Source organism: Aegilops tauschii, chromosome 1, assembly GCF_002575655.3.
Source record: "Aegilops tauschii subsp. strangulata cultivar AL8/78 chromosome 1, Aet v6.0, whole genome shotgun sequence".
NCBI classification, from domain to species: Eukaryota; Viridiplantae; Streptophyta; class Magnoliopsida; order Poales; family Poaceae; genus Aegilops; species Aegilops tauschii.
Window position 1 is genome coordinate 262582709 of NC_053035.3, and position 72089 is coordinate 262654797.

Here is a 72089-nt window from a genome sequence, read left to right on the forward strand (position 1 = left end):
AGCCTTCTGCTACCTGACCATGACGTTCGGCTTGAGGAATGCCGGCACCACGTTCCAGCGTTGCATGCAGAAGTGTCTCCTCAAGCAGCTCGGCAGAAACGCCCACGTCTATGTGGACGATGTTGTGGTGAAGACGGAGAAGCGTGGAACGCTGCTAAAAGACCTCAAGGAGACCTTTGAGAACATGCGCCGATTTCAGATCAAGCTCAACCCGGAGAAATGCGTCTTTGGAGTACCAGCCGGCCAGCTTCTTGGCTTTCTGGTCTCAGAGCGCGGCATAGAGTGCAACCATGTGAAGATCAAGGCCATCGAGAGGATGGAAGTGCCCACCCGACTGCTGGACGTGCAAAAATTCACTGGCTGCTTGGCATCCATTAGCCGTTTCATTAGTCGGCTGGGCGAGAAGGCTCTTCCCCTGTACCAGCTCATGAAGAAGACCACTTTTTTCGAGTGGAACGACAAGGCGGATGAAGCTTTTCTCCAGCTCAAGAAGATGTTGACCACTCCGCCTGTCCTAGCGGCTCCGACTCCTAAGGAACCCATGCTCCTCTACATTGCCGCCACCAGCCGGGTGGTCAGCACGGTCATAGTTGTGGATCTAAAGAAGAAGGCAAAGCACTACCAGTCCAGAGACCGGTGTATTACCTGAGTGAAGTGATGTCCGCCTCCAAGCAAAACTACCCCCACTACCAGAAGATGTGCTACGGTGTGCACTTTGCCGCCAAGAAACTGAAGCCATACTTCCAAGAGCACCCAATCACTATGGTCTGCACAGCTCCACTCGCCGAGATCATTGGAAGCCGAGATGCCTCAGGCCGAGTGGCCAAATGGGCCATAGATCTGGCCCCCTACACCATCTACTACCAGCCTCGCACCGCCATCAAGTCACAAGCATTGGCCGACTTCCTCGTCGACTGGGCCGAGACCCAGTACCTGCCGCCAGCACCAGACTCCACCCATTGGCGGATGCACTTTGATGGTTCCAAGATGCGCACCGGTTTGGGAGCCGGCGTCGTCCTCACCTCTCCCAAAGGCGACAAGCTCAGATATGTGCTGCAAATCCACTTTGCCGACTCCAACAATTTTGCCGAGTATGAAGCACTCGTTCACGGGCTTCGGCTTGCCAAGGAACTCGGCATTCGCCGGATCCTGTGCTATGGTGATTTCGACTTGGTGGTCCAGCAGTCGTCAGGCGACTGGGACGCTAAGGATGCAAACATGGCGAGCTACCGTTTCCTCGTGAAGCAACTAAGTGGATACTTTGAAGGATGCGAGTTCCTCCATGTGCCAAGAAATGACAACGAGCAAGCAGATGCCTTGGCACGAATCGGCTCCACCCGGGAAGCAATACCAGCCGGCGTCACCCTGCAACGCCTCCTCAAGCCGTCTGTCAAGCCATCGCCAGAGTCGGATTCCATCTTTGTGTCGGCTCCTCCTGAAGCAGTCGGATCTGACTTGAGGACCCCAGCAGCCGGCACGGGGAAGTCGGCAGGCGACCCGGGGACTGCAATAGTCGGCCCGGGGACTTCATCGACTCAGCCAGTGGCAGCCGACTCCAACCCGCCGCCTCCTGGCCCAACCGCCCTCGTGCAAGTAGCTGTTCTAGCAGTCGAAGAAATTGCAGCACCTTCATGGGCCCAGCCCATCCTAAACTTCCTGGTGAACAAAGAGCTGCCGACTGATGAGATCTCAGCCCGACAAGTGCAACGCCGGGCAGCAGCGTACACCATTGTCAACAGAGAACTTGTAAGGCGCAGTGTCACTGGTGTTTACCAGCGCTGCGTAGAGCCGGAGCAAGGCCAAGCAATCCTCAAAGATATTCATCAAGGTGAGTGCGGTCACCACGCAGCTTCAAGAGCACTCCTGGCCAAAGCTTTCCGGCACGATTTTTTCTGATCGACAGCTCTAGAAGACGCCAAAGACTTGGTCCAAAAATGCAAAGGGTGCCAGAAGTTCCGCTCATAGCCACATCAGCCGGCTTCTGCACTCAAGACTATCCCCATTGCCTCGCCCTTTGCCGTCTGGGGCCTGGACATGGTGGGACCATTCAAGACAGCACGCCGTGGCATGACTCATCTGCTTGTCGCGGTGGACAAGTTCACTAAGTGGATAGAAGCAAAGCCAATTAAGAAATTGAATGGTCCGACTGTTGTGACTTTCATCTCCGACATCACCATCCGGTATGGCATACCACACAGCATCATCACCGACAACGGCACAAACTTTGCCAAAGGCGCCTTGGCCCGTTTCTGCGCGACGCAGGGCATCCGACTGGACCTAGCACCCGTTGCCCATCCGCAGTCAAACGGCCAGGTGGAGCGAGCAAACGGCCTCATTTTATCCGGCATCAAGCCCCGACTGGTCGAGTGTCTGGAGCGTTCGGCCGGCTCCTGGCTCGACGAGCTGCCGGCCATCCTCTAGAGCCTGCGCACAACTCCGAACAAGTCAACCGGCTTCACACCTTTCTTCCTCGTCTACGGTGTCGAAGCCGTCATCCCGACGGACATAGAATTCGACTCCCCTCGAGTCACCATGTACACCGAAGAGGAGGCCAAAGAAGCGCGAGAAGACGACGTCGATCTACTGGAGGAGGGCCGGCTGTTGGCACTCAGCCAGTCCACCATCTACCAGCAGAGCCTGCGCCGATACTACAATCGGAAGGTCAAGCCAAGATCCTTCCAAGAAGGAGACCTTGTGCTCCGGTTGATCTAGCGAACAGCCGGCCAGCACAAGCTCTCGGCACCTTGGGAAGGGCCCTTCATCATCTGCAAGGTGTTGGGCAATGACTCCTACTACCTGATCGATGCTCAGAAGCCCAGAGCACGCAAAAGAGACGACTCCGGCAAAGAGACGGAGCGGCCATGGAATGCAAATCTCCTTCGAAGGTTTTACAGTTGATGCAGTATGTACCACGCCAACTTTTGTATTAAGTGTAAAGACTCCAGGTCCCCCGAGAAGAGCTCGGGGACTACCCTCTTTTATCTATATGACAAGTACTACGCCTATCATTATGTTATTTCCTTAGTCCGTCTGGCACCGGGTTCGACTAGTCGACCCGGGGACTTGCCGCCTTGTACTATGTAATGCTTCCTGCAGCCGGACAAGTAATGTAGTAGCACTTAAGCTTTCTCCCGCCAGAAGCCGCAGCTCGCAGAGCGACTGTTAAGGCAGAAAGGGTGTCTGCATGAAAAATGGCTAAGGACCCAAAGCATGCACAGAGTCCAAGCTGGCTTCCCGCCTCGTCGACCGGCTGTTGAGCAGCCGGCCGACCGACTTCTACTTAACTTGCTAAAAAACTATAAATCGGCTAAGTACTTGCCTCCCGAAGTAGCTAAGTACTTGACCCAGCCACAGTCCGCAGAGCGGCTGTTCGGCTGGCAAGAAGGCAACCAAGGGAAGACGGCAAAGGAAAAAGCCAAGAAGCAGAAAGCAAGGAAAGATAGAATTCGGCGAGCATATTTACATATCAAAAGGCCCTTGGCCAACATTCAACAGAAGTTCGAAATACACCCCGTAGGTGGAATTGTGCAAAGGTAACAAAGTTTGTTGAGACTGATAGACAGGTAAAAACAAAGATAAACTGGCAGCCTAGGGAGCAGCAGGCAGGTTCGGTGAAACGGTGGAGTCGGTGGTGCCGGTTGGTGGAGCGGCCGGCTGGTCAGTCACTGCTTGGTCGCCTTCAGTAGCAGCCGGCTCGCTCGGGCATGGCTCATTGCCTGAGGCGCGGTCGAGCTAAGGCTGGCCGTCCATTCCGACCTCTGGAGCCTCCTCTTCACCTTCTTGATCCTCCTCGTCTTCTTCCTCGCCGCTGGAGTCGATCACCTCGGCCGAGTCCTTGCCGTCCTCCGGGTTCAGGCCGAACCACTCTGGTGGCGCCTCGGCGCCGTTCTCGGCCCGCTCCGGGATGAAGACGCTGGTGTTGGTGTACTCGGCGATTGCCGCTGCCCGCTTGACAAGATCATCCTCCACTGCCACCAACTCCTCCTGGGCCTCCTGTCGAAACGTGGTCAACTGGGCTAGATTTAGCCTGGGGTACCATGCCTTGACGAACTCCAAGGCCCGGCGCGCTCCAGCCCGGGCCGAGGAGCCCTTCCAGGCCTCAAGACGGCCGGCCGCCACCTCCAGCCAGTCAGCGGTCCGGCTGGGCATGCGTGGAGCCGGCATGACTGGCCACAAGGCGGCGATCGCCTGAGCGCCGACACGCTAAAGTCTGCGCAGCATCCGATGAGCCGGCCGAAGACGGGCCTGGATGCTGAGAAACTGCTCGCTAAGGGTCCGGGGGGCGTCAGCAGCGATCTCCGCGCCCGCTGCCCTCCGCCCTTCGCGATCATCCTCAATGGCCTGATTGGCAGCGCCGGAGTGACCAGGGAAGAAGTCTGCTCAAGCACAAAAGCAAAAAAGCCAAAATTAGGAACAAGAAGCCGGTCAGATCAGAAGCCGGCGGCTCAAAGAAAGAGTAAAGAAGGAACCTCACCGTCAACCATGCCCTCAATCTCGCCAAAGCCGGCAGTCAGCGTTGCCTCCTTGTCGGTCCAGGCGGAGCGTTCGGTCTCGAACTCAGCAAGGAGACCGGCCTCCTTGTCCTCCGCCTCCTTCTGGGCCTTCTTGAGAAGCTCTGCCTGCTCTGCCAGTTGCGCGACCAACTGGTCGAGCTCTTCGGCCAGCTTGCTGCATTCCGCCTTCTTGGCACGCAGTGCGGTGTTGGATTCGCCCAGCTGCTGCAGGGCGGCGTTGGCCTCTACAAAGGTAAAAGAAGAAAAAGGCGTCAGTAGCCAACAGAGAAGAAGTACAGTCGCCGGGGAGATCCGGCCCGACTGCTCAGCAGTCGGCCCGAATCTCAGGGACTACAGCCCGCGGGTGCGCCAGCGCGCCCTCGAAGAGAAAGAAGTCATCAATATCAACAAAGAAGAAGAATAGTCGCCGGGGAGATCCGGCCCGACTGCTCAGCAGTCGGCCCGAATCTCGGGGACTACAGCCCGCAGGTGCGCCAGCGCGCCCCCGCAGAGAAAGAAAACAAGACTTACTCTGGCTTTCTGACAAGTCGACGGCCCGTTGGGTTAGCTCCTGGACTTTGGAGTTGAAGACGGTCGCACGAAGGTTGTGATAATCCTGCAGTGAAGATATTAGATAATGTTAGTACTCAGAGCTTGCCAATTAAAAGTTCCGAGCCGCTTGCTCAGCAGCCGGCCCGAAACTCGGGGACTACACCCAGTGGGTGCGCTGGCACGCCCCCGCGGAGTAATATAAAAGTCAAAAAAGCAAGAAGTATACCCGGACGGCTGCTCGCGACTCCAAGAACGCGTTGTTGCAACGCTTAAGAGCATCGGCCTCGGCCTGAAGCTTGGCTTGGACGTCTAGGATTGCCCGGTTCAAAGGGCCCGTCCCGCCTCCCCGCACCCAGCCAGTGGGCGCGGCGCTGGTCGCCTCGGCGTCCCGGATCGATGAGCTCGCGGCGCCGGCTTCCAACGGACGTGGCGCCGAGGCTGCCTTCACAATCCGGCGGCGTGACGGAGTGCGGACCTTAGGAGTTGGGACCGTCACCATCTCGCTTCCGACTGGTGGCGCCGGCGAATCAGCCGGCTGCTTGTCCCACGCCTCCTCATATGGTGGTGGTGGAGGCACGGCCGCGTCCGGCATGACGACGTCCCCGCCGTCCCTCTCCATGACCGGGTTCTCGTTGCCGGCTCCCCCGGTCTGCGCCACAAAATCTGGCGGTGGCGGCGCGGAGTTCAGGGGGACGACGAACAACGCCGACTATCGGCGCGCGGCCTCCTCAGCCTGCTTCTTCGCTGCGGCAGCATGCTCGGCCTCCGCCAGTTTCTTCAAAGCGGCGGCCTCCGCCATGTCCGCCTTCGCCTTCTCCAGGCGGGCGGCTTCCTGCTCCTTGCGCGCCTCCCGCGCGTTTTGCTTCGTCGCCTCACGGAGGTCGGCGGCCGGATCGATCCGCCGGGTGGTGGTTGAGGTCTCCACCGACCCAACGATGGAGGCAGCGGCCGACTTCTCAATAGAGAGTGGGGCCCTAAGTCAAGAAAATAAAGTAAAGGAAACTCAGAAAGAATCAACAAGGAAAGAAGAAAAGCACAAGGAAAGATACTTACGCCGACACCATGGGAGGCACCTTCGGGAGCTTCTGAAATTTGGCCGCCTTCGCGGCGGCCTCCTTCCGTCGGGTTGCGGCAGTCGGGTTCTTGGCCTTCTTCGGCGCGCTGCCGAACAAGGCAGCGCCTTGCTTGCGCTTCCGCGTGCCGCCTCGAGCAGTCGGCTCGGCGGAGGGGCCCGCGTCCGCCTTGCCTGCGCCTCGTGATGGGTGCGGCTCGTCTTCCTCATCGTTGTCGTCAGGCCAGGTCTCGATGCCGCCTTCCTCGGAGCCACCGGCTCCATAGACGCCGCCTGTTGCGGTGTCCTCCCAGGCGGCCGCCCCCAAGTCGGGATCGTCCACGTCGCTCACGGCCCGGTCCAGCGCATAGTCACCACCCGGCCCCACGATGGCGGCTGTCGCCGCGGACATGAAGATCTGTTTCAAAGGACAAGAATCCGACTGCTCAAGACCACCAGACGGAATCAAGATGAAGTATTAAAGAAAGGAGAGACTGAAAGACTTACGGCTGGTGGCGGGTCCGCGCGGGAATACGGTGGCTTGCCAAACTGCCAGGACCCCTCCAGCTTGAGGCCGGAGATCTCGTTCACCAAGTTAGCCACCTCGGCAGCCGGCATCTCCTTGGTGCTTAGCCGGCACGGGTCACGATGCCCGCTCATCCGGCTGATCAGGTGAGGCCGGCCCTGGAGCGGGAGAACCCGGCGCACGACGAAGGCAACCAACAAATCAGACGCCTTGAGGCCTTCGGTGTTGGTCAGCTCCCGGAGTCGTTGCATGGCGGCGGCGCCGTCTACTAACACCGGCTTCGGCTTGTAGCCCCAGCTGGCCCGAGGCTCGGCCGGCATGTTGAGGAAGTCGACTGCCGAGTTGACGTTCTCCACATAAAAGTAAGATTGCTGCCACATCTTGACCGACTATGGCAGCTTGATGGTGGGAAAGGCGTTCTTCGAGGACGGCCGGTGCACCGCGATGAAGGCACCACACTGGGCAGCCACCTCCCGGACGGAGGTGCCCAGCTTGGTGTAGAAGAATGCTCCCCACAGCTTGATGGTGGGGAGGATGCCGAGATAGCCTTCGCACATTGTGACGAAGGCGGCCAGGAGCATCACCGTGTTGGGCATAAGGTGATGAGGCTGGAGGTGATAAAACTTGAGGAACGAGCGGAGGAAGCCGCTCACCGGCAAGCCAAAGCCGTGGATGAAGTGCGAGCGGAAGACGACCCGCTTGTTCTCCCCCGGCGCCGGCGAGATCTCCCCCACTGGAGGCAAGCGCTCCTTCACGTAGTTTGCACCAGGGAGGCGCCGCGTGTCACGAAGGAAAGCGATGTGGTCTTCATGGACATTCGACCCATCCCAGTCTCCTCCATGCTCGCGCACCATGGAGAGCTCGACGAAGAGAGCGGCGTAGCGGGAGACCTGAGATTGGGGCGGGGCCAAGAGGGTTCGGAGACAAAATGCGGCGGCGCTCCGGCGGAGCTCAGGGGCGCTGCGGCGAGAAGAAGAAGGAGGCAAGAGCGGGGTGGAGGAGCGCGCGTGCTATGCCGCACCCTCTCCTCCCCCTACTTATAGCCTACGGGCTATGAAGCCGAGGGGGCGGGCGTGGGATCGTGGGATTAACTATGTCCATGACCCCATGTCCCCGCCTTTACCGCGCGAGTTACTGTGCGCAGTAACTCTGCGGGGAAACCCCAACCGCCCGCCTCGGCCGCAGCGGATCCGCTCGCGTGCTGAGGCCCAGTGGTGGTGGGCCCAGCCTGCAGTCGCGTCCCATCACGCGCGTGGGCTGGCAGGCTGGCCCGGCTGACTGGCGCCATCTGGCATGCCCACGACGGGCGACGGGCCTAGAAGCTTAACTAACACGCCACCTAGCTCCCGCCGTTGCGCTCGAAATTCCAGACGGACCCGACTGGACGTGGCCGACTCCTACCAGCCGGCTTGCTGGGAGTCGGATGAAGCTTCCTTCCAGAGCATCTGGAGGAGGTAACTGATGAGGCTCCTCGGCTCCTCAGCCGTGGCACCTCACCAGCTTCGGGGACTACTGTCGGAGAGATGGGCCACGGGTAGCCTAACCCGAGTCCCAGAACCTTTCAAGGCATCGGGGCCAGCTGCGCCCCTCAAGACGTCAAGATGAAGCACCGCCTTCTGGTGGCCGGCTGGCGGAACGACCGGCTGCCTGAAGACGGCTGAGCTAAGGAAGGCGGCTCCAAGACGGGCTGACTCCTAGCAGGCGGCCTCCAGAGAGGCCGGCTCCTAGCAGTCGGCCCGTGCCGCCCTCGAAGTCTGCGCCTCCATTAAGAAGACAAGACGGGGCAAGGCTACAGTGTAGCCCATCACCCCATATCCAGGGACAGGCGTGGCCACAGTGCTCCGTACAGGCGGGGATCTCCGCCCGGCGCGGTACTGTTGCCACTCCGCCCCTATCGTCACACCTGTCAGGCAGAGCCCCACACCCACGACCGTCTGTCCGTACGGCCTGAACACGGCGGGTCCCACCTGGCAGCGAGAGCCCGGAAGACGGCGAATGCCTGACCAGTCGGCCTTGAGGGAGGCCAGCTTCTGGCAGCCGACCCGCTCCTTCTTCAGGGCCCACGCACCATTAACCAGATGAGACACAGAGTGGCTACATTGATCTCCCATAGCTACCTCTTGAGCACTGCGTTGGTTTTCCCTTGAAGAGGAGAGGGTGATGCAGCAAAGTAGCGTAAGTATTTCCCTCAGTTTTTGAGAACCAAGGTATCAATCCAGTAGGAGGCCACGCACGAGTCCCTCGCACCTACACAAAGAAATAAATCCTCGCAACCAATGCGATAAGGGGTTGTCAATCCCTTCACGGTCACTTACGAGAGTGAGATCCGATAGATATGACAGGATAATATTTTTGGTATTTTTATGATAAAGATGCAAAGTAAAGAAAGTAAAATAAAAGGCAAAGGAAATAGCTAAGTGTTGGAAGATTAATATGATGGAAAATAGACCCGGGGGCCATAGGTTTCACTAGTGGCTTCTCTCAAGAGCAAGTATTTACGGTGGGTGAACAAATTACTGTTGAGCAATTGACAGAATTGAGCATAGTTATGAGAATATCTAGGTATGATCATGTATATAGGCATCACGTCCGAGACAAGTAGACCGACTCCTGCCTGCATCTACTACTATTACTCCACACATCGACCGCTATCCAGCATGCATCTAGAGTATTAAGTTCATAAGAACAGAGTAACGCCTTAAGTAAGATGACATGATGTAGAGGGGTAAATTCATGCAATATGATGTAAACCCCATCTTGTTATCCTCGATGGCAACAATACAATACGTGCCTTGCTGCCCCTACTGTCACTGGGAAAGGACACCTCAAGATTGAACCCAAAGCTAAGCACTTCTCCCATTGCAAGAAAGATCAATCTGGTAGGCCAAACCAAACTGATAATTTGAAGAGACTTGCAAAGATAACCAATCATACATAAAAGAATTCAGAAGATTCAAATATTGTTCATAGATAAACTTGATCATAAACCCACAATTCATCAGTCTCAACAAACACACCGCAAAAGAAGATTACATCGAATAGATCTCCACGAGAGAGGGGGAGAACATTGTATTGAGATCCAAAAAGAGAGAAGAAGCCTTCTAGCTAATAACTATGGACCCAAAGGTCTGAGGTAAACTACTCACACATCATCACAGAGGCTATGGTGTTGATGTAGAAGCCCTCCGTGATCGATGCCCCCTCCGGCGGAGCTCCGGAAAAGGCCCCAAGATGGGATCTCACGGGTACAGAAGGTTGCGGCGGTGGAATTAGGTTTTTGGCTCCGTATCTGGTAGTTTGGGGGTACATAGGTATATATAGGAGGAAGAAGTACGTCGGTGGAGCAACGTGGGGCCCACGAGGGTGGAGGGCGTGCCCTTGGGGTAGGCGCCCCCCCTACCTCGTTCCCTCCTGGTTGATGTCTTGACGTAGGGTCCGAGTCATCTGGATCACGTTCGTTTCGAAAATCACGTTCCCGAAGGTTTCATTCCGTTTGGACTCCGTTTGATATTCTTTTTCTGCGAAACTCTGAAATAGGCAAAAAACAGCAATTCTGGCCTGGGCCTCCGGTTAATAGGTTAGTCCCAAAAATAATATAAAAGTGCATAATAAAGCCCATTAATTTCCAAAACAGAATATAATATAGCATGGAACAATCAAAAATTATAGATACGTTGGAGACGTATCACCCACCAGGCGGCGGGACTGTAGCCACGCTCTCCTGACCGAGCCAGCGTCATTAGCATTACGGCTACAGTAATCAGCAGCCGGCAAGACCTGCGAGCGGCGGGGGCGGCCTGTCGGCTCCGTACCAGACCAGGCGGCGGGCCTCAGCAGCCGGTGGAGAAGCCGGCGATCAGAGACACTGACTTCCGGGTCCTACACCCGGCCAGATTACCAATGTACCCCTGGGGGTAGGCCTATATAAACCCCCCAGGGCACCCATGCAAAGGGTTGGAACCTGTTAGAATTAGACCAGCACCTAGGGGGAGAAGAGAGCAAGCCCTGCCTTCTTCTACCTCTAGCATACAGCTCGAGGAGCACCATTGTACTCACTAGTGCTTTAGTGATCATGCGGAGACCCCGCAGAGCAGGACTAGGGGTGTTATCTCCTAGGAGAGCCCCGAACCTGGGTAAGGTGCGCCGGTGTTCATGTCTACGCCTCATCCCGCTTCCAGGCACCGGTGACGTTCTACTCGCTCCCACCATGATAAGCCATCCATTGGCATATGTCGCACCCAACCCCCGAGAATTCATAAACATATCATTCTCATGGTCTAGCAAATATTGTTCTAAGGGATCATTAGGAGGCACAACAATAGAAGCAAGACCAATAATTTCATCCTTACTAGGCAATTCCTCATCACGGGGTTGTCTACGGAATTTAGAAAAATTAAACTCATGAGACATATCATCCAAACCAATAGTAACAACATCCTTTTCGTAGTCTATCTTAGCATTAACAGTGTTGAAGAAGGGTCTACCAAATATAATGGGACAAAAACTATCTTGTGGGGAACCAAGAACAAGAAAATCAGCAGGATATTTAACTTTCCCACACAAGACTTCAACATCTCTAACAATCCCAATTGGTGAAATAGTATCTCTATTGGCAAGCTTAATGGTAACATCAATATCTTCTAACTCAGCAGGTGCAATATCATGCATAATTTCTTTGTATAAGGAAATAGGTATTGCACTAGCACTAGCACCCATATCACATAAGACATGATAACAATGATCTCCTATTTTAACAGAAATAACAGGCATGCCTACAACAGGTCTATGTTTATCTTTAGCACCAGGTTTAGCAATTCTAGCAGTTTCCTCACAGAAATAAATAACATGCCCATCAATATTATCAGCCAAGAGATCTTTAACAATAGCAATATTAGGTTCAACTTTAACTTGCTCAGGGGGTGTATAAGTTCTAATATTGCTTTTACGAACCACGGTTGAAGCTTTAGCATGATCCTTTATTCTAACAGGGAAAGGTGGTTTCTCAACATAAGAAGTAGGAACAATAGGATCATTATAAGTGATAGTATTTTCTTCAACTTTAATAGGTTCAACTACTTTTACTTCTATGGGAGGATGATATTTAAACCACTTCTCCTTAGGCAGATCAACATGAGCAGAAAAAGATTCACAAAAAGAAGCTACTATCTCAGAGTCAAGTCCATATTTAGTGCTAAATTTACGAAACACATCGGTATCCATAAAAGTTTTAACACAATCAAACTTAGGTGTTATACCTGACTCCTTACCTTTGTCGAGATCTCAATCTTCAGAGTTGTGTTTAGTTCTTTCCAATAGATCCCATTTGAACTCAATAGTCTTCATCATAAAAGAACCAGTACAAGAAGTATCGAGCATGGAGCGATTGTTGTCAGAAAGCCGAGCATAAAAATTTGGAATAATCATTTCTCTTGAGAGCTCATGATTGGGGCATGAATATAACATTGACTTAAGCCTCCCCAAGCTTGAGCGATGCTTTCTCCTTCGCAAGGCCAAAAATTATATATATAATTACGATCACGATGAACAAGATGCATAGGATAAAACTTCTGATGAAATTCCAATTTCAATCGCTTGTAGTCCCATGATCCCATATCATCACATAGCCTATACCATGTCAATGCATCTCCCTTCAAAGATAAAGGGGAGACCTTCTTCTTGATAACATCATCGTGCATACCTGCAAGCTTAAATAATCCACAAACTTCATCCACATAGATTAGGTGTAAATCGGGATGCAATGTTTCGTCTCCTGCAAAAGGATTAGCTAGCAGTTTCTCTATCATACCCGAAGGAATTTCAAAGTAAACATTTTCAGTAGGTTCAGTAGGTTGAGGAGCAACTATTTGCTCTACCGGTCGGGGTGAAGATACCCCGAACAAGCCCCTCAGAGGATTACTTTCCATAGTAACAAGTGATAGTAAATTTCAGCACACTATATAAAATTTTCCTTACCAAATTCCACCTACCAAAGGCGCTTCACTCCCCGGCAACGGCGCCAGAAAAGAGTCTTGATGACCCACAAGTATAGGGTATCTATCATAGTCCTTTCGATAAGTAAGAGTGTCGAACCCACCGAGGAGCAGAAGGAAATGATAAGCGGTTTTCAGCAAGGTATTCTCTGCAAGCACTGAAATTATCGGTAACAGATAGTTTTGTGATAAGGTAATTTGTAACGAGCAAGAAGTAACAAAAGTAAGTAAAGTGCAGCAAGGTGGCCCAATCCTTTTTGTAGCAAAGTACAAGCCTAGACAAACTCTTATATAGAGAAAAGCGCTCCCGAGGACACATGGGAATTATCGTCAAGCTAGTTTTCATCACGTTCATATGATTCGCGTTCGGTACTTTGATAATTTGATATGTGGGTGGACCGGTGCCTGGGTGCTGTCCTTACTTGGAAAAGCATCCCACTTATGATTAACTCCTATTGCAAGCATCCGCAACTACAAAAGAAGTATTAAGGTAAACCTAACCATAGCATGAAACATATGGATCCAAATCAGCCCCTTACGAAGCAACGCATAAACTAGGGTTTAAGCTTCTGTCACTCTAGCAACCCATCATCTACTTATTACTTCCCATTGCCTTCCTCTAGGACCAAACAATGGTGAAGTGTCATGTAGACGACGTTCACATAACACCACTAGAGGAAAGACAACATACATCTCATCAAAATATCGAACGAATACCAAATTCACATGACTACTAATAGCAAGACTTCTCCCATGTCCTCAGGAATAAACGTAACTACTCACAAAGCATATTCATGTTCATAATCAGAGGAGTATTAATATGCATATAGGATCTGAACATATGATCTTCCACCAAATAAACCAACTAGCATCAACTACAAAGAGTAATCAACACTACTAGCAACCCACAGGTACCAATCTGAGGCTTTGGGACAAAGATTGGATACAAGAGATGAACTAGGGTTTGAGAGGAGATAGTTCTGGTGAAGATATTGATGGAGATTGGCCCCCTCCCAATGAGAGGAGCGTTGGTGATGATGATGGCGATGATTTCCCCCTCCCGGAGGGAAATTTCCCCGGCAGAGCAGCTCTGCCGGAGCCCTAGATTGGTTCCGCCAAGGTTCCGCCTTGTGGCAGCAGAGTTTCTTCCTAAAAGCTTGCTTATGATTTTTTCTCGGATGAAAGACTTCATATAGCAGAAGATGGGCACCGGAGGGCCACCAGGGGGCCCACGAGGCAGGGGCACGCCTAGGGGGTAGGGCGCGCCTCCCACCCTCGTGGCCAGGGTGTGGCCCCCCTCTGGTATTTTCTTCGTCCAGTATTTTTTATTAATTCCAAAAATGACTTCCGTGAAGTTTCAGGACTTTTGGAGCTGTGTAGAATAGGTCTCTAATATTTGCTCCTTTTCCAGCCCGGAATACCAGCTGCCGGCATTCTCCCTCTTCATGTAAACCTTATAAAATAAGAGAGAATAGGCATAAGTATTGTGACATAATGTGTAATAACAGCCCATAATGCAATTAATAATGATATAAAAGCATGATGCAAAATGGATGTATCAACTCCCCCAAGCTTAGACCTCGCTTGTCCTCAAGCGGAAGCCGATAACGATAAATATGTCCACATGTTTAGAGGTAGAGGTGTCGATAAAATAAAATACGGACATGAGGGCATCATGATCATTCTTATAACAGCAACATATATGGATATTGTCATATGATTTCTTATGCTCAAGTAATAATCTATTCACAATGTCAAGTATGAATCAGAAACTTCATTGAGAACCAGCAAACTATAATCTCAGTCATTGAAGCAATTGCAATTTATCATAACATCGGAAGGAGTCTATGTAAGAGCTTTTCAGCAAGTCCACATACTCAACTATCATTTAGTCTTTCACAATTGCTAACACTCACGCAATACTTGTGGTTACGGAGTTTTAATCGGACACAGAGAAAGATAGGGGCTTATAGTTTCGCCTCCCAACCTTTTACCTCAAGGGTAATGTCAACAATAATAGTTCATGCTAACGTACATCCAATTGGATATATATATATATATATATATCAGGATCTTTCCAACACAAGGTGCTTGCCAAAGGATAAAATGTAAAAAGGAAAGGTGAAGATCACCATGACTCTTGCATAAGGGTAAGAGATAAAAGTAAAAGATAGGCCCTTCGCAGAGGGAAGCAGAGGTTGTCATGCGCTTTCATGGTTGGATGCACGAAATCTTAATGCCAAAGAACGTCACTTTATATTGCCACTTGTGATGTGGAACTTTATTATGCAGTCCGTCGCTTTTATTTCTTCCAGATCACAAGATCCTATAAAGCTTATTTCTCCACACTAATAAATCATACATATTTAGAGAGCAATTTTTATTGCTTGCACCGATGACAACTTACTTGAAGGATCTTACTCAATCCATAGGTAGATATGGTGGACTCTCATGGCAAAACTGGGTTTAAGGGTATTGGAAGCACAAGTAGTATCTCTACTTGGTGCAAAGAATTGGCTAGCATGAGGGAGAAAGGCAAGCTCAACATGTTGGATGATCCATGACAATATACTTTATTTCAGATATAAGAGAACATAACCCATTACGTTGTCTTCCTTGTCCAACATCAACTCTTTAGCATGTCATATTTTAATGAGTGCTTACAATCATAAAAGATGTCCAAGATAGTATATTTATATGTGAAACCTCTCTTTCTTTATTACTTCCTATTAATTGCAACGATGACCAAGGCTATGTTTGTCAACTCTCAACAACTTTTAATCATCATACTCTTTCTATGTGAAGTCATTACTCTCCATAAGATCAATATGATCTCTTTACTTCTTTTTATTCTTTCTCTTTTCTTTTATTCCCTCAAGATCATAGCAAAATAATCAAGCCCTTGACTCAACACTAATATTTATTATATATAGCTCACGGACTCGATTACATAGAGGGATCATAAAGCAAAACTCAAAACTAAATCATACTAAAACTTTATTCTACTAGATCAAGATATTACTAAAAGGATCGAACTAAGAAAAACGGTAAAGATAGGAGTGTGATGGTGATACGATACCAGGGCACCTCCCCCAGGCTTGGCAGTTGCCAAGGGGAGTGCCCATACCCATGTGATTATATCTCCTTTGCTGGTGAAGAAGATGGTGGAGTTGTTGATGATGTGGGCTTGTCGTCCATCTTCCAAGGCATAGGCTCACCATCATAGAAGGATGATCGAGTCTCCGGGATCCTCAAATCTGCAGCCAAACTCATCCTCTTGAATCTATATTCAACTCACAGTTTTGGTTTTGCAGGTCATAGATTTGGGCTTGGAGATGCTCGATCTTCTCGTGAAGCTTGAAGATGGTTTCCCCAATGTTATTGGCATCCAGCTTGTGGTTGTTGGTGAACTCAGCGATCATCATGTGGTTGGCGTTGAGTCCACGTTCCACCATCCCCTGGCACTTGAAAACTTGTTGTTCCATTGCTTCGAGCCTCGTCTCCACGCTTCCGGTCCTCCTTGGTCCCTCAACATCACGGATGTGCAGCAACCCATCACGCATCTCAATGGTTTGAGGGTGTTGCAGCACCTCCGCGAGGTAGGGGATGATGACCTTCTCGAAGAACTTGTCCTTGGGGGCGCTTGGAGACGTCATGGTGATCTAGATCTGTCAGAAAAACAGCTCGAAACGAAAACAGAGGATATTTGCATGATACGGTTGTCAAAACCTTCGGGAGATTATATAAAGAATTTTTACCGACCAAAAGAAGGATCGTGCAAGAAAACGGAGTCCGGAGAGTACACGAAGTGCCCACGAGGCAGGGGGCGCGCCCTCCACCCTCGTGGAGGCCTCGTGTCCTTCCCGGACTGCTTCTTATTTTCCTATTTTCTTATATATTCCAAAACGGAGAAAATTCGCCATTAGAAATGTTTTGGATTCGGTTTACTTACTGTTGAGGATATAGACCTGGGAGTCACCCGCCAGGAGGGCCGGGTTACACTAAGGGTCATTGCCAGAAGCCCGGAGCTAAGTTTCAAGATAATGGGCCAGAGATGGGCTGAGACCCGGCGATGGCTTATTGCCCATAGTTATCATCATTGTTATAGTAGACTTGTAGTGTAAGGCAAGTATTGTTTAGAGTCCGAGCCGGACACTCTTATGAGCCGGCCGGGACTCTGAGAGCTGCTGGGCGTCAGCCTCCCTATATAAAGGGACGACCCGGCAGCGGTTTAGGGACAGGAACAATCTGATCGAGAGCCAGGCATAGCGGTTTAGCTCCCTGGTTATCGAAACCCTAATCAATACCACCTCAAACCGGACGTAGGCTTTTACCTTCACCGTAAGGGGCCGAACCAGTATAAACCCTCGTGTTCCTTGTCCCGCTTAACCCCTTCAAGCTTCCTAGTTGCGATGGCTCCACGACTAAGTCCTAGCTCGAGGACATCTGCCGTGACAATTCCACGACAGTTGGCGCCCACCGTGGGGCTGGCGCACGGTGGATTTGAGTTCTTGAAGGGCAGCTTCGAAGGGCTCAAGGGATACGCTGTGGGCCGGATGACCAAGAGTCGTCGCGGCAAGCTCTACATCGACGATGCGGACTGGGGCCCCGACGCCGGCTCAGTGGAGTACGGGTACCGGGTCCCCTTCGGTGGAATTCATGTCTTCATCGGCAAGATTGGAGAGCCGGGCCCCGAGCCGGATCTCCGCGCCGGTCTCATCGAAACGGCTCAGCGCGCACGACCCGCCCGGGCCCGGCCTGCCTTAAAGCGCGCTTTTGTGGGATGCATCCACAGAGGGCCCTCTGATCCATCTGGGTCTGGGGATGAGGCGGCCGCCGGCTCTGACGGCGAGTCGGCCGCTGATGAGTCAAACTCGTTGTACCAACTTCAAGATGGCAGGCTCATGAGTTATTCCGATGGCAGCAGTATTCCGGACATTTTTGAGCCGCCAAGTCAGGTTGGAGTTTTTATGGCTGGTGCGCAGCCTGTTCAGAACCCCGCTTCCGGATCGGAAAACCCGGTGCCTTCCTCGGCTCAGGTGCTGATGGATCTCACGGATAAGATGACGGCCCTGTTAACCGCAACGGTCGACCCGGCGGATCAAGTTCAGCATGATGCGGCGGTGGCACAGCTAAAATTGGATCTGATAAAAGCTAAAGAGGACCTTGTAGCGGAAGGGATCAGACTGGCAGTGGAGCGGGCGGCTCTCGATGCCCGGACTCAGCTGATTCAGGCGCAGTCTTTCCAACTCACGATGGATCAGAACGCGGCCAATGAGGTCATGAGAAGGAGGCATCAAAAGGCTCAATCTCGACTCCCGCCGGTTTACGATCCGCGCAACCTCTTCAACACACCGGGTGCAGGGTCTAGTCACCCGCCGGGGGTCGTAGCACCCGGATCTGGACCCCTTATTCAACCACGAGTGATGGGGCCTCCCCAGAGGCCCCCCGCCCCGCCTCAGTATGTGCCAATACCCCCGGGCCATTATAATAACCCGCTGGAGAACATGGTCGCCGCAGTGGCACGACTGGCGGCTCTGCCCGTTGATGGCGACTCTCCGACGGCTATTGAGACCCGCCGGGTCAGAGAACTCCTCCAGACAGCACTGGCGCAGCAAGAGGCGTACTCCTATAGCCGGGATAGGATCCATTCAACCCCTCGTCTAGGGCAGAGCCCGAGTTACAGCCGGCACATGGTCTCGGCGACCGGCTCAAGTAATGTCCGACGCCATGACCCGCCCCCTGGTCATGGCCCGGCTCATAATGGAGCCTTCTACGTAGCAGACCAAGCACGCCAGGAGGCGGAGCAGGCGCCTCAAGTGATGGCTTACCAGACCCCCCCCCCCCCGGCTTATCCGACGATGTCCGTTGATGCGGGTATCCCTACTAGAACCGGGGGCGTCCCGTGTTTGATGCCAGCTATCCGTAATGAACGTCTACCCAAGGACTTCAAAGGACCTAGGAAGGTGCCTAACTATACAGCAGACTTACAGCCGGCAGCCTGGATCGAGAGTTATGAGATGGCTATGGAATTGCTGGAAGTCAGCGAGGCGGCCATGGCCAAATATTTCACCATGATGTTAGATGGAACTGCCCGCACGTGGTTGAAAGGGTTACCGCCGAACTCCATCGGGTCTTGGGCTGAGCTGAAAGCCCGGTTCATTCAAAACTTCAAAGATACCTGCAGGCAATCTATGTCAATCGTGGATCTGACTAACTGTAAGCAGCAGGAGGGTGAATCCACGACCCATTGGGTTCGCCGGGTCAAGGAGATCATACATTCATCGGATAAGATGGATGCCGGCTCTGCAGTCTTAATGTTGGAACAAAACTGTCGCTTTGTGCCCCTAAAAATGAAACTCGGGCGGCTTAAGCGTGACTGTACTGATATGGGTACACTGATGGCAGCTCTTGTCAAGTACGCCGATTCCGATGGTACCAAGGATCCCCCTTCAGATGATGAAAGGGCAGGGAAGGGAAAGAAGAACGGCAACGGCAAGGGTCCTCAGTTTAGCCCGGGGAACCAAGGAGGAGGCAAGCGCAAGGCCGATGGCAGCCTAGAGTTTGTAGCCAACACCAACTCTCAAGGTAATAACCAGCGACGCAAGGGGAGGCCCCCTCCCCGAGGCGGCGGGTCAGGACCTTCTCTGGAACAGCTGTTGAATGAACCTTGTCCGAGACACGGTTCTAGAGAGAAGCCAGCGACTCATCTGTGGAAGGATTGTGCTATCATGAAGGCCTTTAAAAACTACAATGGTCCGGGTGGCGGCTCAGGCGTCGGCGGCTTTCATGGCCCGGGCGGCGGGTCAAATTCCGGTCCTCAGAACGGTCAAGGGGGCTTTAATCAACAGTCTGGTCAGGGTCATCAACAGCAACAGGGGGGCTATCAGACCAACCCAAAGCAGCTTAGCGATGGACAGTATCACGTGTTCACCACTAGTTTGTGCAAACGAGACGAGAAGCTTCACAAGAGGGCTGTTAATGTTGTTGAGCCGGCGGTTCCACGCTACTTACGGTGGTCGGAGCAGCCCATAGTGTGGAGTAGGGAGGATCACCCTCCCCGGGTGGATAACCCGGGCCACCTGGCCTTAGTGGTGGCTCCTCAAGTGGGAGGCTATAAGTTCACAAAGGTACTCATGGATGGAGGTAGCAGCATCAACATCCTCTATTATGAGACTTTCCGTCGTATGGGGCTAGTTGATAAGAACCTCAGCCAGTCAAATACTATCTTTCATGGTGTGGTACCCGGTAAATCGGCTTATCCAGTCGGCAAGATCGAACTGGAAGTAGCCTTCGGTGATGAGAACAACTACAGGGTAGAGAAGTTGACCTTTGAGGTGGTCAAGATAAGAAGTCCTTACCACGCCATATTTGGACGGCCGGCTTACGCCAAGTTCATGGCACGGCCGTGTTATGTGTACTTACAACTCAAGATGCCGGGTCACAACGGGACCATTACGGTTCACGGCAGCCGGAAAGTGGCTCTGGAGTGTGAGGAAGGTGACGCGGCTTATGCAGAGTCTGTTTGTGCCACAGAAGAGTTGAAATTTTATAAAGACAATGTTGACCCAACAGATATGACCTCTCTGAAAAAGCCAACCACGGAGAATGAACCAGCAATGAAGTTTAAATCAGCTGATGAGACTAAACTTGTTGATTTTGTTCTAGGTGACTCGTCTCAGCAGTTCAGCATCAGTGCAAATCTGGACCCGAAATAAGAAGGCGCGCTCATCGAGTTCATCCGTGAGAATAGGGACATCTTCGCATGGAAACCTTCTGACATGCCAGGTGTACCTAGAGAACTCGCTGAGCACACTCTCAATGTTGATCCAAAATTTAAGCCGGTCAGACAGTTCCTTCGACGGTTTAACGAAGAGAGGCGGAAGGCTATTGGTGAAGAAGTGGCCCGGCTTTTGGCGGCCGGGTTCATTGTTGAGGTTTTTCACCCAGAGTGGTTGGCTAACCCGGTGCTTGTACTTAAGAAGAACGGCACCTGGCGGATGTGTGTGGACTACACGGACTTGAACAAGGCGTGTCCGGCTGATCCTTTTGCTCTCCCCCGTATTGATCAGATCATTGATGCTACGGCAGGTTGTGCACGCTTAAGTTTCTTGGATGCCTATTCCGGGTATCATCAGATTAAGATGGCAGTTAAGGACCAGGAGAAGACGGTGTTCATCACTCCCTTTGGAGCCTTCTGCTATGTCTCTATGCCCTTTGGGCTCAAGTGTGCGCAGGCGACTTACCAGCGTTGTGTACAGAATTGTCTCCATAAACAGATCGGGCGCAATGTTCACGCTTACGTGGACGATATTGTGGTTAAGTCCATCAAGGAGGAAACCCTGATAGATGACTTAAGGGAAACCTTCGATAATCTCCGGGTCTACAAGATGATGCTTAACCCGGCCAAATGTGTTTTTGGTGTTCCTGCGGGCAAGCTATTGGGCTTCTTGGTTTCTGACAGAGGAATTGAAGCTAACCCGGAGAAGATCAAAGCTATCACTTCTCTAGCTAAGCCGGCATGTATAAATGATGTTCAGCGTTTGGCAGGTCACATCGCTGCTTTAAGCCGGTTCATAAGCCGCTTGGGTGAGAAGGCTATGCCCTTATATCAGTTGATGAAGAAAACGGATAACTTTGTCTGGAATGATGCAGCTAATACCGCCTTCGAGGATTTGAAAAAGCAACTGGCAGAGCCCCCCGTCCTTGCTGCTCCGGTTGATAAGGAGCCCTTGCTACTGTATGTGGCGGCAAACACACGAGCCGTCAGTGTGGCTATGGTGGTGGAGCGTAAGGAGACGGGTAAGGAGCATCCGGTTCAGCGGCCGGTTTATTATGTCAGTGAGGTGCTTATTGAGTCCAAGCAGCGATACCCGCACTGGCAGAAGCTTGTATATGGTGTGTTCATGGCGAGCCGGAAACTCAAGCATTATTTTCAGGGTCATCCCATCACTGTGGTCAGTTCTGCCCCTCTTGGGGATATTATCCAGAACCGAGAGGCTACAGGGAGAATTGCTAAGTGGGCTATTGAGCTTGGGCCTCATGGCCTCAAATATGTGCCACGCACTGCTGTTAAGTCTCAGGCTTTGGTGGATTTTATTAATGATTGGACCGAGTCGCAAGTGCCTGAGCAGAAGCCGGATAACACCTATTGGACTATTCACTTTGATGGGTCCAGGCAGCTGGAGGGCTCGGGGGCTGGTGTTGTATTGGCTTCCCCTAGGGGTGACAAGTTCCAGTATGTGCTACAATTGATGTTTCCTTGCACTAACAATGCGGCTGAATACGAGGCCTTACTCCACGGTCTTCGGGTGGCTAAGGAGATGAGCTTAAGCCGGGTACGGTGCTTTGGGGACTCAGATTTGGTGGTTCAACAAGTATCAGGAACTTGGGATTCTAAGGATCCCCTCATGGCGGCTTATCGCCGCGAGGTTGATGCCATTGCTGGGCACTTTCAGGGATATCAAGTGGAGCACATTGATCGCAGGAAGAACGAGGCGGCTGATGCTTTAAGCCGGCTCGGCTCTCAGCGAAAGTCGGTGCCGCCTAACACTTTCCTGGATGTCCTATATAACCCTTCGGTTAAGTTGCCTACAGAGGAGGACTTGGCTATCCCTGACCCGGAGGCACGACTGGTGGCGGCTCTTCATGTCATACCAGACTGGACAATGCCGTACTTGGTTTATATAACCCGGGGAGAGTTGCCTGAGGATGAAACTTTGGCCAGGCAAATAATCCGGCGGGCCAAGTCAATGATTGTTATCAACGGCGAGTTGCATCATCGCAGTGTTTCAGGGGTATTTCAGCGTTGTATTTCCCCTGAGGAAGGTCAAGAGATCTTGCGCGAGATCCATGAAGGGGATTGCGGCCATCATGCCGGCTCAAAATCCCTTGTGGCCAAGGCATTCCGTCATGGTTTTTATTGGTTGACGGCTCACGCTGATGCGGAGGACTTGGTCAGTAAGTGTGATGGTTGTCAGAGGTTCTCCCGACGGGTTCATGTGCCGGCTCAGGAATTGAGGATGATCCCGATCACTTGGCCCTTTGCGGTCTGGGGGCTTGATATGGTCGGGCCTTTTAAACGGTCCAAGGATAAGAAGACCCACCTCTTGGTGGCAGTGGACAAATTCACGAAGTGGGTGGAAGCTGAGCCAGTTAGCAAGTGTGATGCAGCCACGGCGGTTCAATTTATGAAAAAGGTGATCTTCCGCTTCGGCTTTCCGCACAGCATCATAACAGACAATGGCACTAATCTGTCCAAAGGCGCTATGGAGGAGTTTTGTCAACGAGAGCATATCCGGCTTGATGTTTCTTCAGTGGCTCATCCCCAGTCCAATGGTCAAGCTGAGAGAGCTAACCAGGAGATTCTGAAGGGCATCAAACCCCGGCTTTTGGTCCCTTTGCAACGGACGCCGGGTTGTTGGGTGGAGGAGTTGCCCTCCGTCTTATGGAGCATCAACACTACTCCTAACAGGTCTACTGGCTTCACGCCTTTCTTCATGGTTTATGGGGCAGAAGCGGTCCTCCCTAGCGACATCCGTCACGATTCACCTCGTGTGGCGGCTTATGTTGAGACGGACAATGAACAGGCGCGCCAAATTGCTCTGGACTTGTTGGATGAACAGCGTGATGTGGCAGCAGCCCGTTCAGCGATTTACCAACAAGACCTGCACCGTTATCATAGCCGCCGGGTCAAAACCCGGGTCTTCCAGGAAGGCGACCTTGTGCTCCGGCTCATCCAGGATCAAACAGATGCACACAAATTATCCCCACCTTGGGAAGGGCCCTTTGTGGTCAGTAAGAACTTGCACAACGGGTCATATTACCTCATTGATGTTCGGGAGCGTAAAGATTCGCGTAAATCTGAGGAGGAGACCCGTCAGCCGTGGAATATCACTCAGCTTCGGCCTTATTACACTTGAGCTACCGGCTCTTGTGGTGTACATATTTATCTCAGACATATATATATTATGATAAGCAATAAAGCAGGACCTCTGTCCTTTTTTCTCCTCCAAATATACGTGTCATAATAATTTGAAAGGAGGATCCGGCTTATGATCGCATTTGAGTCTAGCCGTAAGCAGTAAGATCACTTGGGGGCTTCCTGTTCAAACATGGGTCGTATTCGAACCAAAGAGAACATAGCTGTCGATACCCATTTGATTGGCAAAGTGCCGAGCTCATTGGGAGGTTGCCTTTGGTCATATTTGAATCATAGTGTAACCCCTCTGAGAACCGACGTGGATCGTATTCGAATCAGCGTCGTTAAACAATTTTCAGAATCACTTGGGGGCTTCCTGTTCAAACATGGGTCGTATTCGAACCCAAGAGAACATAGCTGTCGGTACCCTCTTGATTGGCATCGCCACACCCATTGGGGGCTATATGATCGTATCCGAATCTTGGCTTAAACCCCTTTCGGGCCGGGTCTCTGGTCGTATTCGAACTGGAAGCCCCTAAGTTCCGATTTATCGCAAAGTCTACTCTGATTATGACAACGTGTGCATGGCCGGGTTTCGCTTGACCGGCTTAATTTTGGAGTTATCTTGTTAATTGAACATCCTGGATGTCATCAAGACAAGTCCATTAGAGTTCAGATACCAACCATGCTACCCGGGTCATTTAATCCGGAGGATGGTAAGCCGTCTTGAGACTTGTGATTTACCTTTCTATGCAGATGCTTGAAGGTACTTTTTTAAAGGTTGAGAAGCACGAAGGATAATTATGACCCGGAGGAGCATCAAAAGAATGACTTCAAAGGATTTCAGCATTCATTACGTGCACGATGGCACGGCAGAGATAAATTGTTGCACTTATTCTATTACAAAAATCTTTCAAAGTTTCAAGGGTGGAGCGTTGTTTGGTGAGCCGCTAGCCGGTTTATGACGCCTGCTGAGTCGAAGTCCCCGGCCCATCTTCTGCTCCGGCTGATCCCAAGGCTTCGAAGGTCGACGACTTCCAGTTGATGCCGCTGAGAGCTTCGAACTGAGCTTCTTCGTCAATTAACCCGGCCGGGTCAATCTCGGGGGCGTAGGTGTGTTGGCGAGCCGGAGGAATCAGACTAAGAGCTTCATAGCGAGGGGTTGGAATCCTCTGATTCTCCGCGTTGTACCCCGGCTGATACTTGGTTAAGTCGGTGTCGTTCCCGATGATGGTGGCCACCGGGCGTACAGCCTTCACGCATGCCGCGAAATCCTTCTGGTCGAAGGTGGAGCCGTCTTCCTTCAGGCTGGGGTAACCCAGGGCGATGTCTGCCGGGTCTAGCTCCGGCAGGAAGGCTTTGGCCCGGCTCAGCGCGGCAATTGCTCCGGATCTTGCGGAGGCTCGACGTAGCTCTTGGATTCACTGTGGCAAAACTGCGAGCCGGCGCAGGACTTCAGCCAGATGGGTTGGCACCTCATTGGATAGGGCCACCACAGCTAAGGCGCGCTGTGACCCGGTGTAGAGTTGTTCCACCAGGGTGTACACGGCCTTTAGCTTGGTGACCACGCTCTGGTTGAGGTTGGCACTCCTGGGACCTGTTTAATAAAGGTCAGGTAAGCCGGTGACAAGGGTGAATCGTAACATGTGCAGACTTGATGAAAGCCGGTGAGGCGACTTACCGAAGATAGCAGCCACCATTTGGGAAACCTGGTGCTTTAGACCAAAGAGCTCAGCAGTCTTCTCAGTGAGGGCCTTCTCCGCCTGTTCTGCCCGGGTCACCAGTGCGGCTTTCTCCTTAGCCCAGGCCTTCCGCTCAGCGTCGAATTCAGTCTTCAATTTCTCCTGAGCGGCGATGCTGGAGACAAACTTGGCATTCGCCTTCCGGGTCTCCATCTCTTGAGTTTTTAACCGGCTCTTGAGACCCGCAAGGTCCGACTCAAATTTCTTGCCAGTAGCCTGCATATATTTCCGGGTTATTAAACAGTCATTGTATAAGTCCCAAGCACTTTCCAAGCAAAGACACTTGGCACTTGGGGGCTAATGCATATTGAACGTGTCTATCTACGTACTGCTGGTTCAATTAAGTAAGCCGGACTCTAAGTCTACAACCTATGCCAAGTATAAGTTATAGACTTGGGGGCTAGCATGACAAGGATCACTATGCGGAAAGTAAGAAGACAGCAGAAGGTTACCTCAGACTTTTGTTGGATCTGATTGACCATGGCGATCTCCGCGTCCCGGCTCTTGTGAACCTGGCTGATGTAGCCAGAAACGAGCTCTCCAATGCTCAAATCGGGGTAGCCCGAGAGATCCAGATTCGCCCGATGGGGTCGCAGCAGCTCCCCCTTCGCGGAGCATTGGGCCAGTGCGGTCGGCCTCCGGCTCAACACACTCCGTCCGGGTAATTACCACGTCCGGGTCGTTAGCCGGTGGGGTTGAGCCGGAGGCCTCCGGATTAGCTGACGCTTCGGTCGTTGTCTTGGTGGTCAGGGCAGGGGCTTCAGGCGCCGTATCCATGGGAATGGTGGCCTCGGAGGCGGCTGGCGGATCTTGAGCCGTCGTCTCCGGCTCAGGCAAGTCCGGCACTCCGGCTGACCTGGTCTTCTTTGCTCTTTTGGTGAGCTTTGCCTGGGCACTGAAAAGACAGAAGTGTTAGGCATACAAAGAGTAAATACAGACAGGTAATGTAAGGTGATTGTTATTACCCGGGTGCAGTTTTGAAGGCCGGCAGACTTGACTGCATGGAGTCACCAGAAGAAGGGGAGGTCTCCTGGTAATTGGAGTCAGAAGAATTAAGCGGTTGACGGATAACACCCGCCAACGGATGAAAAGGGTACAAGTGAGAAAAGACCTCGGTGCGACGTTTCCTTGTCGCGTCGGGTAACCCGGCGGAGAGGTCGGTGTCCTTGCGGGCCCGGGTGAGACGCCGGCTTTCGTGAACCTGCTGCTTCAAAAGAAATTGAGGGTCTTGATGAGCTAATGGATGAGAAAAGCTTACTTTCCGGGTTACCCTTCGGACTTTCAGCTGTGGCAAAGGCTCCGAGTCGGAGGGGAGTAATGTTACCTCTTCAATCACCGGGTTACTGGCGCCGGTGTCATCCTGTCAATAAGCAAAATGATGGTAAAGTGGACAGCAGCAAACAATAAATACGGCAAGAGTTTAAAGGTTTAAGGGTTACCTCTGACTCGGAGCTATCGCTTAATTGCAGCAGCTCCGAAGCAGTGGGTCTGTTTCCCTTTTTGCGAGGGGCGGCTCTCTTGGCGGCTTTCTTCGCCTTCCTGGCCTTCTTGGCCGCCTCATGGTCATACTTGACCCGCCAGAATTTATCATCAGCCTGAGAAATACAGTAATGAGTTCTTAGTAAGATGACAGGTAAAAAAAATGGAAAGGTTAAAGTCAGCGGCTTACCGCTGGGGCTGGATTGGTCTTGCAGAACGGAGCTAGCCCGGTTTTTCCACAGTCTGCCAGGCTCTCGTTTAATAGAGCCTTGGTCTCTTCTTCGGCAACGTCTTCTAGAAGGTCGTTGCGACTGTGCCTCTGCGGGTCATCCTTTCGCCCGGTGTACTCACACATTAAGCCGGGGCGGCGGCTCAATGGGATCACCCGCCATGAGATCCAGACCCGGACCAGGTCTATTCCGTTCAGACCGTTGCCTAGCAGGGCCTTGATCTTATTGATCGTTGGAAGCAGAGGCTGGCGTTCCGCGGCAGTCAGCTTGTCGGATAGCGGATGAGTCGGCTCCAGGCGCGTTGGGCGAAAGCCGGGCAGCGGGCTCTCATCAGCCGGGGACGTGTCTTGGCACTAGAACCAAGTCATGTTCCAGTCCTTGGGGTGACTTGGCGGTTCTGCGTAAGGAAATAGACAGTCCCTGCGCCGTTGGATGGAGATGCCGCCTAACTCTAGACTTGGACCGTTTGCGCACTTGGTTTGGCGGTTCAAATAAAACAGCTCTCTGAAGAGCAGCAGACTCGGCTCTTCTCCAAGATATACTTCACAAAAAACTTGGAAGTTGCAGATGTTGGATATGGAATTGGGTCCTATATCCTGAGGCCGAAGGTCAAAGAAGTTGAGCACGTCCCGGAAGAATTTTGAGCCAGGCGGTGCGAAGCCCCGGCTCATATGGTCTGCAAAGATCACTACCTCCCCGTCCCTCGGCTGAGGTCTTTCTTCGGACGGGTCAGGGGCACGGTAGGACATCACTTCCTTCTTGGGCAGATATCCGGACTTAACAAAGTTGGCCAGGGTCTCTTCGGTGACGTTGGATTTCATCCAGTTGCAAGTGATGGGAGCCTTGGGAGGCATGGTGACGGTTGGTGGTCTATGAGGAAGAGAAAAGTGTCCGGGTTAATTATAAGCCGGGGATTATCATTCAAACTACAGTGACGGCTTATGAAGGGGACTAATGATATATATTGATATGGTGGGTTATCTAAGCTGTCGGGGCTTTCAGGTTAAGTTGGTCATCTACGGCTTACTACAGTTAAGTCGGAGGATTTTACAGAGCATGGTTCTCTTTAAACCGGACATGTAAGCCGCCGAGATTCAATGGTTGCGTTTTTACTAAGTGTGGTAAACAGGTTTCACATACTACCGTAACTTTTTTGGATCAAAATAGTCGGAGCAGAGAAAATTTTCTAGACCTAAAAAACAGAGGCAGGAGAAGTTCTTGAGGTTGAACACAGTTCTTATGCAGTAAAAGGAGGATTTCTTGCAGATGAAATGAGTTCCGAACGTCTACCGCAGTGGTTTTACGCAAGGATAAAGATCAACCGACTACAGTGGTGACGAGGACTGCCGAGTTTCTGGGCAAAGGTGACGAACACGAAGAACGGGAGGAACCCTACCACAGATCTGTTCTAGCAAGGCAGAGAAGACTCACTGGAGTTGAGGAAGAGCGAAGGTCGCCGCCGTTATCTGGTCCGGGTCAGGGTGATGCAGCGGCCGGGTCGATGAAGATCAGGGGCACGACGGCGGCGGCGGCGGCAGAAGCTCGGGCAGAGGAACGACAGCGTGAGGAAGAAGAAGGAGAGTGTGAGAAGAGAGTGCCGGGCCGGCCTATTTATAAGGTAAGTCATAAGTGGGCGCGAGATTCAAGGAGACCACGGCGTGGTTATCTCCCCCTCACGGCGCCTCGATTTTCGCAAAGACAGTAAAAGCAGAGATCCGTTGTGGATCTGGCGGAGTAAAAAACGGACTTAATGGAGGATGACGTCACGGCGGATTATCCGGAGTCCGGAGAATCACGTCACTCCGGGTTATGGCCTTCACACGAACGGTAAGCCGGAGATTTTTCTGTCGGCAGAGTTGAAGATTGACACGAGCCGGCTCAAGTCAATCTGGGGCCTAATGTTGAGGATATAGACCTGGGAGTCACCCGCCAGGAGGGCCGGGTTACACTAAGGGTCATTGCCAGAAGCCCGGAGCTAAGTTTCAAGATAATGGGCCAGAGATGGGCTGAGACCCGGTGATGGCTTATTGCCCATAGTTATCATCATTGTTATAGTAGACTTGTAGTGTAAGGCAACTATTGTTTAGAGTCCGAGCCGGACACTCTTATGAGCCGGCCGGGACTCTGAGAGCTGCTGGGCGTCAGCCTCCCTATATAAAGGGACGACCCGGCAGCGGTTTAGGGACAGGAACAATCTGATCGAGAGCCAGGCATAGCGGTTTAGCTCCCTGGTTATCGAAACCCTAATCAATACCACCTCAAACTGGACGTAGACTTTTACCTTCACCGTAAGGGGCCGAACCAGTATAAACCCTTGTGTTCCTTGTCCCGCTTACCCCTTCAAGCTTCCTAGTTGCGATGGCTCCACGACTAAGTCCTAGCTCGAGGACATCTGCCGTGACAATTCCACGACACTTACCGTACCACGTACCTATTCCTTTTCGGAGTCTGAAACGTTCTGGAAAGTGTCTCTTATGTATTCCTCTGGGGTTACGGTTTCAATAATATTAGTTTCAACATTTATAGGATTACCTGAGATATAATGTTTGATTCTTTGACCGTTCACCACTTCGGATTGGTGCCTTCGAAGTTATTGATTTTTATGGCACCGGAATGATAGACCTCCTCGATAACGTAAGGACCTTCCCATTTAGAGAGAAGTTTTCCTGCAAAAAATCTTAAACGAGAGTTGTATAATAATACATAATCACCTATATTAAACTCACGCTTTTGTATTCTTTTGTCATGCCATCTTTTAACTTTTTCTTTAAACAGTTTGGCATTCTCATAGGCCTGGGTTCTCCATTCATCAAGTGAGCTAATGTCAAATAACCTCTTCTCACCGGCAAGTTTGAAATCATAATTGAGCTCTTTAATGGCCCAATATGCCTTATGTTCTAATTCGAGAGGTAAGTGACATGCTTTTCCATAAACCATTTTATACGGAGACATACCCATAGGATTTTTATATGCAGTTCTATAGGCCCATAATGCATCATCAAGTTTCTTGGACCAATTCTTTCTAGATCTATTAACATTCTTTTGCAAAATTAATTTGAGCTCTCTCTTACTCAATTCTACTTAACCACTAGACTGTGGGTGATATGGAGATGCAATTCTATGATTAACATCATACTTAGCAAGCATCTTACGAAAAGCACCATGAATTAAATGTGAACCACCATCAGTCATTAAATATCTAGGGACTCTGAACCTCGGAAAAATAACTTCTTTAGGCATTTTAATAGAGGTGTTATGATCAGCACTACTAGTTGGAATAGCTTCTACTCACTTAGTAACGCAATCAACAGCAACTAAAATATGTGTATACCCATTAGAGGAAGGAAACGGTCCCATGTAATCAAAGCCCCAAACATCGAATGGTTCAATAACGAGTGAATAATTCATAGGCATTTCTTGTCGTCTACTAATATTACCAATTCTTTGACATTCATCACAAGATAAGACAAACTTACGGGCATCCTTGAAGAGAGTAGGCCAATAAAAACCGGATTGCAATACCTTATGCGCAGTTCTATCTCCAGCGTGGTGTCCTCCATAAGCTTCGGAGTGACACTTGCGTAGGATCTGTTCCTGTTCATGCTCAGGTACACAACGTCTAATAACACCATCCACTCCTTCTTTATAGAGATGTGGGTCATCCCAAAAGTAATGTCTCAAATCATAGAAAAACCTTTTCTTTTGCTAGTATGTGAAACTAGGTGGTATAAATTTAGCAACAATGTAATTAGCGTAATCGGCATACCATGGAGCAGTACGAGAAGTATTTATGACATTCAATTGTTCATCAGGAAAGCTATCATCAATAGGTAGTGGGTCATCAAGAACATTCTCTAACCTAGACTCCTGCCTGATATGCTTGAGTATTTAAATTATCATGTCAAAACTAGACTATTGCTTTGAACAATATAAAAGTCCAAATGTCCATGCTATAAAGAAAAGAATATGATATGACATGATAGGCAGCATTCCACATCAAAAATTCTGTTTTTATCACTTCCCTACTCGAGGACGAGTAGGAGTTAAGCTTGGGGATTCAGATAAGTCTCCAAGGTATCTATAATTTTTGATTGTTCCATGTTGTTATATTATCAATCTTGGATGTTTTATAATCATTTTATAGTCATTTTATATCATTTTTTGGTACTAACCTATTGACGTAGTGTCAAGTGCCAGTTGCTGTTTCCTGCATGTTTTTTACATCGAGGAAATCAATATCAAACAGAGTCCAAATGCAACGAAACTTTATGGAGATTTTTTTTGGACCAGAAGGAACAAAATGGGCCCTGGCTGCGCTGGGGGTGCTCCGAGGAGAGCACAACCCACCAAGGCCCGCCAGGAGGCCCAGGCGCGCCCTGGTGGGTTGTGCCCACGTCGGGTGCCCCGGGCCGCCTCTTTGCTCTCTAAATAATCGAATATTCCCAAAACCCTAGGGGAGTCGACAAAATATTGATCCAGCCGCCGCAGAGTCCAGAACCACCAGATCCAATCTAGACACCATCTCGGATGGGGTTCACCACCTCCATTGGTGCCTCTTCGATGATGCGTGAGTAGTTCTTTGTAGACCTTCGGGTCTGTAGTTAGTAGCTAGATGGCTTCCTCTCTCTTGCTAAATTCTCAATACAATGGTCTCTTGGAGATCCATATGATGTAACTCTTTTTGCGGTGTGTTTGTTGGGATCGATGAACTTTGAGTTTTCGATCAGATCTATCTTTTTATATCCATGAAAGTTATTTGAGTTTCTTTGATCTCTTATATGCATGATTGCTTATAGCCTCATATTTCTTCTCCGATATTTGGGTTTTGTTTGGCCAACTTACTCTATTTATCTTGCAATGGGAAGAGGTGCTTTGTAGTGGGTTCGATCTTATGGTGCTTGATCCCAGAGACAGAAGGGGAACCGACACGTATGTATCGTTGCTACTAAGGATAAAACGATGGGGTCTATCTCTACATAGATAGATCTTGTCTACATCATGTCATCGTTCTTATTGCATTACTCCGTTTCTCCATGAACTTAATACACCAGATGCATGCTGGATAGCGGTCGATGTGTGGAGTAATAGTAGTAGATGCAGGCAGGAGTCGGTCTACTAATCTTGGACGTGATGCCTATGTAATGATCATTGCCTGGATATCGTCATGATTATTTGAAGTTCTATCAGTTGCCAACAGTAATTTGTTCACCCACCGTTTGCTATTTTTCTCGAGAGAAGCCACTAGTGAAACCTACGCCCCCGGGTCTCTTTCTCATATACTTGCCTTTGCGATCTACTTTTCCTTTGCATTTATTTTCAGATCTATTAAACCAAAAATACAAAAACAGCTTTGCTGCAATTTATTCTTCTTTATTTTATTTGGCGTTCGATCTATCAATCTACTACAATTTATCTCACGTTCGTTTGCCTATCTTGAGGCGCCGTACCCGGAAGGGATTGACAACCCGTTTAACACGTCGGGTTGCAAGTTTTTGTTATCTGTGTGCAGGGGTTGTTTACGTTGTGTTGCTTGGTTCTCCTACTGGTTCAATAACCTTGGTTTCATATCTGAGGGAAATACCTACCGCCGCTGTGCTGCATCATCCCTTCCTCTTTGGGGAAATACCGATGTAGCTTCAAGTGACATCAGTGTGCAGGTACCGTTTACATAGTGTTGCGTGGTTCTCCTACTGGTTCGATAATATTGGTCTCATAACTGAGGGAAATATCTACCGTAGCTATGCTACATCATCCCTTCCGCTTTGGGGAAATACCGACGTAGTTCAAGCGACATCAAGCCTCCATTTACCATTCGCCTTGCGTACCACCACTGGGTTTGCTAACCATGTGGGATGCATCACTCCTCTGACCAAACCAGCAGCTTTAAGTTTCTTGATCTCTTCGGCAATGAACTGATGCTGCTCCAAGGCTTGCTTCCGGACCTTCTGCTTGACGGGTCGGGCATGAGGGCAGACAACAAGGTGGTGCTCGATTACCTCCCTAGGAACACCACGATGTCAGATGGTTGCCAAGAAAACACATCGACATTCGCCCGCGGGAAGGTAACGGGTGCGCTTTCCTATTTGTCGTCAAGGGTGGAGCTTATGGTGAACGTACCATTAGCGCCAACCAGCCCTGCCGGGATCTTCTTCACTGCAGGCGCGACAACCTTTGATTTCTTGCTATTGGAGCTCTCTGGCAAATCATCAACAGGCGCAGCGCACTCCGGAGGGTCGCGCTTCCTGGATTCCTTGCCGATATCCTTGCTAGTGTTCTTTCCTTTTTCCTTTCCTTGGCGGGAGCGATAGCTTCCGTGGCTTCAGCAGCAACTGCTTCTCGATACTATCCACGCATATGATTGCGTCCTTCTTTTCCGATGGAATGCAAATGACACCCATCGGCCCTGGCAATTTTTGTGTATTGTAGGCATAGTGGGATGCCGCCATGAATTTTGCCAGGGCTGGATGACCAATGATTCCATTGTAAGGCAGAGGGAGATCAACCACATCGAACATGGCCTTCTCAGTTCGGTAGTTTAACTCTCCTCCAAATGTTACCAGGAGTGTGATCTTCCCCTTAGGATGACTCGTGTCGGGGTTGATCCCTTGGAAAGTACCAGTAACCTTGAGCTCTTCATCTGCAATCTGAAGGTTGTCGAGCACCTTGGGAGAAATCGGATTCAAGCCGGCCCCGCCGTCGACCAACATCTTCATGACCTTAAGGTTGCGGATTGTTGGTGAAACCAACAACGGAAAGCACCCTACCACAGTGGTGCGGTCAGGGTGATCCTCTTTGATGAAGATGATGGGCGTGCGGGACCATTTGAGTGGGTTCCGAGAATCTGCCGCTGAATCCACAACATTGACCTCACATGCCCACTATTTAAGCTGGTGGTGAGAGGAGTACAAGGACGCACCCCTGTCAATGCATAGGCCGTCAGTGGCCTTCTGGAACACATGCTCGCTGGTTTCCTCTTCACCCTTCATCACTCTCATCATCACATTCCTTCTTCCCATGGCCTTTGGCGGGTCCATTTTGCCGCCGAGGGGCCTTACTGGGGTGACCTCCTCTGCCACTCCGGGCCCTTCCCGCCAATGCCACCTTGGTCTCTCTCTTTCTCACGCTTCCCGTACTCAGCCTTCTGCTTCTTTACGAGTTGTTCAACCTGATGACACTCTTGGAGATCGTGGCCCTTGGTTCGATGGATCTTGCAGTACGGCCCGTCAGCCTTCCCGGCCTTCTCGGCAGCCGCCGCTTCCCGACAATCAGTGCACGCGGCAACTTCCATACCGGGAGCCTCGATTTTGGCCTTCTTGTCGGTACTAGGGGCGCTCGATCCTTCGATGGCCAACACTGCTTTATCCTTCTGCTTCTTGTTGTGCTTTTTGATCTTCTTCTTCTTCTTCTGCCTGGTGGCATCATCGTCTTCTTCTGACTCAACATCGATGTCACCTTCTTCTACGGGGAGTCGCCTCCCCTCCTCTGTTCCGGCACACTTATCTGCCAAAGTGTACAACTGCTTCACAGTCTTGGGCAACCAGATGTTCATCTTAGAACGTACCCTGCGGTTGCGCATGTTGGACTGGAATGCAGCTATCACAGCTGCTGGCTAGATGTCGGGAATGTTTCTGTGCACCCGGCTGAACCTCTGCATGTATTTTCGCAAACTCTCCCCTTCCTTCTATGGGAGGAGTTGCAAGTCACTGGGTCGTCCCACTTCTTGATGGCCGCCCGTGAAGGCGCCAACAAACTCATGGCACATGTCAGCGCAGGTCGAGATGGAGTTCTTAGGCAAGTGCATCAACCACGACCTCATGTTTGGCTAGAGTGCCAAACGGAAGTAGTTGGTAGATACCTTCTCATCTCTCCCTCCGGCGGCTTGAACATGCGGGCAGACGGCCCAAGAACTTGCCATAGCTCGCGAGTGAAGGCGGGGCACTGATGTCGCTTGAAGCAACGTCAGTATTTCCCCAAAGAGGAAGGGATGATGCAGCACAGTGGCAGTAGGTATTTCCCTTAGATATGAAACCAAGGTTATCAAACCAGTAGGAGAACCAAGCAACACAACGTAAACAGCCCCTGCACACAGATAACAAATCCTCGCAACCCGACGTGTTAAAGGGGTTGTCAATCCCTTCCGGGGTATGGCGCTGTAACGCCCCGGATCCGTTGCGCCAGGTGTCTGCCAGTTATTCGTGGTCGTTGCCATGTCATTTGCTTGCGTGTTGCATTTTGCCATGTCATCATTTGCATTTCATATCATGTCATCATGTGCTTCGCATTTGCATACGTGTTCGTCTCGTGCATCCGAGCATTTTCCCCGTTGTCTGTTTTGCAATCCGGCGCTCCTATCTCCTCCGGTGCACCCCTCTTGTTGTCTGTCGTGTGCGGGTGTCAAACTTTCTCGGAATGGACCGAGTCTTGTCAAGTGGTCTCAGTATACCACCCGGAGATCACCGGTCAAGTTTCGTTCCATTTGGAGGTCGTTTGGTACTCCAACGGTTAACCGGGTAACCGCAAAGTCTGTTTTGGTATTGCAGAAAAAACCCCCTTCTAACAGTCCCAAAACCCCTCTAAGTCCCTGCCATGCTCTCGGTCATTCGATCACGATCGCGTGGGCGAAAACCGCACCTCATTTGGACTCTCCTAGCTCCCTCTACCTATATATGTGTGTCTCTCCCGAGATTTTCGCGCAGATGAACCCTAGCGTCTTCCACCTCGCGCCGCCGGACAAATTCGTCCGCGCCGGACATGTCCACCCGCCACCTCACTCCAACCAATCGTGGATCGCCACGTCGCCTCCGCCGCCTCCCTCCACCACTCACAGCGCGCCACCTCAGCCTCCCGCGCCGTCCCCGCCGCCGCGGCCCGCCGGGCCCAGGCGCGGCCGCCCAGGCCCGCGCGGCCGCCCGAGCCCCGCCGCCCGTCCGCCGCTCGCCGGCCACCTCGGCTCCGCCGCCCGGGGTCGCCTTCCTCTGCCCCGCCGGCGCCCGTCCGCCTCGCCGGCGCCCCTCGCGCCTCCACCTGCCGCCATGGCCGCCGCCCCTCGGCTCCCGCTCGCCCGCCGGCGTGCCCGCGCCTCCACCCGCCGCCATGGCCGCCGCCCAGTCCTCTTCCTCGCCGCCGGCCGCCTCCAGCGCCAACCCCGCCGCCTCGGGCCTCAACGCCCCGACCTCCGCCGCCTCCGGCCACCGGAGCACCCCTGCCTCTGCCCCCGAGCTCGAGCCGGCGACCCCGAGCCCGATCTGCATTGCCGAACTGGCGTTGACTTCGTCCCCCCCCCCCCCCTCGAGGTCGAAATATCTCTTAAGTCCCCAGTTTTTGCTAATATGTGTGCATGTTCAACTGTGTGTACCTCCGTGCATGTAGCTCCGATTCACGCGTGTAATATGTCAAATTGTTCGTCTCGTAATGCTCTTCATTTTGTTCCATTGCACCATGTTCATTAGAGGTCATCTTGATGCCCAAATCTCTGTTGGAAGAGGGCTAGTTGCTGTTATTCTCTGGTTCTTAACAGAACTTGGAGATTTGTCATTTTTTATCATTTAATCTGTGCATCTTTTGAGCATGAGCTCTACATGTGTTTTGAAGTATGCCATGCCATATTTCCAGTGGTGTAGTCCATGTATTTTTGTGATCTCTGTGGTGACTAGCACAAGCATGCAAAGTAGGCCCCGTAATATTTCTGATTTCAGGGACAGTGATTTCTCTAAGTCCTTGTCTGCTGTAATTTTGTTGCCATGTAAACTTGATGCTACAGAGAGATCCATGCATATTTTGGAGATGTTCCGTAAGGATGTTTTGTAGATATAGTTGTAATTGATCCATTCCTGCAATTGTTTGCAATTATAGAGTGCCATAGCATGACTCAATCTTGCTCTACTTCTGCTATAAAATATTTCTGGCAGATTCTTAACATGATATGCATTTTGCCAAGCTTATTATAGTTGATCCATACATGCTATGCTTGTAATCTTGCCATGGTTAGTTTCATAAGCATGCCATCTTGCTGTAGGTTTGCTTGGTTTTTCATGCATTGCTCTGTGGTGAGTGCATCAAGCTCACAAAGAGGCCTACATATTAATATTTCTGCCATGCTCTGTTTTCTGCTAAGTCTGAAACCTGTTAACGAAACTTGCTATGTTTACATGCCTGCCATCATATCTTCTGGTCCTTTTTGGCTTATGGTCAGTAAGGTACTTTTGTCATATGCTTTGATTAGATTCATGCCATGCTTTGTTTTGCCATGTTAAGTTCCTATAGCATGTTGATTTCGTGCTCTGAACATTGCAACCTGATGTTATTTCTGTCATGTACAGTATTTCTGCTAAGTCTGTGAACCTGTTATTATTTGCAATCTTGCCATGTCCTTTTGAGCATGTTCTAGTGATTTCTGGAGATAGCTCAGTGTTCATGTTTTGTTGTGCTTTACCTATACATCATGTCCATGGCTTTTGTTTTCATGTTGAGTTGCTGTAGCATATTGTTTTGATGATTGCTATATGCCTAGTTGCTGTTTTGGACAGATTGTTGCTATGTCTTGTTTGGAGTGTATGTGTTGCACCGTTGCTCCGTTTTGAGCATGCTCTATATGAAACTTGCTTAGTTTTGCATGTAGTATCATATTACCATGTTGCATCCTTGTTTTGAGGTGTTTGCTTGATGTTTGTATGCATTTTGTATCAATGCCATGCTTATCTTGTTTTGCTCATATCTTCTAGGCCGTAGCTCCGAATCTAATGAACTTTATATGTAACTTGACTAGAATTTCGTGTAGATTATCATGGTGCTCTTTAACTTGCTGTTTAACAACTTGAATATAAGGTTTATTCAGTTCTGGACCAATTTCGAAATTTGCATATGAGGACTTACCGGAATTGGTATATGTTGTTTCCGGCCTCATTTAAACTTGCTTTGATGTGTTGTTCTTGCATGCATCATCTCTTGTCATGAGTAGCTTCATATAGCCTTGTCATGCATCATACTTGGTTGAGCATCATGTCTTGTTCATGTGTGCTGTGTTTACTTTGTTGTGTGTTTCTTCTCGATAGTTCCCGTGTCGTTGCGATCGTGAGGATTCGTTCGTCTTCGTGGCTTCATCTTCTTCATGGATTCGTTCTTCTTCCTAGCGGGATTTCAGGCAAGATGACCGTCACCTTGGATCTCATTACTATCATTGCTATGCTAGTTGCCTCGTTCTATCGCTATGCTGCGCTACCTATTCACTTGTTCCTCAAGCCTCCCATTTTGCCATGAACCTCTAACCTTTGTCACCCTTCCTAGCAAACCGTTGTTTGGCTGTGTTACCGCTTTGCTCAGCCCCTCTTTTAGCGTTGTTAGTTGCAGGTGAAGATGAAGATTGCTCCATGTTGGATTATGTTTATGTTGGGATATCACAATATCTCTTATTTTATTAATGCATCTATATACTTGGTAAAGGGTGGAAGGCTCGGCCTTATGCCTGGTGTTTTGTTCCACTCTCGCCGCCCTAGTTTCCATCATACCGGTGTTATGTTCCCGGATTTTGCGTTCCTTACACGGTTGGGTGATTTATGGGACCCCCTTGACAGTTCGCTTTGAATAAAACTCTTCCAGCAAGGCCCAACCTTGGTTTTACCATTTGTCCAGCCTATTTCTTTTCCCTAGGGAGTCGCTCTCTCGAGGGTCATCTTATTTTAAACCCCCCGGGCCAGTGCTCCTCTAAGTGTTGGTCCGAACTGAGTAGACTGCGGGGCCACCTCGTGGAAACTCGAGGTCTGGTTTTACTCGTAGGATGTCTCATCCGGTGTTGCCCTGAGAACGAGACATGTGCAGCTCCTATCGGGATGTCGGCGCATCGGGAGGCTTTGATGGTTTTGTTTTACCATTGTCGAAATGTCTTGTAACCGGGATTCCGAGACTGATCGGGTCTTCCCAGGAGAAGGAATATCCTTCGTTGACCGTGAGAGCTTATCATGGGCTAAGTTGGGACACCCCTGCAGGGTATTATCTTTCGAAAGCCGTGCCCGCGGTTATGAGGCAGATGGGAATTTGTTAATATCCGGTTGTAGAAAACTTGACACTTGACCTTAATTAAAACGCATCAACCGCGTGTGTAGCCGTGATGGTCTCTTCTCGGCGGAGTCCGGGAAGTGAACACGGTTTCTGGGTTATGTTTGCCGTAAGTAGGAGTTCAGGATCACTTCTTGATCATGCTAGTTTCACGACCGTTCCTTTGCTTCTCTTCTCGCTCTCATTCACGTAAGTTAGCCACCATACATGCTTAGTCGCTGCTGCAACCTCACCACCTTTACCCCTTCCTTTCCCTTTAAGCTTTGCTAGTCTTGATACCCATGGTAATGGGATTTCTGAGTCCTCGTGGCTCACAGATTACTACACCACCAGTTGCAGGTACAGGTTGTACGATGATCATGACGCGAGAGCGATGTTTACTTTTTTGGAGTTCTTCTTCTGCTTCTTCTTCGATCAGGGGATAGGTTCCAGGTCGGCAGCCTGGGCTAGCAGGGTGGATGTCGTTTGAGTTTCTGTTTATGTTTCATCCGTAGTCGGATGTTGATCTTATGTATGTGGTATTGATGTATTCTTGCGGCATTTGTATGCCTTGTATGTATCCCCAAATATTATGTAATGTTGATGTAATGATATCCACCTTGCAAAAGCGTCTTCAAGATGCGCTTCTATCCTTGGTGGGACCGTCGAGTTCCTTTAGGATAGGGTCGCATCTTGGGCGTGACAGGCGCTATAACGCCCGAGTAACTAAGCTACAGTAATCCCACGCTAATGGTGCCACGTCACCATGGTTACTGTTGCTAATCTACCGTTAGGCCAAACCCTTTCAAAATTCAAGTTCAAATTAATGTCAACAATTAAAGTTTTCAAAAGTCAAAACTAAAATGTTCATCTTGTGCCAAATAATGCATATTTAATATTGGTGGTGAACCAACATATTTGCAAAGTGTTTAACTGGCCTGAACTATTTGAAACAGAAGTTAAAAAACTAAAAGAAAGAGAGGAGGTGAGAGAGAGAAAGCCCCCCTGCCCCCTGGGCCTCGGCCCGTCCTAGCAAGCCGGCCCACCTTCCCCGCTGGGTCGCCCCTTCCCCCTCCCTGTTCCTCCGACCGTGCCCACGGTCGCCGCCGAACCCATCTCGCCGACAACGCCGCTACAGGCGCCGCGGGGAGGATAAGGACGCCGGCATCGGCGCCCTGGCTCCCGCCGAGATCTTCCCCCTCACCCACTTCCCCCTTCTCCCTCTCCCTCTCCTTCGTTTTGGAGAAGAGGCCGACGCGGTCGCCGCCGTGCCTTGCCCATCCTCACGGCCACCGAGCCCCGAGTGCCTCTCCGACGAGCCCGACTGCTCCACCGACTTCCTCTACTTCCTCTCCGCCCTCTGGATCGAGCCCGGCGCCACCACAGCCTCGGGATCGAGCTCCTCCCCTACCCCGCCCGTCGTCGATCCCCGCCGCCGTACACCTCCGATAAGCCTCCCCGAGCACGCTGCCACTTCCCTACGGCTCCCGGTGAGCCACCGCGTCTCTCTCCTTGCTCCCCCCGCACGAATCCACCACCATAGCTGCCCTACCATCGCCGCCCGAACGCAGCTCCGCCGCATAGCTCGCCGCCGTTGCTGTGGGCATCGTCATGCTCACCCGAGCACACGAGCGTGCTCAGGACCGCTCGCTGAAGCCGCCCATGCCACTTGCTTCCCTCCCCGTGCCCCTTAGCACCTACCTCAACGAACGCCCGAACGTGTCGCCGCCTCCGCTCGCCGCCGGCGTGCTTCCGGTGACCAAATGGTCACGGGCTCGCGACCGTTGGCCTCGCCGCAAAGTGTACGCCTTGCCCATCCTCTCAGTTCGCTCACGAACGCGCCGCACCACCGTTGCCGTTGCTCGCCCGAAGCACCTCGCCGCCGGCGAGCTCAAAGCGCTCGCCCCCGTCCGTTCCAGCCACTCCGGCCACCACCATTGGACGCGCGGCGCCGAGCCACGTCGAACGCGCCCAGCCACAACCCCGCAGACCCCCTGTGGGCGAAACCCGCGCCCATCCCGAGCCGCGCCGCCATGTTTGACTCGTCGGAGTCAACTCCGGCGCGTCTCCGGCCGGTGTCCGACATGGTGTCCATGAGGCACCACCTGGGACACTGACTGGTGGGCCCAGGGGTCCCCTTTGACCTGTTGACTTGGGTCAACACTGACGTGACCGCCCCCAGTGCCACTGACATGTGGGCCCCGTGCTAATTAAACAGGTTTTATAAATAAATAAATAAATAAAACATTAATTAATCTGTTAATTAGTTTTAATCACTAATTAGTCACTGACTAACGGGGCCCACACCCCTAACTAATACTGTTAGACAAATTAATCCACTGATTAACCCATAGAGGCTGACATGTGGGTCCCGGTGGCCCCACTGGTCAGGTTTGACCTGGTCAGTGTGACTGTTGACTACTGACGTCATCTTCATGTCATGCTGACATCATATTCCTTTTCTGTTATTTCTGTTAATTTAAATAATTCCAGAAAATGTTTAAATCTTTAAAAATTCATATAAAATAATCCGTAACTCAGATGAAAATGTTTTCTACATGAAAGTTGCTCAGAAAAATCCAACGAATCCGGATTCGCGGTCCGTTTACCTATCAGATGCGTCTAACTATCTGAACATGGAACATTCCCCTCCGGTCATCTGTTTGACACAGGTCCGGAACCGGGAATACATTCCCGGTTGAATTCCCCTTCTACCTTTATCGTGTAGCCATACGTTAGGTCACACCCGGCACAACATATTACCATGTTATGCTTTGTGATGCTATGTTTGATTTATATTTACTGTTTCTTCCCCCTCTTCTGTCCGGTAGACCCCGAGACCCACGCTGCTGCTGCCCAGTTCGACTACGGAGTTGACGACCCCTCCTACTTGCCAGAGCAACCAGGCAAGCCCCCCCCTGATCACCAGATATCGCCTATTCTTCTCTATACTGCTTGGATTAGAGTAGTGTAGCATGTTATTGCTTTCCGTTAATCCTATCCTGATGCATAGCCTGTCCTTGCTACTATTGTTGTTACCTTTACCTGCAATCCTACATGCTTAGTATAGGATGCTAGTTTTCCATCAGTGGCCCTACATTCTTGTCCGTCTATTGTGCTATACTATCGGGCCATGATCACTTGGGCGGTGATCATGGGTATATACTTATATAATCTATACATGACACCTGTGGTGACTAAAGTCGGGTCGACTCGTAGGAGTACCCGCAAGTGGATCTTTGTGGCGGAGCGACAGGGCAGGTTGAGACCACTTAGGCGAGAGGTGGGCCTGGCCCTGGACGGCGTCCGCGGTTACTTCAAAATAACACGCTTAACGAGTTCTTGGTATTTGATCTGAGTCTGGCCATTTGGTCTATACGCACTAACCAACTACGCGGGAACAGTTATGGGCACTCGACGTCGTGGTATCAGCCAAGCCTTCGTGACGTCAGCGACCACGCGGCGCGTGCTGGATTGGACTGGAACGCCACTAGGCTAGGTCTGCTTCCGGCCGTGTACGCAACATGCAGGTGTGCAATGGGCGATGGGCCCAGACCCCTGCGCGCATAGGATTTAGACCGGCGTGCTGACCTCTCTGTTGTGCCTAGGTGGGGCTGCGATGTGTTGATCTTCCGAGGCCGGGCATGACCCAGAAAAGTGTGTCCGGCCAAATGGGATCGAGCGTGTTGGGTTATGTGGTGCACCCCTGCAGGGAAGTTTATCTATTCGAATAGTCGTGTCCCTCGGTAAAAGGATGACCCGGAGTTGTACCTTGACCTTATGACAACTAGAACCGGATACTTGATAAAACACACCCTTCCAAGTGCCAGATACAACCCGGTGATCGCTCTCTAATAGGGCGACGAGGAGGGGATCGTCGGGTAGGATTATGCTATGCGATGCTACTTGGAGGACTTCAATCTACTCTCTTCTACATGCTGCAAGATGGAGGCTGCCAGAAGCGTAGTCTTCGACAGGACTAGCTATCCCCCCTTATTCTGGCATTCTGCAGTTCAGTCCACTGATATGGTCCTTTATACCTATACCCATGCATATGTAGAGTAGCTCCTTGCTCGCGAGTACTTTGGATGAGTACTCACGGTTGCTTTCCTTCCTCTTTTCCCCTTTTCCTTTCTACCTGATTGTCGCAACCAGAGGCTGGAGTCCAGGAACCAGACGCCACCGTCGACGACGACTCCTACGATACTGGAGGTGCCTACTAGTACGTGCAGGCCGCTGACGATGACCAGGAGTAGTTAGGAGGATCCCAGGCAGGAGGCTTGCGCCTCTTTCGATCTGTATCCCCAGTTTGTGCTAGCCTTCTTAAGGTAAACTTGTTTAACTTATGTCTGTACTCAGATATTGTTGCTTCCGCTGACTCGTCTAAGATCGAGCACTTGTATTCGAGCCCTCGAGGCCCCTGGCTTGTATTATGATGCTTGTATGACTTATTTATGTTTTAGAGTTGTGTTGTGATATCTTCCCGTGAGTCTCTGACCTTGATCGTACACATTTGCGTGCATGATTAGTGTACGGTCAAATCGGGGGCGTCACAAGTTGGTATCAGAGCCGACTGCCTGTAGGAATCCCCCTTTCCACACTCCTTGGCCGAAGTCGAGTCTAGACATTACAAAACTTTTACTAACATGGCTGTGTGTCTTACGGGCCCATGTCGCCATTTGGTGGTACTAGGATCTTTTACTTTTCGACCTTTACTCTCGGATTCTGAACTCTCTTCTACTCAGGTTAAATGAATTTACTAACTCTAACACTAGGATCCCGTGACCGCATTCACCCCAAAGTTGGATAAGCCATAGTTATTTCTTAGAATAGTATTTTGAACAATTCACACACTGTCATTTGACTCCTTTGAAACATCTTTGCTTTCAGATGGAACCCACGAGGCAGGTCGTGCGCCACACGACGGCCATCGGTGCCTCGGGATCACCTGCTGTGCTAGCTGAGATGATGACCTATTTGGGTTATCGCTGGCACCCTGAGTACACCGTCTACGAGGAGTACCGGGACTTTAACCAGGAGCAGTACCGTGCCATCGTCCACCTCTACTCGCGGGAGTATGACTCCACTACTGTGCTACACACCGCTCATGGTGTTGGAGTGACCATCGATATGGCTGTCCACGATGCTGCTTATGCTGCTCTGACACGTCTTCGTGGAGAGTATCGGGAGTTGGACACCTCCCCTTTCAGGCACATTGCTATCGCATCTGATGTTGGTGCGGAGGGATACTAATTGCTGCCTACTCCACTGTCACCCGAGAGCCCTTCTACCATCAGAACCTGGTTCTGCATGCTGATGGGCTGGATCGAGCTAACCGAGCTCTTCGCCACGAGTTGTACACCACCCGTCAGCACCTTTACCGTGCTCTGACGCTGTTGCACCCCTTTGTCCGATCTAGGGAGCTGCCCCGTTCTGCGATCTACCCAGCCAGGACTGTAATGCCCCAGGGTGTCGGCTGGCCAGATGTGGGAGGCCACTCTCCCGCACTTGGACCTCTTCTGCCACCTGAGCATCAGGTTCTGCACTAGAGTATTCGTGGACCCTAGGTTGCTGACGTGGAGTTCCCGATGCGACACTACCAGCTTTCAGGCTACACCTACCTCCACAATACCTCTTGGGCCTGATGTAGGCTTGCTTGTTAGTGTTAGATGCATTCGCCGTGAGCCTGTGTGCCGCCTATGTTGTTTTAGTCTATGTACCGAACTCTGTGTACTGAACTCTATGCATGACCCCTTTTGTAAGTTATGTCGACTACTATGTGGTAGCTATCGTGCTCCTTTCATTATGCATGTTTCATCATGAATGATTCTTGTCTTTGCAAATTTCTCAATGCTGAACTACCCCTGTTATATATTAGCAGGATTGTTAGACCAGGTGGTCGTGGTAGTGGTGGCAGTGCCCCACCACCACCTGAGTACATGGCTGGTATGATCCAACAGTTCGAACTGAACCGCCAATTCATGGAAAATATGATGGCTCAGTTTCCTCGCCCCAATATGGACCAGCAACCAACCCCAGTAACTCTGCAGGATTTCATGCGCCTCAATCCAACTGTGTACCGCAGCTCAACTCAGCCTCTGGATGCTGATGACTGGCTCCATGACATCACCTATGAGATGGAGTCTGCCGATGTAGCCCCTGCCAGCTATGTCACCTTTGCTTCCTTCTTTCTGAAGGGACCCGCAGCTCAATGGTGGGACAACCACAGGCGTACTCTGCCAGCTGGAACAATCATCACCTGGCCAGACTTCCAAGCTGCTTTCCGTGCCCGCTTCATTCCCCAGGGAGTCATGGACCGGAAGAAGCGTGAGTTCCGCAACCTCACCCAAGCCAACAAAACTGTTGAAGCTTATCAGCGGGAGTTTCTGGACTTGTCTCGCTATGCTGAAGAGGACATTGCAACTGATGCACGCAGATAGGAGAAGTTTCGTGATGGCCTTCAAGCTGACATCAAGCTCGCACTTCTAGTGCATGACTTTGCTGATTTCGCCACCTTGGTGAACAAGGCCATCAATGTCGAAACTGGTCTGCAGGAATACCAGAGCTCCCACAGGCGCAACCGTGACACGGGCTCATCTTCGGGCCCACCCTCACAGAAGCGTAAGATATGGATCCCGAACAGCATGTACCGTCCAAATGCATCTGCCCCAAGGCAGACCTATGCTGCACCTCGTCTGCCTCCACCACCATCTAGGCAGTCAAGACTTCCAGCCCCACCACCCCAAGCTCCTGTTCCCACTCCCAATAATGGTTTGTGCTTCAGGTGTGGTCAACCAGGACACCGTGCTAGAGAATGCAACCAGAACCAGAATCAACTGGCCCTTCCAGCAACTGGCCATGGAAGCAACCAGCCCCGCAGCAACAAGGCCAAGTCTTATGGTCGTGTTCATGCCAACCACGTTGATCTCAATGAAGCTCAAGACCAACCTGCCACTGTGATGGGTACACTCCTCGTAAATTCAGTACCAGCATCCGTTTTATTTGATACACGTGCATCGCATTCATTCATGTCAGAAGATTTTGCATACAAGCACGACGTTAAATGTGAGGAGATGAACACCTCGGTATTGGTCAAAACCCCCGTGGGACAGTGTCAAACCTCCCTGGTTGGCATCGATGTCCCCGTGGAAATCGAAGGGCTGGAATTCTATGCCTCTCCCATTATTCTGAAGTCGTCTAACATCGACCTCATTTTGGGGATGGATTGGTTGAAAGCGCATACTGCTTCTATAGTTTGCGCCACTAAGACCGTTCATCTACTTCACCCTTCAGATGAAATAGTTGCTTACCAAGCTCATCTGGTACAAAATGCTGAGGCCAGGCTCTATGCATTGAATGCATTGAACGCCACACCACTCGAGGGCATTGAAAACATTCCCGTCGTGCGTGAATTCCTCGACGTCTTCCCTGAAGAACTTCCAGGGATTCCCCCTGCTAGAGCTGTCGAATTCATCATCGACTTGAAACCAGGCACCACTCCTATAGCCAAGCGACCCTACAAAATGCCGCCGCATGAACTCCTTGAGCTTAAGGAGGAAATTGACAAATCTCTTCGCAAAGGATTCATTCGCCCAAGTTGCTCTCCTTGGGGAGCACCTTCTCTCTTTGTCAAGAAGAAGGATGGGACAAACCAATTAGTTCAAGACTACCGTCCTATAAACCAAGCTACCATTCAGAATAAATACCCTCTTCCTCGGATCAATGATCTATATGATCAACTGGCGGGTTCATCAGTGTTCTCTAAGCTCGACTGGAGGTTGGGTTACCACCAGATCCGTGTTCGCGAAGAGGATATCCCAAAGACCGCCTTCGTGACTCGATATGGTTCATACGAGTACACCGTCATGTCTTTCGGTTTAACCAATGCTCCAGCCACCTTCTCTCGTCTGATGAACTATATATTCATGGATTACCTCGACAAGTTCGTCGTGGTTTATCTGGATGATATCCTGATATTTTCCAAGAACGAAGAGGAACATGCTGAACATCTTTGGCTTGTGCTGGAAAAGCTACGAGAGCATCAACTATATGCCAAGTTCTCTAAATGTGAATTCTGGCTACCCGAAGTAACCTATCTTGGGCATGTCATCTCTAAGGATGGTATTGCCGTCAACCCTGAACGAGTCCAGGCTATCCTTGATTGGACTCCTCCCAAGAACGTTAAGCAAGTCAGAAGTTTTCTCGGTCTCGCCAGCTATTGCCGTCGATTCGTCGAGAACTTCTCCAAGATCGCCAGGCCTCTGACTAACCTGTTGCATAAGGGCGTCAAGTTCCAATGGACAGACAAATGTCAGGAAAGTTTCCAGGCACTCAAAGACAAGTTGACTTCTGCCCCAGTTCTAGCTCCACCTGATACTAAGAAGGACTTCGTCATTTACTGCGACGCTTCCCGTCAAGGATTAGGTTGTGTCCTTATGCAAGACCGCAAAGTGATTGCTTATGCCTCTCGGCAATTGCGCCCTCACGAAGAGAACTACCCAGTTCACGACCTCGAACTTGCTGCTGTCATTCATGCGCTGAAGCAGTGGCGACATTACCTTCTCGGTAATCGTTGCGAGATCTTCACTGACCACCAAAGTCTGAAGTATCTGTTTACTCAGCCAGACCTGAACCTCTGTCAGCAGAGATGGATGGAGCTTGTTGCAGACTTTGACTTGGGTATTTCCTATACGCCAGGCAAGGCTAATGTAATGGCTGATGCCTTGAGCCGCAAGTCTTACTACAACCACCTCCAGGTTCACAAAGTTCAGCCCTCGCTTGTTGAAGAATTTAGGAAGTTGAACCTCCATATTGTTCCTCCGGGTGCACTCGCTCCCCCTCCTAAGGAGTTTCGCAAGATGAACCTCCGTGTTGTTTCCCAGGGTTCCCTCAATACCCTGGCCGTCGAACCAGATATCTTGGACTCCATCAAGAGAATACAGGGATATGACTCTGAAGCCCACAAGATTAAGCGCTACCTCGCAGAAGGAAAGCCCTCATTCTTCACTATTGCTGAAGATGGCACTTTGTACTTCACGGGCCGCCTAGTGGTGCCATGTGCAGAGAAAAACCTGGATATGACTCAGGAAGTTATGAAAGAAGCTCATGATACGCCCCTATGTATCCATCCTGGTAGTACAAAGATGTACCAAGACATCCGTCAGAGATTCTGGTGGTCTAATATGAAGCAAGACATTGCTCGTTATGTTGCTGAGTGTGACGTTTGTCGTCGTATCAAAGCAGAACATCAAAGGCCTGCTAGAACTCTGCAACCTATCTCTATTCCTGAATGGAAATGGGACCATGTTGAGATGGACTTCGTCACTGGATTTCCCAAATCACAGAAAGGTAATGATGCTATTCTTGTCGTCATTGACCGGCTTTCCAAAGTTGCACATTTTCTGGCGGTCAAAGAAACGATCACTGCTAGTCAACTGGCAACGCTCTATATGTCCAGGATTGTTTCACTCCATGGTATTCCATTGGTTATTAGCTCAGACCGTGGCAGCTTATTCACTTCAAGATTCCGGGCAAGTTTCCAAGAAGCTATGGGAACTCATCTGTCATTCAGTACTGTGTTTCATCCTCAGTCGCAAGGGCAAGTTGAACGTGTCAACCAAGTTCTCGAAGACATGCTTTGAGCTTGTGTTATTTCCTTCGGCAAGAAATGGGAGGAATCTCTCCCGTATGCTGAGTTCTCTTATAATAATAGCTATCAAGCTAGTCTGAAGATGGCCCCCTTCGAAGTGTTATATGGACGAAAGTGCCGAACCCCTCTGAACTGGTCAGAAACTGGGGAGCGTCCACTCTTCGTTCCGGATATTATCCAACATGCCAAATAACAAGTCCACATTATTCGTGAGAATCTACAGACTGCTCAGTCATGTCAGAAGAGTCAGTATGACCGTCATCATAAAGACATGGTCTATCAACCTGGCGAAAAGGCTTATCTTCGAGTCACACCAATGAAGGGTGCTCACCGCTTCGGAATCAAGGGCAAACTAGCTCCTCGATATATTGGCCCATTCACTATTCTCGAAAGGCGTGGAAAAGTGGGATACCAACTCGAGCTTCCGCCGAACCTTTCTCGGGTTCACGATGTGTTCCATGTGTTACAGCTCCGCCGTTGCTTCAAGGACCCAATCCGAGCAGTGGATCATGAAGTGCTCGAATTGCAGCAGGACCTCTCCTATAAGGAGCATCCGGTCCGCATTCTCGACCAAGCTGAACGCCGCACACGTCAGAAGGCGATCAAGTTCCACAAAGTCCAGTGGTCGCACCATTCTGAAGATGAAGTCACTTGGGAACGCGAGGATCGCCTGCGTGATGAATACCCCGCACTGTTTCCTTCTACCTCCTAAATCTCGGGACGAGATTTCTTGTAGTGGAGGAGTTTTGTAACGCCCGGGTAACTAAGCTACAGTAATCCCACGCTAATGGTGCCACGTCACCATGGTTACTGTTGCTAATCTACCGTTAGGCCAAACCCTTTCAAAATTCAAGTTCAAATTAATGTCAACAATTAAAGTTTCCAAAAGTCAAAACTAAAATGTTCATCTTGTGCCAAATAATGCATATTTAATATTGGTGGTGAACCAACATATTTGCAAAGTGTTTAACTGGCCTAAACTATTTGAAATAGAAGTTAAAAAACTAAAAGAAAGACAGGAGGTGAGAGAGAGAAAGCCCCCCTGCCCCCTGGGCCTCGGCCCGTCCTAGCAAGCCGGCCCACCTTCCCCGCTGGGTCGCCCCTTCCCCCTCCCTGTTCCTCCGACCGTGCCCACGGTCGCCGCCGAACCCACCTCGCCGACAACGCCGCTACAGGCGCCGCGGGGAGGATAAGGACGCCAGCATCGGCGCCCTGGCTCCCGCCGAGATCTTTCCCCCTCACCCACTTCCCCCTTCTCCCTCTCCCTCTCCTTCGTTTTGGAGAGGAGGCCGACGCGGTCGCCACCGTGCCTCGCCCGTCCTCACGGCCACTAAGCCCCGAGTGCCTCTCCGACGAGCCCGACTGCTCCACCGACTTCCTCTACTTCCTCTCTGCCCTCTGGATCGAGCCCGGCGCCACCACAGCCTCGGGATCGAGCTCCTCCCCGACCCCGGCCGTCGTCGATCCCCGCCGCCGTACGCCTCCGATAAGCCTCCCCGAGCACGCTGCCACTTTCCTACGGCTCCCGGTGAGCCACCGCGTCTCTCTCCTCGCTCCCCCCGCACGAATCCACCACCGTAGCCGCCGCTACCATCGCCGCCCGAACGCAGCTCCGCCGCATGCTCGCCGCCGTTGCTGTGGGCATCGTCATGCTCACCCGAGCACACGAGCGTGCTCAGGACCGCTCGCTGAAGCCCCCCATGCCACTTGCTTCCCTCCCCGTGCCCCTTAGCACCTACCTCAACGAACGCCCGAACGCGTCGCCGCCTCCGCTCGCCGCCGGCGTGCTTCCGGTGACCAAATGGTCACGGGCTCGCGACCGTTGGCCTCGCCGCAAAGCGTACGCCTTGCCCATTCTCTCAGTTTGCTCACGAACGCGCCGCACCACCGTTGCCGTTGCTCGCCCGAAGCACCTCGCCGCCGGCGAGCTCGAAGCGCTCACCCCCGTCCGTTCCAACCACTCCGGCCACCACCGTTGGACGCGCGGCGCCGAGCCGCGTCGAACGCGCCCAGCCACAACCCCGCAGACCCCCTGTGCGCGAAACCCGCGCCCATCCCGAGCCCCGCCGCCGCATTTGACTCGTCGGAGTCAACTCCGGCGCGTCTCCGGCCGGTGTCCGACGTGGCGTCCATGAGGCACCACCTGGGCCACTGACTGGTGGGCCCAGGGGTCCCCTTTGACCTGTTGACTTGGGTCAACACTGACGTGACCGCCCCCAGTGCCACTGACATGTGTGCCCCCGCGCTAATTAAACAGGTTTTATAAATAAATAAAACATTAATTAATCTGTTAATTAGTTTTAATCACTAATTAGTCACTGACTAACGGGGCCCACACCCCTAACTAGTACTGTTAGACAAATTAATCCACTGATTAACCCATAGATGCTGACATGTGGGTCCCGGTGGCCCCACTGGTCAGGTTTGACCTGGTCAGTGTGACTGTTGACTACTGACGTCATCTTCATGTCATGCTGACGTCATATTCCTTTTTCTGTTATTTCTGTTAATTTAAATAATTCCAGAAAATGTTTAAATCTTTAAAAATTCATATAAAATAATCCGTAACTCAGATGAAAATGTTTTCTACATGAAAGTTGCTCAGAAAAATCCAACGAATCCGGATACGCGGTCCGTTTACCTGTCAGATGCCTCTAACTATCTGAACATGGAACATTCCCCCTCCGATCATCTGTCTGACACAGGTCCGGAACCGGGAATACATTCCCGGTTGAATTCCCCTTCCACCTTTATCGTGTAGCCATACGTTAGGTCACACCCGGCACAGCATATTACCATGTTATGCTTTGTGATGCTATGTTTGCTTTATATTTACTGTTTCTTCCCCCTCTTCTCTCTGGTAGACCCCGAGACCAACGCTGCTGCTGCCCAGTTCGACTACGGTGTAAACGACCCCTCCTACTTACCAGAGCAACCAGGCAAGCCCCCCCCCCCCTTGATCACCAGATATCGCAAATTCTTCTCTATACTGCTTGCATTAGAGTAGTGTAGCATGTTACTTCTTTCCGTTAATCCTATCCTGATGCATAGCCTGTCCTTGCTACTACTGTTGTTACCTTTACCTGCAATCCTACATGCTTAGTATAGGATGCTAGTTTCCATCAGTGGCCCTACATTCTTGTCCGTCTGCTGTGCTGTACTATCGGGCCGTGATCACTTGGGCGGTGATCACGGGTATATACTTACATAATCTATAGATGACACCTGTGGTGACTAAAGTCGGGTCGGCTCGTAGGAGTACCCGCAAGTGGATCTTTGTGGCGGAGCGACAGGGCAGGTTGAGACCACTTAGGCGAGAGGTGGGCCTGGCCCTGGACGGCGTCCGCGGTTACTTCAAAATAACATGCTTAACGAGTTCTTGGTATTTGATCTGAGTCTGGCCATTTGGTCTATACGCACTAACCAACTACGCGGGAACAGTTATGGGCACTCGACGTCGTGGTATCAGCCGAAGCCTTCGTGACGTCAGCGACCGCGCGGCGCGCGCCGGATTGGACTGGAACGCCACTAGGCTAGGTCTGCTTCCGGCCGCGTACGCAACGTGCAGGTGTGCAATGGGCGATGGGCCCAGACCCCTGCGCGCATAGGATTTAGACCGGCGTGCTGACCTCTCTGTTGTGCCTAGGTGGGGCTACGACGTGTTGATCTTCCGAGGCCGGGCATGACCCAGAAAAGTGTGTCCGGCCAAATGGGATCGAGCTTGTTGGGTTATGTGGTGCACCCCTGCAGGGAAGTTTATCTATTCGAATAGCCGTGTCCCTTTGTAAAAGGACGACCCGGAGTTGTACCTTGACCTTATGACAACTAGAACCGGATACTTAATAAAACAAACCCTTCCAAGTGCCAGATACAACCCGGTGATCGCTCTCTAACAGGGCGACGAGGAGGGGATCGTCGGGTAGGATTATGCTATGCGATGCTACTTGGAGGACTTCAATCTACTCTCTTCTACATGCTGCAAGATGGAGGCTGCCAGAAGCGTAGTCTTCGACAGGACTAGCTATCCCCCCCTTATTCTGGCATTCTGCAGTTCAGTCCACTGATATGGTCCTTTATACCTATACCCATGCATATGTAGAGTAGCTCCTTGCTTGCGAGTACTTTGGATGAGTACTCACGGTTGCTTTCCTTCCTCTTTTCCCCTTTTCCTTTCTACCTGATTGTCGCAACTAGAGGCTGGAGTCCAGGAACCAGACGCCACCGTCGACGACGACTCCTACGATACTGGAGGTGCCTACTACTACGTGCAGGCCATTGACAACGACCAGGAGTAGTTAGGAGGATCCCAGGCAGGAGGCCTGCGCCTCTTTCGATCTATATCCCTAGTTTGTGCTAGCCTTCTTAAGGCAAACTTGTTTAACTTATGTCTGTACTCAGATATTGTTGCTTCCGCTGACTCGTCTATGATCGAGCACTTGTATTCGAGCCCTCGAAGCCCCTGGCTTGTATTATGATGCTTGTATGACTTATTTATGTTTTAGAGTTGTGTTGTGATATCTTCCCGTGAGTCTCTGACCTTGATCATACACATTTGCGTGCATGATTAGTGTACGGTCAAATCGGGGGCGTCACAGGCGCCTCAAGAGAGGCAAACAGACGTGAGATAAATTTGTAGTAAATTGATAGATCGAAGGCCAAATAAAATAAATAAGAATAAATTGCAGCAAGGTATTTTTGTATTTTTGGTTTAATAGATCTGAAAATAAATGCAAGGAAAAAGTAGATCGCAAAGGCAAATATATGAGAAAGAGACCCGGGGGCCGTAGGTTTCACTAGTGGCTTCTCTCGAGAAAAATAGCAAACGGTGGGTGAACAAATTACTGTTGGGCAATTAATAGAACTTCATATACTCATGACATTATCCAGCCAATGATCATTATATAGGTATCACGTCCAAGATTAGTAGACCGACTCCTGCCTGCATCTACTACTTTTACTCCACGCATCGACCGCTATCCAGCATGCATCTAGTGTATTAAGTTCATGGAAAAACGGAGTAATGCAATAAGAACGATGACCTGATGTAGACAAGATCTATCTATGTAGAGATAGACCCCATCGTTTTATCCTTAGTAGCAACGATACATACGTGTCGGTTCCCTTTCTGTCACTGGGATCAAGCACCGTAAGATCGAACCCACTACAAAGCATCTCTTCCCATTGCAAGGTAAATAGGTCAAGTTGGCCAACAAAAACCAAATAACGGGGAAGAAATATGAGGCTATAAGAGATCATGCATAAAAGAGATCAAAGAAACTCAAATACTTTCATGGATATAAAAAGATAGATCTGATCATACACTCAAAGTTCATCGATCCCAACAAACACACCGCAAAAGAGTTACATCATATGGATCTCCAAAAGACCATTGTATTGAGAATTCAGAGAGAGATGAAGCCATCTAGCTACTAACTACGGACCCGAAGGTCTACAAAGAACTACTCACGCATCATCGGAGAGGCACCAATGGAGGTGGTGAACCCCATCCGAGATGGTGTCTAGATTGGATCTGGTGGTTATGGACTCTGCAGCGGCTGGATCAATATTTCGTCGACTCCCCTAGGGTTTCTGGAATAGTAGGGTATTGATAGAGCAAAGAGGCGGTCCGGGGGGCACCCGAGGTGGGCACAACCCACCAGGGCGCGCCTGGGCCTCCTGGCGCACCCTGCGGGGTTGTGCCTCCCTCGAGGCACCCCCCAGGCGCAGCCAGGGCCCATTACGTTCCTTCTGGTCCAAAAAAATCTCTACAAAGTTTCATTGCATTTGGACTCTGTCTGATATTGATTTCCTGTGATGTAAAAACATGCAGAAAACAGCAACTGGCACTTGGCACTATGTCAATAGGTTAGTATCAAAAAATGATATAAAATGATTATAAAACATCCAAGATTGATAATATAACAACATGGAACAACCAAAACTTATAGATACGTTGGATACGTATCAGGCACCCAGCCTCGAAAGACGGGTATCCGTCTCCACCGGGCACGGGCTCGTCGACGTCGGGGTCCTTGAGCCTATCAGACTGGCGGCGGGTTTTGCGGCGGCGTTCGATGGTAACTCGCGCGTCTTCCCTCTGCATTTCCTCCAGGACTCGTCGCTGATCCCGATGGGCTCGAGGATTAGACGAAGCCGTCAATGCCTCGTTGCATTCTTGTCCGTGCGGCGCTGGTTGCGGCCCCTGCACTGGATGTCGTGGAGGGTACTACATCGTAGGGGCGGCCCCATCAGTACGACCAGCGGCTCGGGCCGTTGTCGCTGCCTGCGGAGGCCGTGACGAGCCTGCTCGCTGTGATTCTCCCGCCTCAGCGAAACCAATCAGACTCTGAATGGTGGCTCTCCATTCATCCATCTGATCGGCCATTGGCAGAAAACTCAACAAGAGTTGGGCCCGCGCCATGGCCTCTGAGGCAGTGCTTGGCATAGACGGTGATGTAGATCGTGATGTCTCCTAGCTTCTGACGGTGCCAGTAGTGGCAGCACCGTGTTCTCGTAGCCGCGAGCTAGTTGCCAGGGCGGGGCGGCGGCAAGGTGGATGCGCCTGGGGGTTGGCGACCCCATTCAGCGCATCACCTTGGCAGGCTCGCTCTGGGGACGGCGCATGCCCAGTAGCCACTCCGGCAGCAGAGGCAGCTAGGGGGTTGCGGTTCGCACAAGAGCGGGCGTCATCGCTGCGGCTGCGCCCCTCAGTGGGGTGGAGAGGCGGAGATGGAATATTTTCCCCACCCATATCTTGTGGAGCGTGGCCGCTGGGATGCTGTTGTCGATGCCCTCCTCCGGCGCCTCATGCTCCTGCTTCGGCCGCAGGGGGAACGATGACAATGCCGCCTGCGCCGGTCGTGTTCCCCGTGGCGTCCATGCCCCTGTAGCCCCCATGGCATCAGTGGACGCATGCGCGGGGGCCTTCGAGGTGGACGGGTGAGCTATGGCACCGGACTTCTTCTTGGGCGCCATGGATGATAATTTTATTGTTAAACAAGAAAACTTCAATGCTTATGTTGGTAGTCATTGAAACAAAATGCTTATATGATTGAACACTTGAGTGATTATATGTCTAGAGTTAAAGGTGAACTTAAACTCATTAGTAAACATGCTTCTATGGTTACCCCTCAAGTACAACAAGTGCTTAAAGCTCAGAATGATTTGCTCAACGAATTAAATAATAAGAAGAATGATAATGCTATTAGAGTTGTGACTAGAGGGGGTAGAATGACTCAGGAACCTTTGTATCCTGAGGGCCACCCTAAGAGAATTGAGCAAGATTCTCAGAGAACTAATGTTGATGCACCTAGTCCTTCTAAGAGGAAGAGAAAGAAAAATGATAGGACTTTGCATGCTTCTAGTGAACCTGTTGTTGACACACCTGAGAATCCCAATGATATTTCTATTTCTGATGCTGAAACACAATCTGGTAATGAACATGAACCCAGTGATAATGTTAATGATGATGTTCATGTTGAAGCTGAACCTAGCAATAATAATGATGTAGAGATTGAACCTGATGTTGATCTTGATAACCCACAATCAAAGAATCAATGTTATGATAAGAGAGACTTCGTTGCTAGGAAGCACGGTAAAGAAAGAGAGCCATGGGTTCAGAACCCCATGCCTTTTCCTTCTAAACCATCCAAGAAAAAGGATGATGAGGATTTTGAGCACTTTGCTGAAATGATTAGACCTATCTTTTTGCGTATGTGTTTGACTGATATGCTTAAAATGAATCCTTATGCTACGTATATGAATGAAATTGTTACAAATAAAAGAAAGATACCTGAAGCTGAAATTTCCACCATGCTTGCTAATTATACTTTTAAAGGTGGAATACCTAAGAAACTAAGAGATCCAGGAGTACCAACTATACCATGCTCCATTAAAAGAAACTATGTTAAAACTGCTTTATGTGATCTTGGAGCCGGTGTTAGTGTTATGCCTCTCTCTTTATATCGTAGACTTAATTTGAATAAGTTGACACCTACTGAAATATCTTTGCAAATGGCTGATAAATCAACCGCTATACCTGTCGGTATTTGTGAGGATGTGCCTGTTGTGGTTGCAAACGTTACTATTTTAACGGACTTTGTTATTCTTGATATTCCCGAGGACGATAGTATGTCGATTATCCTTGGTAGACCCTTTTTGAATACTGCAGGGGCTGTTATTGATTGCAACAAAGGCAATGTCACTTTTCATGTTAATGGTAATGAGCATACGGTACACTTTCCGAGGAAACAACCTCAAGTCCACAGTATCAATTCTATTGGAAAAATTCCAACGATTACTATTGGAGGTTTTGAGTTTCCTCTTCCTCCTGTCAAGAAGAAATATGATATTCTTATTGTTGGGGATGTGCATATCCCGTTGAGGTAACCTAGTGCTATTCGAAAATTCACCAGTTTCATGGGATTCGGAATGAGTTTGTTAACAAGACTTGATCAACCTTGTTAGTGGATTCCTTTTGATGAGCATGAGATGGATGAAGTTAGAAAGCACAACCTTCTGTACCCTCCTTTTACTTTCTGTTATTTAGGTTAAATAAAGCAAAAATAGTATTTTTTTTGTCTGTTTTCTGAATTATCCTTGCAATAAAAAATACCCCGAAAATAAAAGTTCTCCAAATGCCCCGAAAATGAAATATGATTTTTTCTAGAATATTTATGAATATCTGGCACTGAGAACACATCAGGGGGGGCCAGCACCTGGCCACGAGGGTCCAGGGCGCGCCCCCTGCCTTGTGGGCCCCTGGTGGCCCCCTCCACTTATTCCAGTAGCCACACACTCCTTCTTCCTCCAGAAAAAATCACCAACCAGCTCAAACCCGTGTTCTTGCTCGTTTTGCTGCAATTTTCGATCTCCTTGCTCAAAGCTCCACTCACAAAACTGCTTTGGGGGATTGTTCTTCGGTATGTGACTCCTCCAATGGTCCAATTAGTTTTTGTTATAGTGCTTTATTTATTTCAAATTTTTGCTGCTTAGGTGACCCAATTATTGAGCTTGCATGTCAAATTTATTTGGTCCCAAGTAGTTTTAATGCATGATATAGTCTCAAGGCACTTGTGGGAGTAGTTGCTATCAATATTGTTGAGTTTGGTTCACTTTTATTTTGAGTTACTAAAAAATTCAAAAAAATCATAAAATGATGAAGAGATTATTGAGGGGCTCTTCGAGCCGAAGCTCGAAGGATAAGAAAAGTGAAGAGGATAAGAAGCCCAAATATAATATCCCTCGCACCGCGGAGGTTCGGCCGTGTGAATGGCCTTGTGATGAGTTCTTGAGAGCAGCCGGGATTCATGATGATTTTTATTATTTGGCTGCAGGCCTCACCGACTTCCTCCACGACCAGCTCGATCAGTATCTCCTACTCACTAATATTTTTGTGAAAAAATTTCATTTCCATGCTAGGAGATCACCACCTTCGGTGGATTTTTATTTATATGATGAGTATAAGGAGATGTCACTTGATGACTTTCGTGGGGTTTGCAAGTTGCCCTTTGAGGGCAGCATAGAGGAACCACATCGTAACGATGTGGAAGGGTTTATTGATATGATCGATGTAGGGGAGACGAGGAAGGTTTCCGATGCAAGAATTACTAGCATACACTTTCCTGCTCTATGTTACTTTGCAATATTTGCTAGTAGATGCTTAATTGGTCGCGGGAACTGTGGAAATCTTAGTGCCCTTGATATTGTTATTCTGCGCCATGCTTTGTTTCGTGATACCACTTTTAGTTTAGGCGCTATTGTTGCTAAGCGGTTAAATCTAAACCATACGAAGGGTCCCATCTTTGGAGGTATCTTTGCTTCGCGTCTTGCTAAATATTTTGAGCTACCTATTAGACACTATGAGAAAGAGGAAAAGTTGCTGCCTCCTATTTTTCTAGACTATAAGAGTATGGTAGCACATGATTTTATTGTTAAGAATAAGAAAAAGTTGCTTAACTATAGACTGATATTTGATAAAAATTACTTTGAGACTATCACCTTGCCTGCTCCTTCTTTGTTCAACATATTTTCAGGCAGTACCTTGTTCTGCCGGAGGCTATTCATGCCTACCAGAGCCTAACACCAGCTCCAGAGCCCGAGCTGGAGCCACCACTTGATCCTCACCATCAGTCTATTTATCAGTGGGATCCAGAGGAGATCGTCAACTAGTGGCACCCCGAGGATCCTCCTCAGTACACCGGACAGAGTAGCTTTGATCCATGGGCATAGACCAACTTAGGCCAAAAGCCTAAGCTTGGGGGAGTACGTATTTCTCACCGACATTACATTCATGTTCACACACTCATTCCAGTTGTCGGTGCTCATACTTTTTCATTGTACTATCCATGCTAGTTTATTTTCTTTTCTCTCTCTTTCTTCTTGTGTGTTTGAAAACATTGAGAAAAACAAAAAAAATAGTTGTAGCTTCTAGCTAGTTTACTTTCCATGCCTATAGTAGTAATAATTAAAAGAAAACCCAAAAAGATTTCTCGTTCTTCTTTTGCTTGTTGGGAGCTTTCCCGTGTAAATAGTTTTATTTCTTTTCTTGTTCTTTGGGGGTCGAGAGGAGAAGACTATAATGAAAATGTTGTAGTGACTCTTATATGCATTATTGTTGATTTAACCAAGAGCCCATATTATCTTGTCTTCTCCTGTGTATTAAGATGCTTGCGGATTCCAGCTTAGTCCAATGCACGTGCACTATTATTATTATCCACACCGTTCGGTCGTGCAAGTGAAAGGCAATAATGACGATATATAATGGACTGATTGAGATGAGAGAAGCTGGTACGAACTCGACCTCTCTTGTTTTTGTAAATATGATTAGTTCATCGTTCCTGATTCACCCTATTATGAATGAAACATGTTTGCAATGACAATTAGAGATTATAGTTGCTCATGCCATGCTTAATTTGCTAGGAGTTTATAATGGTTTACCTTGCATGCCAACATGCTACTGAAATGGTTGTGATGTGGTATGATAGGGCGGTATCCTCCTTTGAATGATTCGAGTGACTTGACTTGGCACAAGTTCACGCATGTAGTTGAAACAAAATCAACATAGCCTCCACATATTTATGTTCATGGTGGATTATATCCTGCTCATGCTTGCACTCAATGTTTATTAATTATAATGCATGCTCATGACTGTTGTCGCTCTCTAGTTGGTCGCTTCCCAGTCTTTTTCTAGCCTTCACTTGTACTAAGAGGGAATACTGCTTGTGCATCCACTTCCATAAACCCCAAAGTTATTCCATATGAGTCCACCATACCTTCCTATATGCGGTATCTACCTGCCGTTCCAAGTAAATTTGTATGTGCCAAACTCTAAACCTTCAAATGAAATTCTGTTTTGTATGCTCGAATAGCTCATGTATCAACTAGGGATGTTTGTATCTTCCATGCTAGGCGGGTTATTCTCAAGAGGAGTGGACTCCGCTCCTCACTCACGAGAAAATGGCTGGTCACCAGGATGCCCAGTCCCATGCTCAAATCAAAATAATGCAAACAAAACTCCCCCAGGACTGTTGTTAGTTGGAGGCACCCGTTGTTTCGAGCCAGCCATGGATTGATGCTTGTTGGTGGTGGGGGAGTATAAACTTTACCATTCTGTTTGGGAACTGCCTATAATGTGTGTAGCATGGAAGATATTGAGATCTCTCGGTTGTTATGTTTACAATGAAAGTATGCCGCTCAAAATATTATTTATCTCTATTTCAAGATCGAGCTCTGGCACCTCTACAAATCCATGCTTCCCTCTGCGAAGGGCCTATCTATTTACTTTTATGTTGAGTCATCATCCTCTTATTAAAAAGTACCAGTTGGAGATCATCGCTGTCATTTGCAGCCATTACTATTAATTTATATTGAGTATGACTATGATTGGATCTCTTTTACCATGAATTACAATGTGTAGGCAGTCCTTGATCTTCATAGGTGCTCTGCATTTATGTTTTGCGGTCTCGGAAAGGGCTAGCGAGATACCATCTTGTTATATCATATTATGATTGTTTTTGAGAAAGTGTTGTCATCCGAGATTTATTATTATTGCTCGCTAGTTGATTATGCCATTGATATGAGTAAACATGAGACCTAAATGTTATTGTGAATATGGTTAGTTCATAATCTTTGCTGAAAACTTGAATGCTGGCTTTACATATTTGCAACAACAAGAGCAAACAAAGTTTGTAAAAGTTTTTCTTTATCACTTTCAGTTTATCAACTGAATTGCTTGAGGACAAGCAAAGGTTTAAGCTTGGGGGAGTTGATACGTCTCCATCGTATCTACTTTTCCAAACACTTTTGCCCTTGTTTTGGACTCTAACTTGCATGATTTGAATGGAACTAGCCCGGACTGACACTATTTTCAGCAGAATTGCCATGGTGTTATTTTTGTGCAGAAATAGAAGTTCTCGGAATGACCTGAAACTTCACGGAGAATATTTTTGGAATTAATAAAAAATACTGGCAAAAGAATCAAGACCAAGGGGCCCACACCCTGTCCACGAGGGTGGGGGCGCGCCTACCCCCTGGGCGCGCCCCCTGCCTCGTGGGCCCCCTGATGCTCCACCGACCTCAACTCCAACTCTATATATTCACGTTCGGGGAGAAAAAAATCAGAGAGAAGGATTCATCGCGTTTTACGATACGAAGCCGCCGCCAAGCCCTAAACTCTCTCAGGAGGGCTGATCTAGAGTCCGTTCGGGGCTCCGGAGAGGGGAATCCGTCGCCATCGTCATCATCAACCTTCCTCCATCACCAATTTCATGATGCTCACCGCCGTGCGTGAGTAATTCCATCGTAGGCTTGCTGGACGGTGATGGGTTGGATGAGATTTACCATGTAATCGAGTTAGTTTTGTTAGGGTTTGATCCCTAGTATCCATTATTTTCTGATATTGATGTTGCTATGACTTTGCTATGCTTAATGCTTGTCACTAGGGCCTGAGTGCCATGATTTCAGATCTGAACCTATTATGTTTTCATGAATATATATATGAGTTCTTGATCCTATCTTTCAAGTCATTAGTCACCTATTATGTGTTATGATCCATTAACCCCGAAGTGACAATAATCGGGATACTTATCGGTGATGACCGTAGTTTGAGGAGTTCATGTATTCACTAAGTGTCAATGCTTTGGTCCGGTACTCAATTAAAAGAAGGCCTTAATATCCCTTAGTTTCCAATAGGACCCTGCTGCCACGGAAGGGTAGGACAAAAGATGTCATGCAAGTTCTTTTCCATAAGCACGTATGACTATATTCGGAATACATGCCTATGTTACATTGATGAACTGGAGCTAGTTCTGTGTCACCCTATGTTATAACTGTTGCATGAGGAATCGCATCCGACATAATTCTCCATCACTGGTCCAATGCCTACAAGCTTTTCACATATTGATCTTTGCTTAGTTACTTTTCCGTTGCCACTGTTACGCTTGCTACAAAACTTCTACTGTTACTTCGGCCACCGTTACCGATACTTCCATACTACTTTGCTACTAAATACTTTGCTGCAGATATTAAGTTATCCAAGTGTGGTTGAATTGACAACTCAACTGCTAATACTTGAGAATATTCTTTGGCTCCCCTTGTGTCGAATCAATAAATTTGGGTTGAATACTCTACCCTCGAAAACTGTTGCGATCCCCTATACTTGTGGGTTATCAGTTGTAACCTTGCCCTTGAGCCTGTGTACGATCCAGGTAACATACGCCAGGGTTTGTTGCACCAACACATGATGACTCTGATGACAAAAAGAATAAATCCTCAAAGTCTTCATCAAAATCTTCATCACGCAAGAAAAGCAGTTCTGGCAAAGCTCATGCTTTCATTGGGAAGGAAATGGATTTTGAGGTAGAATCTGATCAAGAGGAAGCCGGGGAATCTGAGGAGGAGACCGACACTGGGGTGGCGAGCCTAGCCCTCGCTACTGAGTTCGTCAGCAATTCCATCTTCAATGCTGAAGGCAATGGTGACTCCGCCAACTCTGAGGACTATGCTAATGACTACACTCCCACCTATTGCTTCATGGAAAGAGGTGCTAAGGTAACCTCATGACAAGCTTACTTTAATACTTCCAATGATGACGACTCTGAGTGTGAGGCAAAACCTAGCTATACGAAATTGGCTAAATTTGCAACTGAGCAATAAACTGCTATGGAAAAGATGCAAAAACTACTAGACAAAATCGATGATTTGTTAGGTGCGGAAATGGATCATAGTCAAGCTTTGTCTGAAGAACTCAGACGTCTTAAGTCAAAGTATGATGAACTTGAAAGTCATCATGTGGCCCTCTCAGCCGAACACGTGAAACTGTCCTATGAATTTCTTCAAAGGAAGCAAGATTTCGAGAAACTTGTGTCTCATGATGATCTTTATAAAGAGAACGATTCATTACTCGCTCAACAGATGAGTACTACTCAGGAAGAATTTGTTGCACCATGCTTAAAATGCCTTGAACATGAAAATGCAAATTCTTCAGCTGAATGTTCAAATGCTTCAGCTACTACAATATCTTCAAATGTTTCTGTGGTTTCAATTCTCTCACCTGAGGAGACCACAAGTGTTACTGACGAACATGCAAGATTGAGGAAATTGTATGTCATAGGCATGTACAAAAGCCTCAAAGGGCACCAAACTCTTTGTGATGTGCTCAAGAAGCATATTCTGAATAGGAACCATAGGAAAGAGGGTATTGCTTTTGAGAGAAAGCTCAATGCTGATGGGTCATATTGGAAACCTAAGAAGTGTCCGAAAACCACGTGGGTTGCTGCAAAAAGACCTCTAGTTGATCCATCCACTTTATCTGGTTACAACTATGATACTTCGCATTCTTTAGATGAGTCATTCAACTCCAATTACAAACTGTTCAAAATCAGAATGGTGAAGTATTTTCTAGATTTGTTGGTACTAACTGCAGGAACGGTCCCCCGGTGAAGAAAATCTGGGTGCCCAAAAGTGTCCTTCAAATCTTCAGGTGAATGTCATCATGACTCCACCAAAGAAGAAGAAAAACCCCAGGACGAATACTTCACATGGACCAAAGTCGTCAAATGGAAGAAGATCTACTTATGATCACACTAATACTTTTGTGGAGGGAAAGAAACAGAGATCTGAGGAATATGTGCATTATTCTTCAAACCTCTGTGTGCACAAAAATTCAAAGAATTTCTTTGCATGTTCATTTGAGTACTATAACCCCCTGTGAAGAGAAATGCATATTCCACATTCGTCAATGCCTAAATTCTCTATCAATGCTCTGCTCTACATTGCTTCTCAGCCACCCATTCAAATGTGGGTGGTTAAGAAGAAGAACTGGTCTCTTCTAGAGGGTCGGGTCTTTAGACAACAATGAATGTCTGATGAATTTTCTGAAGACCTAACATATGCTTGTTTGGATGCAAGATAATCATGATGAAATGAATCTTTCATTTCACACATCTCCTATGCTACTAGTTGTGTTCTATTGATGAAATTCAATGACAGAATTGATCATCATATTCTTCACTCTAGAGTATATGAATTTGTAAGTCAGACTAATGCTTCTACAGGATGACACACCAAAAGCCACTAAATGGGTTATGGACAGTGGCTGCATGAATCACATGACTGGCGATAGGAATCTCCTCACGGGTGACCCCCTTACTCCGTCTCATCTGAAGCATATCACCTATGCTGACAAAGGAAAAGCAAGGTATTAGGTCTACGTAAGGTTGCTATCTCGAAGGATCAACACATGGAAAAGGTGATGCTCATCGAGTCCCTTGGATATAACCTCATGTTTGTCTAATTGCTTTGTGATATTGATATGATTGTCATCTTTGGAAAATATAGATGCATCGCGATAATGGAATCTGACAAGTCCAAAGTCTTCGAAGGCTTTAAGAGAGGTGATTTATATATTATAGATTTCTCACTAGTTCCTCAGCCTGCCACTTGTCTACTGGAAAAAGTTTGAGAGTGTTGGCTTTGGCATCAACGACTTGGACATGCTTGCATGAGAAAGTTGAGCACACTCATCAAGAAGAAGCACATCATTGGCATCAGGGGCTTCAAATTCATCAAAGATCACCTTTGTGGTGCTTGTGTGTCTGGAAAGATGACCAGATCCAAGCATTCAACAAAGACAATCATGACCACTACTTGTCCCTTTGAATACTTCACATGGCTTATGCCACACTAACCAATGCAGCATCACTCTATGGATTCATCATAGTTGATGACTATTCTCATTACACCTGGGTATATATCATCACCTACAAGACTGAAGTGCAGGATGTCTTCAGACGGTTCTCCAATCGGGCCATGATGAATTATGGTCTCAAGATCAAGCACATTAGAAGCGACAACGGCACCGAGTTCAAGAACATAGGGCTTGATGACTATCTTGAGGAACTTGGTATCACTCATGAGCTATCTGCTCCATATACCCCTCAGCTGAATGGGGTCACAAAATGCAAGAACCAGACACTCATCGAGATGGCTCGCACTATGCATGGTGAATACAAGACTTCTCGTCAATGGGTGGCCTGAGAAATTGATACTGCATGCCACATCATAAATCGAGTATATCTTCACAAATTCCTCAAGAAGACTTCATATGAGCTCCTCACTGAGAAGAAACCCAATGTGAGTTATTTCAAAGTCTTCGGTGCTAAATGCTAGATTAGAGATCCTCATCACAGTTCTAAATTTGCACCAAAAGCACATGAGGGTTTTATGCTTGGTTGCGGAAAGGGCTCGCACACCTACAGAGTCTTCAACTCCTACCACTACAAGGTTCTTGAAAATGTAGATGTGTGGTTCGATCAAACTAATGGCTCGCAAAGAGAGCACCTTCCTCCTGTGCTAGACGACATGCCTCCTGAGGAAGCTATCAAGCTGATGGGCATTGGTGAAATTGTGCCCAGTGAAGAAATAGCCGATGAAGAAGTAATCGTTCCCCGTCACGAAGAAACTGTTGATCCTGAAGGAAATGATACTCAGGAAAATGCTCAACAACAACAAGGCCCTCGTTCAGCTCATCCATGAGTAGCTAATGAAGTGCAGATTGAGAAGATCCTCGACAACACAATGCACCTGGTCCCCTCACTCGCTCAAGAGCTTCATATTTAGCTAACTTTTATGGGCACTTTGCATTTGTCTCTATCAGAGAGCCCACAAAAGTTGATGAAGCATTTCTGGAGGCTGAATGGATTCAAGCCTTGCAAGATGAATTGCATCAATTCGAGCTCAACAACGTGTGGGAGCTTGTCAAGCGTATCGATCCACGCAAGCATAATGTCATCGACACCAAGTGGATCTACCACAACAACAAAGACGAAAATGGCCAAGTGGTGAGGAACAAGGCCCGTCCTGTAGCATAAGGCTACTCACAGATTGAGGGTATTGATTTCGATGAACATTTGCACCTGTTGCTAGGCTAGAAGATATTCATATACTGCTTGCATACGCTACCATCATGATATTCTCTTATATCAAATGGATGTGAGAAGTGCATTCCTCAATGGTAAGCTTGAGTAAGAAGTATATGTTTCTCAACCACCAGGTTTGAGGATCCAAAGCATCCTGACACGGTGTTCAGACTCAACAAGGCTCTCTATGGCCTCAAGCAAGCCCCACGGGCTTGGTATCATACACTGAAGGAATTCATGAAGAAAAAGGGCTTCAAACCCGGTTCACTTGATCCTACCCTTTTCACAAAATCTTATGATGGTGAACTGTTCATATGCCAAATATATGTTGATGATATTATCTTTGGTTGCACTAACAGGTGTTTCAATGATGAATTTGCATATATGATGCATGAAGAATATCAGATGTCTATGATGGTAGAATTGAAATTCTTCCTTGGTCTTCAAATTCATCAACAACCCAATGGCATCTTCAATTCTCAAGATAAATACCTCAAAGATTGCCTGAAGAAATTCGGCATGCAAGACTGCAAAGGCCTCAAAATTCCAATGCCTACCAATGGTCAGCTGTGCACTAACGAAAATGGTAAAGATTTTGATCAGAAGGTATATCACTCCATCATTGGTGCATTGCTTTACCTATGTGCATCCAGGCCAGATATTATGCTAGGCATTTGCATGTGTGCCCGATTTCAAGTGGCACAGAAATTTTTTCCATGTCCTCAACAACATTCACATATAGCTAATTCTTCAAGTCGATTTCTTCGCCTATGTGAATGTGATCGGACCTACTCCCCTCTATGTTAAACTCAACCCACTCTGTTCACAAATTCTTAATATGCGTTCTATTTGACACCATTCAAAGTCTTCACTGTATCCTTGACAACTGAAGAAATTGCGAACACATTTAAGAATTATTCAAATCATTTTTGGCGGTTGCCACAGTAACTTAGTCCTGCCCATCCTTCGCGTGGATAAGCACATCAAAATCGCATGCGTGACGCGTGTCACAGAGATGCGAATTGCCAGGGGCTTATCATCTTTGGACCGCTGAGTTTTCACTGCGGCTATAAATAGGCTTGACCCTGTCAACCTAATTTCACTTTGGTCCCTCGCCCGTGTCGCTCTCACTCCCGAACCCTAGAGCCGCTGCTGGATTTCATCGCCGCCTGAGAAGAAAAGCTTCACTGCCTTGACTTATTCATCGACGTACTCACACCAGCCATGGATTTCTTCACCTCTGCCGCCGCCGTAGCTGTCTTTCATCGCCAAGTTAGGGCATGGAAGATCTGAACTAACAATTTTCTTCATTTTATCGCCCAGTTCATCGAGTTCATCCTTGGAGTAATTAAAAGTTCACTTTTACTACCTAGTTCGATCTCACCACTACCTAAAAATATTCAATTGAAGTTTTTACCTCACTCTCAATTCTTCAGCACTTCCTTTTGGTCAGTCTTGAGTATTTCAACTAAGTTATGTCTAACTATTACATTCCTCAATTGTGCAATTGATACAATTCTGGAACCCAAGTCAAGAACACTTAGTGAATTTCTTCAAGACGATAAGGGTCAATTTCCTCAACTATTTTACTTTGAAAAACATCCGAGAACGCATGTGACTCTTCCCAATTTCCTTGCAACTATACTTTGTTCACATGTACACATGTCTGCCGTCGAATCTCTAGGTTCTTATCAAATTAATTCATTTGCAGCATTGCTTGAGGAAAACCTTCAAACATCTTCAGAGTCATCAAGAGTGCATAAACCTTAGTTGAAGAACATGTCAGATGGTAAAAAGCCTCATAAAGGAGGAAAGAGGACGGAGGAGCAAACTGCTTTCGAGATCCCTGGGGACATTTACTCAGGGTACTGCACACCTGATGAAGCAATTCATGGAAAGGAAACCAAGGAGCAACGCAAAACGCGTGTGCAGAAAATCAAGAGATACTGGATGTATGAATGGAGAGAATATAGATATGTAACTCCAAAGTACATGAAGGACTTTGTAGTTAAGCCTCCATGCAAGAGGCCACCACTTGTTGAATGTCAAGTTGCTGACTGCATGAGCATCAGAAGGGGTGAAGAATTCCCCAAAGAATAGGCTACACGCCATGCCAAGTTGGCAAAACGGACAAAGAAGGTTGTTGACAAATTCAACAGAGCCACAAAGGCTTTAGCTGAAGTTGGTGCCAGTGCCACTGCACCAAAGAAGGCTATGCCAAAGAAGGCTTCTCACAAGACAAAGCCCTCAGTGGCAAAGCCATCAACTTCAAAGGCATCAGTTCCAAATACTACAAAGTCTTCAACGCTTCCGCTTGCCACAAGTTCTTCAGGGGCTGCAACTAGAGCTTCAACATCGGTTGTGCTCACATCTTGCAAGTGCATCGAAGGCTTTCCAAGAGCCACCATTGCTACATCAAGTGCCTCAGCTAGTGGGTACATTTCTTCAACAATGCCCAAGCTGAAGACCAAGATTACTGCAAGTCGTGGCGTCAGACCAAGTCCCAAGAGCAAGGATGTAGTGCCTCAAGCTGACGAACACGGGATGGCTGATGAAGACGAGCTTTCCGAATTCCTGAGAAGAAAACAGGAACAAGCTACCATCATCAAGAATCCTTCAGTCCCTATGCTACTGGATCCGAATAAGATCCTTGATTTTATTAATATATGGTGTAAGAAGCCTAACACACCACTTGACGACCTCGACCTGCCTCCAGGTCCTAGTCATGTGCTGACTTCCTTCATCTTAAATGAGAAACACAAGATTGGTCATGCTAAGCGGGTGAAGAAACAAAAACGGAAGAAGGATAAGGAATTGAGGAAGAACATGCTCTCCATATCTCCTCGGCAGTTAGTGTCTTTACAATCTGAGATACAACAGTTGTCTAACAAATATGAGCACCAGGCCAATCAGTGTTGTGACGTCAGGGATAGATTCATCAACGCACGTGATGAGGACATCAATACCATTGTTACACCCACATCCCCTACTGTTACATATACTAGACCAATTACTAGAGCTCGCGCACGCCAATTAAATTACCAGGTACTTTCGTTTCTTGGTAATGATTCTACTGTTCATGAGAATATGATGCTGCCTAAATTGGATACATTTGTTTTGCTTACAAATGAAGGGCCTAGCTTGGAGAAGGTTGAACATTGGAGCAAGAACAAGCATGGAGTTGATGGCATGCGCAAGGGAACAAGAACGGAGTTACAAGTGATGATTTCAGGACTTTGAAGCCACCATAAGGAGTGCATGAAGCCTTGGACGAAATATACAAGATGCCACTTCATAAATTTTGTCCAGAGGCTATTTTAGGTGCTGCGTCACCTTATTATTGGGCCAGGCCCATGTAATTTCGAAATACATAAGTATAGGCTGTTTTTAGAGTCCGTATGTGTGGGGAAACAAGAGATAGGGTTGGTTTCGGACCCCTTCCCCAAGGGCCATGAAATTCCCCCCTCTTCCTCCATATATACAGCCCTTAGGGCACCGTTTAGACTTTGGGTTTTGTTTAGATTAAAAGTTCGACATAGCTGCAACTTCGCGTACTTCGTTTGTGTTCAACGACCAGACAAAGGCGTCACAGAACCCCACCTTCATTAATAAAGCTTTCCTCTTTTATTCGCAATATCCAGATTGCAATCTCAGTTTCTGACTTGTTCTTCGTTTGCTCGCAGGAAATAGACCCTCGTGGTCAGGTTGATCGTGCTCCGGCATGGTCAATAACCCCTCGGAAGTTGGTTTAGCGATTGCTAAGGCGCGACGTCTTCGCACGTTCGTAGTCGGATCGTCAAAGTCGACTCCCACAGAAAACGATTGCTATCTCATCGAAACATCGGGACACCTTCGCCTCTATCAAGTGGTATCAGATTTCCAGGATGCTCAGTGAGATTTTACAGTTTTTCGTAGTTTAGATCGAGTCTGTTCTTCATACCTACAGTCCACGAAAAAGCCACACAAAAAATTTAGGGTTAGTTCATCATATCCGAAGCAATCTGAGCCTTTGCATAATCTTTTTAGGGTTTTTGCTTTGTTGAATTTGCGGTTGCATCGTCGTGTCAAGTTGCTGGTCTTAGAGTCTAGTCTTTTAGAGTTTTGAGTTCTGGTCATAAGTTGTCACGCCGCCGCCGCACCATCATCATCACCCCTGCCATCTACCACCACCGCTCTGAATCCGTATCCATATACCACCACCAATCCGTATCCATATACCACCACCGATCCGTATCCATATACCACCACCGCTACCATATACCACCACCGCTGCCATATCCTACCACCATATATCCACCACCAATCCGAGTTCTTTTCATATTAGGTTTGTTTTCGAGATCCATCTAATTTCCAATTCGTGTTTCCTTGCCTGAGTAGGTCTCGGAAAAAAGAAGAGTCTGGAGACCCCCGGGCAGTTTAGGCCAAAATTTCCGTGACCAAAAATATTTTTTCCCTATCCTATTTTTAGGATTTTCTGAGTCTTTTGAGCCACGTGCCATCATAGTGATTTTTTGTCGCACTGTTTCGTCGTCGCTGCCCTGATTTCTGAGAAAAATAGTCAAAAAAATTCGTGCCCATCCTGTCATTTTGACCTGGGAAGAGTTCTGAGACATTCGCCATTATAGTGATTTTTTTGCAAAAAAAGAAGAAGAGCGCAAAAAAAAGCGCCAAAAAAAGAGCGAAAAAAAGTTCCAGAGTGTGCTTTTCCCTTGTTTACGTGCAGCACCGTGATTTTGTTAGTGTTCTAGGCTCGCGCCTCTAGCACGGTCTAGCCTAGGACCAGCACAGTACCGTCGTTGAGCGTTTATTCAACTTTGCATCTCTGAATTGATTATTGCTGACCCTTTTTGCTACCATATTATAAGCCTTCCCAGCTCCACATACATCTACATCATGTGTTTGACTCTCCCTGGTAATCGCTCTATCCAAGCTTTGAGAGTTTTGACTACATCGGTTGTTGATGACCACCTGCTGCTGGGTAAGAACTGGTAAGAATTTGAGATTTGCTTGACAGATTTGTGACACCCACCACCACCACCACTCGTTAGTAGTCTGTACGATCATATTCTTGTGTGTTTCTATTGCTGCTAACCATGCCAGGATCACAAGCCGATGAGATTGACTGGGAGAACTTAACGAACAAGGAGCTTCATGATAAGTTTCAGCAAATGATGACTGAACAGGTGCAAGATGTGCTGAACAATTTTGAAGAGGCCATGGAGAAGATCACTGGCCTTGAGAAGACGTTCGAAACAAAGCTCGATAACAGATTCAATGAACTGCTTGCGCGTCTTCCACCACCAGCTGCACCTGCCGCACCTCTGCAGCAGCAGCAACAACAACAACAACAACAACAACAACAACAACAACAACAACAACAACAACAACAACAACAACAACAACAACAACAACAACAACAACAACAACAACAACAACAACAACTACCTCCACGTCGCGAAACAGCCCTCCGCCGAGCGAGCCGTGTCCTTCTTTAGCCTGGCCAAACTGTTGGTGTTGCTGTTGATACTTCTGTGGCTCCTGCTGATGAGGCGGAGGATGATTATGCGGGAGATTACGAGGATGAGGTTGATCAAAATCAGAACTATGTGCAACCACCAGCACCACAACCGCCAGGTCGTCCACACGCAAATAATCACAATGGTAGGGCTCTCCTTCAGGTACGAGATCATGACCATCTTCCTAAACTGAAATTGAATATTCCACCATTTGTGGGTAGATATATTCCTGATATATATCTTACTTGGGAGTTAGAAACCGAACAACGTTTTACATGTTTAGATTATCCCGAGGAGAGACGTGTTGCTGTTGCACTTTATGCTTTCACTAGTTTTGCTTGTGTGTGGTGGTCTGAACATCGTAGATTATATCCGAATAATATTCCAACTACTTGGGCTGCTTTGAAAACTGCTATGCGTACTCGTTGGGTTCCACCATATTATCAACGTGAATTACTTCAAAAATTGCAGCATTTAAGACAAGGAAAAAATT

At 48.9% G+C, this 72089-nt stretch overlaps 1 protein-coding gene across 1 annotated transcript; it reads right to left on the reverse strand.

Moving 5' to 3' along the window:
* Positions 1-33250: 33250 nt before the first annotated feature.
* Positions 33251-33697, reverse strand: LOC109732814 (uncharacterized). The gene has a single exon (XM_020292014.1). It carries the CDS (start codon positions 33695-33697, stop codon positions 33251-33253), a length of 447 nt encoding a protein of 148 aa, XP_020147603.1.
* Between the last annotated feature and the right edge of the window lie 38392 nt (positions 33698-72089).

Coding starts and splice junctions, on each gene's coding strand:
- LOC109732814 (XM_020292014.1), bottom strand. CDS start 33,697: ATGAAGATGTTGGTCGACGGCGGGGCCGGCTTGAATCCGATTTCTCCC.